Consider the following 72089-nt stretch of genomic DNA (forward strand, 5'->3'; position numbering starts at 1 on the left):
CTTCTTCTGGTGTTGCTAACCTCTGAGGATGTGAACCTAGAGCTGCCAGCAGCTATTTTGCCACCAGAAGGAGAGCTTTCCAGAGAGAGTGAAGCCATCACACCGGATAAAGAATTGGAGAGAGAGCTACTCTTGAAGACATCATCTGAACTCCTGGCCAGCCATATATGAAGTATCTGATCTACCCCTAGGACTTTTCCTTGCCTTGAACCAATAAATTTTCATTTAGGCTTCAGCCGGTTTGAATGGGGTTGCCACATGTACAGAGATAGTGCTGACAGATATATCATCCTTAGCTCCTCTCCTTCCTTTACCTCTCCCTAACTTCTCCTTGTACAAGCAGTCCCCAAGTCTTTTTGGTTCCACTTGCTGATTCACTAAATATCTCTGAAATCACTCCTTTTCAATCCATTCCAGCCATTACTTTAGGCCAAGCTATCATCTCTTACCTGCGCAACCACAGTGGCCTTCTAACTGGTAATTTGTACCCAGTCCCATCCCTTTCATGTCCTCTGATATGGTGTCCCCTTCCAGATCTCATCTTGAATTCCCATATGTTGTAGGAGGGACCCGAATCATGGGGGCAGGTCTGTCCCCTGCTGTTCTTCTGATGGTGAATAAGTCTCATGAGATCTGATGGTTTTAAACAGAGGGGTTCCACTGCACAAACTCTGTCTCTTTGCTGCCATCCATGTGAGCCATGACTTGCTCCTCCTTGCCTTCCACCATGATTGTGAGGCTTCCCCACTCACATGGAACTGTGAGTCGAATTAAACCTCTTTCTTTTGGAAATTACCCAGTCTCTGTTATGTCTTTATCAGCAGTGTGAAAATGAACTAATACATACTCTTTACACAATAGTCAGCCTGATCTTAGTAAAATACAAATCTCAAAGCTCTTCATTGTTCCTCCTTGCCCACATAATCAAGTCCAAAATTGTTCACATGGCCTGTAAGTTCTGAATGAGCTGCCCCATGCCTTCCTTCCCAGCTTTATCTCATTCCACTTTTCCCCTAATCCCCTTTATCCCAGCCATGCTAGAAACTACTCTTAAACCTCAGCACCTTGGCAAATGCTGGTCCCACTGCTTGAAACAGTCTTCTTCCTCTCTTCTTAACCAATTCCAATTTCAATGCCATTTCTCTGGAAAAGGCTGCCATAATATATCAAACAAGGCACCTTTCTTTCCTGAGACACCTCTCACACCTGGACCCCTTGTACTCTATTCTTTGCCTTTTCAGCATTTGTCATTGTCATCACCTAATTAAGCATTTAATGATTAACTGAAGGTCAGATTCCCTCCCTAGACTATAAACTCCCTGAGGACAGGGACCATGGCTGTTTGGTTCACCACTCTAACTGATCATGGGGCCTGACATAATTGACTGATTTTCCTTTGTTCTGGACTGGAGGGACAGGCAGAGGGGAAACTTAAAGAAAAATAGAGATGTTTTCCAGGCTTTTGAGCAGGTTTACAGATTTCATTTTAGACGAAAAGCTTTACATTTCAGCAGTTGACCATCTGTTATACCATTAAGGCAGTATCTCTTGCAGGTGAAGATACAGCAAAAAGTTGGGCAATTTAAAAAAAATCTGGTTTATGTAAAGAACAAGATCTGAAAGAGAAAAAAAAAAAAAAAAAAACAAAAGAAAGCTTCCCTGTTTTCTTCAACAAGGAGTTTCATGAAAAAAATAATAAAAGGAGAAAAGAAGCCATGCTAGCTTAAAGAGCTTTAAGGGACATAATACTAGATGCAATGCAGGGCCCGAGGTTTGAGTTTGGTTTGGACAAACCAACTGGAAAGGACATTTTTGGGGACGAGCAGGAGGAATTTGAATACAGACTGGGTTTTAGATAAGATGAAAATTTATTGGCAAGGAAAGATGGAGATCATTAACTAAAAAAAGCAGGTTACAAACAGCATGTACAACATGATCTCATTTTGGTAAAAATATGTATATGTATATTTATACATGCATAGAAAAAGCTTTAAGGATATACACACAGGTGTTAACAGTGGTAATCTATGGGTGGTAGGAATATGGTGCATCATTTTCTTATTTTTCTTTATCTGAATTTATAACTTTCGACAAGGCACAAAGGCTGCTTTTGTAATAATAAAAATTAAAACATGAATTTATTTTAGAAAATTTTAAAGTAGGCTTAAGCAGACCCAGATTTTCACTGAAAGCTCTCCAGGACACTTTTTCTGTGTCCTCCACCTTAGAAATGACGAGTGTGTCCCAACTTCTGAGTAGGTCTCTGCATGAAGGATTAAAAATTTTCACAGTCCTTGAACTAAAAGTGAATCAATCAGATATTGAGCATGCATACATTTTCCACTGGCAATGTCAGTAAAGGACCTTCCCATCAGTAGCAGGAAAGGTTGCAAGCAAGTAACCCTTACAGGAGGTGCTCACATAATTACCAGGCAATTTCTATGCAGTCATTTCCCACTCTAGTGGAAAAATCCTCAGTTCATCAACTGTTAAGGCTAGTAAGTACGTAGAAAATTTACAGAATGCTGAGTTCCAATGTTATCTGAGAAGTGAAAGCAAGAGAGTTTTGAAGAAAACCGTAAAAGGCTAGAAAGGTCACTATTGGACACTACTAAGCTGAAGATCAAGGGTTTGTAACCAAGCCCAGCCCTATCCCAAAGGAATTGGAAAAGTTCCCAGCCATGGTGGTCCTCATATTCTTTAACTGTAAAATTAAGTCTAAAGTCTAACATTTTTATTTGCTTCACAGCATGGTTCATTACATAACAAGATATTATGTTGCACACTAAGTCACAACATTAAATATATCAAGAGAATTTTGCTAATATCCTCTTTCTGGATTCTTACACAGTGGAGGAAGTTGCCTGTAGAGGGCACTAGTCAGTTAATAACATCTGAATCAGTTTGACTAAAAAGCCAAGAAGGGACCTTAGGGATCATGTAGTGGATACCTCTCTTACAGAGAAGAAACTGAACCCCAGTGAGATTAGGGGACTTGCTCAAAATCACACAGTTGGCATTTTCACAGAGCTGAGATGGAAAAAAGAACTCTGGTTTATGTTAAAAAACGAAAACAAAACCCAAAAGCCTTACAAAGGCCTAGAAGTTGAATTGCGCTTAGTTTTTCTTTTAATGAATCACCCACCACTAAAAATAATAAAAAGATTACCATCACCATAAAAAAGGAGGCCATCCTAGGAAACCTACTCTTCAAGACACTAGGAGACAATTAATTCCAGTGTCACTCCCAGCCACAGGATTATTCAGTGAAATTCCGTTGGCCCATAACCATTTTGTTGATAACTTTTGCTGTCTAAACATCCCTTTGCCAAATTTACACAGCACTCAAATTGCACTGGGGTACAGGACGGTGTATAAGAGAGGTGACAGACTTGTTTTTCTTCCTCGCAGTCCCATCAACAGCAGTTAAGTGTCAACTAATGGATTGGATCTACTTCATTCACTGGTTAAAATTAGGCAAACAACTGGACTGGCAATGTGGCTCCCTGAGGCTGGTGTCTGGTTATTTCAGTCACCTTACGATCAGATTAGATCTATCCACCTTGCAAGATTGCCCCTTCCTTGCCATCATACTAGAAACCAGTTTATCTGTTCAAATCCATGGACCCAAGCTCTGTAAAACCATGACTAGGATGTTTGATGCGTTATCTTTGGGTTTTTCTGTTTGTTGTTGTTTTGAGAAATAGACATGTAGGTGGTAACATGATGGAGAAGAACCGTCAACTTTGGAGTCCACTAGACAAGGCTTAAATTCTGCCTCCACTTGTGTGTCAGCTGGGTCTCCTCACTACATTACTTGACTCTGAGTATCAGATTTCTCATCATAGTATTTGCCTCACAGACTGAGGATTAAAGCAGAAAGGTCATATGAAGTGCCTAGATCAGCACCTGGCACTGTGTAAGTGAGTCTCCCACTTGAAGAATATAGCCAGTTTTCAGAATTGGGTGAGAGTAAGCAGTAGAATTCCACCATGTAATGAATTCAAGGTCATGGCTATTAAAGGAAGGTATTGTCTTTAAAATGTCCCATGAAAAATAGCTTAGATAAACTTTCTAGTAGATAAGCTTCAGAAAAGTAGTTTTTAACCTACTCCAAGCTAGTGCCATGGTGTTCTCATTGTTCCTCTACTTTTATAAGCAGTGACATTACTAAATTACAGCCTAAATTCCCCCATGCGTTTTAGTGGTGATCCAAGAGCATGCTCAGTTAAGAATATGGGTGGAAGGATTTAGGAGAGTTAGCCACCTCTCCGTACACAATATTTCTAGGGTGCGCAGAGAACACTTCTGCTTCCTCTTAAACCCACTATTTGCTTACAGTTTTCAGAAAGAATGAGGTGGTTCCGAAAGGTATGTGGGTCTGAGCCCAGAGGCACTATTGTGATGGCATTTTTTCCTAGTTTTACACAGTTGATTTACACCCACTAAGTGCATAGTATGTCTAGGGCACTGGTCATGTATTATTTCATTCAAACTCTACCACAACTTGGTGAAGGAGTCACTATTATCAACTTCCATATATTGATGGAGAGGCTGAGGTTTGGAGAAAGTATGTTGCTCACCCAGGCCATGCAGGAGTCAGTGTGGTGAAGTCAGGATGGAGCCCAGCGGCAGCGGCACACCTGAGACCCTCCTCCTTCCTGCTGCCTCTTTAGTCTTTTTTTTTTTTTTTTTTTGTATTTTATTGGCTTTTCTGAATGTGGTAATAATGGGCAAAAGGGCAGAGGCAAAAAAATCAAGGAACTTAAGGAATTCACTGAGATCTAAAACTTATTTATATCCACACAGTCTATGTTAACATGGCTTTACTATTCCAGGATCTTCATCAGCATAACTTTACTGTTCCAGAAAACTCTTCCTCAGGAAGATAACAGTTACAGATAACTGTATTGTTCGTTCCAGGAATTTCCCCAAAGACACATCAACTCGTCAATAGAAAGCATCAAAGGAAAATTTTAAAATTTGAGCTTTTCTGAGTCTTTGCCCTCAAAATCTTCACCTTGTATTGTTTGCCAATTCTAAGTGATTAGATTATGGTCCTCACCTGACCCTAGCCAGACCTCCCTGGCTCCCACGCTAAAAGATACATATTGGAAAAAATCCAGACTTCACAATCTCAAAAATATTCCCAACTTTGCTACATCCTCTACCTGCACCCTGAGACTCTACTGGGATTCTTTGTAAATAGTGTTCTCCATTACCTTTAAGCCTTCAGTTCTCAACTGAAGGGGATGATTTTGCCTCCCAGGGGATATTTGGCCATGTCTGGCAACATTTCTTGTTGTCATGACTGGGGCTGCTCCTGGCATCTGGAAGGTAGAAGTCAGGAATGCTACTAAACATCCTATAATGCACAGAACAGCCTTCTCCCCCAATAAAGACCATCCAGAATCAACAGATTATTTTCATAGTATTTTGGAGAGCCACTAATTAGCAATATCTCAGTTAGTGCTATGAAGAAACTTCCCAAAGTCTGAACGCTTCTGGTTATGTTTTTACTCTCTTGATTGCCGGTGTTCTTGCAGGTTCATGAGCTCCAAATCCATGAAGCCCATCCTTAAGAAATTTCATTCCCAGAGGCTAGACTGCAGACACTTACCTATCCTTCTTATTACGGGGTTTTCCATCTCCTAAGAGAAGATCACTTGGTGGCTCAGTTATTTTTTTTAAGACAGGGTCTTGCTCTGTTGCCCATGCTGGAATGCGTGGTGCAATCATGGCTCACTGTAGCCTTGACTTCCTGGCTGTCAGGTGATCCTCCCACCTCAGCCTCCCAAGTAGCTGGGATTGCAGATGTGAATCACTGCACCCAGCCAAGTTATCTTTAGTTTCTACATTTTGTATTGTGTATCAGCTGTTTGAAATGATGAACCTGGGTCCACAATTTTTCTAGAAGGTACTCTTAACTATCTTAATAATGGCAGCGTTCCTGAAGTTGTGAAGATGACTTTACTGAACAAGAAGCATGTTTCCCTTACAAACAGCACTAATTCATATTACTTATAAAAGATACTACCTCTTGAAATTAGCACTTTGAATTTCACCTTTTCATCTAGATATTTCCACTGGTAACAGAATTTCCCTGGAAGTCAGTGTTTGCAGTTATAAGATCAATTTGCAACCCAAAAATATAAATGGTCTACCTTTTATCCTGTTTGTGATGAGTGAAAGGCAAAAGTAAACAGAAAAAAGAAACCTGATATGACTTCACTCTTGAAATATTGTGTAATGGTTTTCTGAAGGTAAGTAGTAGGCTTTGTATCTTGAGAACCTAATGAAGTTAAACAGCAGTCCTTACTCTGGGCACAGAAGTCACAGCTTACAGTGCTGGAATGAGGCCCAGGATGATGTCATCCTGGGCAGAGACCTTACCCGTAACCCCACAGTGCATTTGTATTATGCAGTGACGTCTCTGTCACCAGGAACTTCACTGAGCCTTCCTGAAGCTCTCAGGCATGTCATAGAAATATCGTCTATCTCAAACTTTGCCCTAGAAAGGAACCAGGAAGTTTTCCTTTTTAAAAGTTCTTGGGATGATACATGTCTTGAGTCATGTGGAGATTCATTCAGATCCCCAGAGTTGGTATAAAGATTTTTAAAGTGAGAACATTTGAGCTAAAGAAGATACAGAAAGAAGTCTTATCTCAACTGCACTTACCTGACTAAGACAGGGCCTCCAAAAAATACTGCTGCCATTAACCCCCATCTGAGGGAGTTTCCTGGAATTCAGCTGCCAGGGAGACAGAGTATCCGTTGGTATTAGCATCAAAAACCTCAACAGAACCTTCCATGCCTTCTCATTGAAGCCCTAACCCCTTTCCCCTTTGTTAAATTTTGTATATGAGCCCTTTAATCTCAGGCTATTGAGCGAGTTATTATCTCTGAGAACTCCTGTGTATGTGTAAATCGCCTGTCTTTTCTCCTGTTAATCTGTCTATTGTCAGTTAATTCATGGGCCTTCAGCCACTGGAACTAAATTGGATAAGGAAAAGTTTTCTCCCAACAGTTTTGGTGACAAAGATGGGATGGCTGCGACTCTCTGCTCCTCCAGAAACTACAGCTAAGATTTCAGGATCTCTGACTATGCTGACAAAGATAAATTTCTTAGCAGCCAGGTTCCCAGATCTCTGCTCAGAATGGCGTCAGGTGAGGGTGGTAAGAGCATCTTTTTGTCTTTTCTTTCCAAGATTTAGATTTGGGGGAGAAAACACTCAGAACTTATTCTTACTGTATTGTGACTTGGTCTGAATACTTTTTAAAATGGATCTTTTCCTTCCCAGGGATAGCTACTGTGTCCTTTCTGTCTCATTGTATGTCCTGATAGTTTGGCTTGGATTCAGTCAGAGTGCTCACTCTCTGGCTTTCCACACACTGTGGGGTGCGGATTGTCTGGTCTATGCTCAGAAGCAGCCAATTGTCAGGTTGGGGCTCAAGCATTTGTAGTTCGCTGGAGAGAAATTTGGGTATCCTGGGTGTCTTGTTTTTCTAAGACCAGCCGAGCGGGCGCAAAAGAACCAGCGGGTAGGCAAGTGTAACAGCAAAACTGCTGGTTTATTTTGGTAACCTAAGGTGTGCGGGAGAAGTCTGTCGGCCTCCGGGGAAGGAGGCCGGCAGAGTCCCCCCATGGGGCTCTCGGACGGACTTCCCACAGTCCGGACATCCCGACAGGAGTGGGGCTGCAAGAAGGCCGCCGGGCTGTGAGAAGGCCGCCGGGGCTGTGAGAAGGCCGCGTGGCTCAATGGCGGAGAGCAGCTTTTCTAGGAGTGGGAGGGCAATAGGTGGGGCATGGGCGTGTCAGGGGCGTTCCGCAGGTGCGACCAGGTAAATCTTGGTCTCTTCGGATTGACGTCACCTGGCGCATGCCCAGTTGGTCTGCACCTTCCCGGGCGCTGGCTGCATTTTCGCGCGCGCGGTAAGAGTTGGTGGTGAAGAAGAACCCGGAAGTGCACCATCTTGCCTCCGTTCGTCCAAACAGTCCAACCTTTTATTGATAATAGTGATAAAGGGGCGCCGTGGTCTGTCTGGCTACTTCCTGCTGTTAAGGGGCGTTGTTAAGGTCGGGGCCCATGGTTGGTATTTGGACGTACGGATGAAAAATAAAATAAGGCACAGTATTAGTATAGGAATGAGGAATGGAAGCATTTGTTGGAATATGAGCAAAACCCAGAAGGATAGTCCTGGCAAGGTTGGGGAGTATGAGATAGTTAAGAAAATTTAGTAAGTTTGAGGCGAGTGGGGGAAAGCCAAACTGATTTCCACTGATTGCTTTCGGTAGGGGCCCTTTTTAGCTGGGAATGAGGAACGACTGCGCAAAGTAATTGTTGGCCAGGCAGCAATTAAGGATTGGAGTTTTTCGTGGAGTGGATGGCTTTCCACTTACTCCTACTACAGAGATATTGGATGGAAGGCTAGGTCCAGAGAAGGACGGCAAAACAGAATAGGTAGCCTCGCTGTTGATTAAAAAATTAATTGTCTTACCCGCTACCAGGAGAGTTACCCGCGTCTTGGCGAGGGTGATGGGGGTCCCCGAGTCTCGGCACCTTCAGTTGTCATCGTCGTCCAGATGTAGGAGCTGGAAGGAGCTCCCAGGATCCTGGGAAAGGGGGTCACGTAGAGGCGCGGCACCTGTTCTCAGGGTGGGGCAATCAGACTTCCAGTTTCCTTTCTGCTGGCAAGCAGGGCACGGGGTTGCTGGTGGATGAGGGTTAGGACATTCACTGGCCCAATGTCCTGATGCCTTGCACTTATAGCAAGGCTGCGTTGGGACTCGGGGACCCTGCGGACACCTGTTGGCATAGTGTCCTGCCTTGCTGCACTTATAGCAGGCTCTATGGAGTCTGCGGGGTGTGTGCTCTCTGGTCTGGGGTTACGACTGGGCTGTAAAGCCGCTGCTAGGAGCTGAACCTTCTGTTCAAGGCAAGCTTGCCGTCTCCTCTCTGGAGCTATAGACCTTAAGGGCTAATTTAACTAGGTCTTGTATTGGTGTCTGAGGACCATCCTCTACCTTTTGAAGTTTTTTACGAATGTTAGGAGCTGATTGAGAAATGAAATAAGACGCCAAAATGGTGGAAAGATCGGCCAATGAAAAAGGGACGTGTACTCTGACTACCCCCCGCCCCAACCACCTCTCGCAAAGGTGCTAACACTGTAGGAGGGTGTGGGCAGAGATAGGGGGCTCAAGACCGCCAGTTGGGGGCCCCGAAGGAGGCATGGGACCGAGTGGATTACTAGTAGATAAGGAAGAGGAAGGAGGAGTCCGGATGGGGGGAGGAGGAGGAGTCTGGGCAGGAAGGGAGGGGGTGGGGAGAGCGGGGAGAGAAGGAGTATAGTGACGAGAGCCTAAGGCCCAAAAGCCTTGTATGTAAATTTCGGACCACTTGCCTAGCCGCTGGCAGAAATTGCTGAGGTCGATCACGCCACAGTGGAAAGGAAAATTAACCGCTTCCTCCTAAGTTCTTGTTCAAGCTGTAAGGTTTTTAAATTGGCTAGGAGGCACCCTAAGGGGGTGCTCTTTGGAAATTTGGACTGGGGGTTTCCCATTTGTTTCCTCTTTACCGACACACAATGGACACAATGGAAATGGAAGTGGATCTCTGCCTGGCTTCAAAGCGTCCTTTGGAACCAGCAGAGACAGACTGGAGGCTCTTGAAGCCAAAGTGGAGGGTACCTTCAGGCGGACGTCTCCGTCCTGCAAGGCTCTCCGAAGCCACGTGGTGGCTTCCAAGCCACTTGGTGGCTCAAAATGGACCTCGGACCTGCGCAGGATTTTGGCCGAGTGTGGTAAAGAGGAGACAAGGGCACTTACCCCAGAGAGGCCATGAGAGTGAGAGAAGCGGGTCTCAGGTCCTGGTCCGTCCGCGGCGTGGAAGGAGGAGGAGGAGGCTCCCCGGACCCTGGGGGCCCTGAGGAGGGGTCTCCTCCCGGGTTCGGCACCATCTGTCTTGTTTTTCTAAGACCAACCGAGCGGGCACAAAAGAACCAGCGGGTAGGCAAGTGTAACAGCAAAACTGCACATTTATTTTGGTAACCTAAGGTGTGTGGGAGAAGTCTGTCGGCCTCCGGGGAAGGAGGCCGGCAGAGTCCCCCCGCGGTGGGGCTCTCGGACGGACTTCCCACAGTCCCGACATCCCGACAGGACTGGGGCTGTGAGAAGGCCGCCGGGGCTGTGAGAAGGCCGCCGGGCTGTGAGAAGGCCGCCGGGGCTGTGAGAAGGCCGCGTGGCTCAATGGCGGAGAGCAGCTTTTCTAGGAGTGGGAGGGCAATAGGTGGGGCATGGGCGTGTCAGGGGCGTTCCGCAGGTGCGACCAGGTAAATCTTGGTCTCTTCGGATTGACGTCACCTGGCGCATGCCCAGTTGGTCTGCACCTTCCCGGGCGCCGGCTGCATTTTCGCGCGCGCGGTAAGAGTTGGTGGTGAAGAAGAACCCGGAAGTGCACCATCTTGCCTCCGTTCGCCCAAACACTGGGCATCCCATTTTCAGCTGGCATTGTGCTGACTGTTGCCAATGCTAAGGGGGTTTGTCTAAGTGTAAATAAAGGGTCTCTGCCCATAAAAGCCCTTATTTTCTCTTTCCTGTTGTCTTGCTAGTGGACAGAAGTCCCATCTCAGTATTCCTGCCCAGAGTCATGGATTCACAGGTTCATGATCAAAGTCATATCATTTTTTATGGGCAATTGGAGACAGGAGTTTTCACAAGTATCATTCTTACTGCCTATAGCAATGATGATCTTTGCTTTCTTTCTCTTTGGCTGTCTTTGGGGATGATTTTGGAGCATGGGAGCTGTATCTTCTGCACTCTCTTTGGCTGTCTTTGGAGATGATTTTGGGGCATGGGAGCTGCATCTTCTGTACCCTGTATGGGAGTGTTTCCCATGCCCACGATTAAGCCATAAAATAGGTTTATTCATTATGAGTCATATATTGGAAAACGTATACCTTTGGAGATAGTAAATCATCAATGGCCAGACAGCAGATCCTTTGATTTTAAGGATCAAATCAAAGGATCTGCTGATCCTTTGATTTTAAGTTTGAGAGGATTTTCAGAAAGCTCTCATTCTAAACAAATGTCCTATTACCAATATGGGAGTATCAGAATGAAAGGACATTAAAAAAAAAAAAAGTGTCACAGCTAGCCTAAAAGACTCCCTTAACAAAACTAAAGAACAGAAATCAGATCTAGAACAAAAATTGAAATTCACACTCACCATAAACTCTCTCCCTCCCCTGCACCATCACCTTCCTCCTGCAAATGGCCCAGTTGGAAGCTGATATTCAGGGCCTGAGAGGAGATATTAAAGATGTTTTCCCTTCGGTCTTCCCTCCCACTCTGAAAGTTAATTGGGCTAAAGTGGAGCAATGTACTCAGAGGAAGGGAATACATTCTAAAGTCTTTGTTGAATGACTTATAAAAAACATTCCAAAGACACATAGCTCTAAATCCAGAGTCCTGGATCATTGAAAATCTTTTGATTTCCACCTTAGTTGGAAATCTTATCTCTAATATAAAGAAACAAATTAAAAATACTGTAGTTGGATAGGCAGGCCAATTCCTTTATGCTATTATTGAGGCTATTTGCTATGGTATGAATGTTTGTTCCTTCCAAAACTCATGTTGAAATGTAATTGCCATTGTAACAGTATTAAGAGTTAGGACCTTTAAGAGATGATTAGGCCATCATGGGTGGTATTGGTTCCCGTATAAAAGCATGAGTATGACTCCCTCTTGTCCTCTCTCTTGCTTTTCCACCTTCCACCATGGGATAATGCAGCAAGAAGGTCCTTGTCAGATGCCAGCAGCATGATGTTGGACTTCCCAGCCTCCAGAACTGTGTGACAATACATTTCTGTTTAGCGTTAATTACTCATTAAACCACCTTTGCAAAATTATAACAGTGAGAAAATTGTGACAGTGAAAGAGATCAGACCTAACTGACTCCATCTTGCCTTTAACCTCCAAATTGTCCTTGTTCATTCCTGGGCATAGACCAAGCTAACTATAGGAGGAATTTAGTTTATAGGTTAACTTTGAAACATAGATGATAACAGCTCTTTCCTGAAGCAAATCTTCTTGTCTGGGGACCAGACCACCTTCTTAAAACTAACAAATTCGACACAAGATTCAAAATTATGGTTCAGGATAGGATGCAGCCAAGATTCCTAACCTCCCCAGTTGCTCTTATGGATAAGAGAACTATTGTAAAACCTAAGATTAGAGTTCCAGATATTTTTCAGACCCTGCATTCTGATGGACCGGCTGGTGCCATCCAGACTGGTGATCTGGTTCAACTAGTTTTGCGATGCCATCCAGAAACAGAAGACAGCAAGAAGAACCCACTTGGATCCCCCTGTGATTTCATCTCTGACCCAACCAATCAGCACTCCCCACTCCCTAGCCCCTTACCCTTCAAATAATCCTTAAAAAACCCTAGTCTCTGAATTTTCAGGGAGATTGATTGGGGTAATAAAACTTGGGTTTCCCATTTAGTTAGCTCTGTGTGCATTAAACCCTTTTTCCTTTGCAATTCCCCTGTCTTGATAAATCATCTCTATCTGAGCAGCAGGTAGGAAGAACCCACTGGGAAGTTACAGTCTCGGCTATTCTGTTATAGCAACACAAAATATACTAACACACTGTCCCCTAATTCTTTGAAGAATTAAAAATACTGCCCTCACCTTACTAATTAAGTCTTTACAAAGACGGTAATAGGACTCTAAGGATAACCCAAAGCCCACCTGCATTTCTTTTCAATTGCAAAGCCTCTCCTATTTATCTCAAGATGCTTGCTGATGCTTTAAAGAAGTCAGGACATTAGAAAAGGAAAGCACTGTCAAATGAGAAGATATATTTAACCTTCCCTATGTTATATTTGTATGGGTAAATGCTATGAATGTAAGTAACTTCAGAAAGTATATGAGTTAAAACCCTCATTGTCCATGTGTCCTAATATAATGTTAGTAGTCATAATTCCCATTATTATCTTAAATGTTTTATGTCATCAGAACAACCACATATCCTTGTCAATTGCATTATTTTTATAACAAACTCTCATCAAATTTTTAGCCATTGCCATTTTAAGTCTTTTTTCATTCACAGGGAGTTATTGTTTTATTCTGATGCTTTATTGAAAGCTCTTACAATCAACTGTAAGGTAGAATGCATCATCTTAAGAAAAAGGAACATTTCAGAGACCCATAGAAATGACTGGTCATCCAAGGTGAAGGATTCTGATGGCTCTGCATAAATGACTTTGAGATCATACCACTGAACTGAGTAAGAATTTCCAGAATTCTAGTGGAGAGGCTGATGGGTTCACAAAACTGCTAACCCAAGATTGAGCAGCACAAAAATAAATTACCTGGGACTGAATGAACTGATGAAGATTGATTATAATTTTTATGGGTTTTATTTTTGTTTGGAACATTGCTGGTTCTTTAATATTCCATTTTCTGAATATAACGAATTTCTCTTTTCTCTTAACCTATTTATAATTAACAACAATTTAGTAGATTATATCTTATAAACAAGAATGAAACATTTATATTTTTCTCCCTACATAATCCCTACAGAATTCAGAAACTCATATTGAATATTCTTACTTTTATGACAATACAGTTTTTTTTGCATAAGTTCCATAAGTATCTATTCTCCTTGTAACAGGACATAATTGAGGAAATTAGTTATATCACCAAGGCTTTAACTGAAATGTCATATTTGAGAATGATGTGCATATAAACAGACATGACCAGGCAGTTTTAAGGAACTAAGGTTGACTTTATGGAGCCAGTGTTCACAAAGCCCTCTTAGCAAAACTGGCCTTGTACCTGGCTTACAGTGTCCTCAGCCTCACAGATGAGTAATGAAGATCACTTCCTGGCAGGCCCAGGAGCTTTAGAATACTTTGGATACCTCAACAGGAGAGGATTTCACCCAAATCTATAGGTACCGCAGATAAAGTTCTGATGGCAAGTTCTTGGCTTGGCCTCCTAGCCAAGAAAGGCTTTTAAAAGTTCAATCTGAGATTCCTTATAAAAGTTCCAGCAAAGCAAACTTTTAAAGGTCTGTGTGGCCAGTTACCATTCTTGCTTCATTTATTAAATGATCAGGACATATTTAATGAGGCTAGGCTTATTTTGTAAATAAGAGTAATCTTACTTTATCTTTTATAAAAATGGAGGTGATTGTGGAGAGAAATTTTATGTTTCAATGGAAAATTATAACACCCCTTGTGAGTTAGCAGATTCTAGTTCTGTTCATTGTCTTTGAGCTATTTTTCATCTCTTCTAAACTAGATTCTATCATCTTGCACATTTTGTCAATAATTAACACTTTCATTTTTCCCCCATTCTCCTGACTTGTTGTCACTGAGAACTAGCACTGGCCATTTCTTGAAGCTCTGGGTGCTGAAGCTGGACAACTTGATAGACCTCAAAAGATTGATCACCACCACAACAATGTGGGATACCCAGAAAGTTTACCAGAACACGTGCATCTTCCATGCCCTGATCCAGCAAATAACCATTATTGTGACATTCCCGCTACCATCTTTACTAAAGAGGCTTCAGACTCAACATCTAGAAACCTTCTTGACTGGACTGGCTGCCTTCTATACTCAGAAATTGGTTCTACTCGGTTCCATCCTTTAATCTTTGTTTTTCTGTCCCTTTGCTGATCTCTTTCCTCACAATTTCTAACATAAATCACTCTCTACAGCAATAAAACTTGCTTTGTTTTACTTTTTTGGTGAAATGTCCAGAATAGTTTCAGATGAAGGACATGTGGGGACCCCCTTGGACCCCTAAACATGATATAAAGATAATTTTTAAATGAAAATGTTGGAGCTAAAGAAGATTCAGAAAGAAATCTTATCTGAAATTATCTTATCTGATAAAGTTAGAGCCTTCAGAAAATACAACTGCCGTGGAAATAGACTGCCCATTTCCACTAGCATAAAAAAAAAGTCCAATAGAATCTTCTATACTTTCCCTAACCACTCTCCCTCCTTCTTGGTTAAGTTTGGCATATAACCTTTTTCCTCTGGTTAATGAGTGAGTTACTTATTACTGAGTATTCCTGCCTGTAAGTATAAATAAATCATGTCTTTTCTCTTTTTTTTTTTCTTTTTTGAGGCAGAGTTTCACTCTTGTCACCCAGGCTGTAGTGCAATGGTGCAATCTTTGCTCACTGCAACCTCCGCCTCCTGGGTTCAACCTATTCTCCTGCCTCAGCCTCCCAAGAAGCTGGGATTACAGGTGTGCACCACCACTCCCAGCTAATTTTTTTTTTTTTTTTTAAATTTTTTGTAGAGATGGGGTTTCACCATGTTGGCCAGGCTGGTCTTGATCTCCTGACCTCAGGTGATCCACCTGCCTCAGCCTCCCAAAGTACTGGGATTCAGCTGTGAGCCACTGTGCCCAGCCATCTTTTCTCCTCTTAATCTATCCATTGTCACTTAATTTGTGAATCCCCAACCACTGGATTCAAGTTGCAAGAAGAAAAATTTTCCCCGAATAGTTTCCTCTCTGCTTACTGTCAGCAGCATTCACTGTTGTGACTACAAAATTATCCATTCCTGTATGTGTGTGTGCACATGCACATGTGTGTATTTACAGAGACCTGGCAACCCAGTAGGTTGTGACTGAATGCCTTTAGGAATTTCCTTGGGGAATCAAAGCTTATTAAAATGGAAACACTTCCCAGAAGATCAGAAATCTATCTTCAAACCAAGCTTGTTCCTCTGCTTATTGCATCATCAGACCAGGCAGCTTAAAATAAATAATCTATTCAAAGCGAACCAATTACAAAACTCACCTTTCAACTCCTAGTTTTGGGAAATGGACTGGAAGGACTCCTTCAATGGTAACTTGACCATGCTGTCTCCCTGATGACATCGTCTTGGAATGCTGGTAAACTTCTTTTAGTATACACTTTAGGGAGAAGACAGTTGTCTAAATTAATGACAATCCTTGACAGTTGTGAACTTTGGTGTCTGGTGGACTGGAATCCTCTCCTAACTCAATCACTTTTTAGTTTTGTAATCTTGAGCAATCCTTTAGCCTTTCTGAGGCTGCCTCAGTTGTCAAGGTGGGAGAAATAACATTTAACTTGAAAGATTTAGGGAGAGCATAAGATGAGATCAATGTATGCACTAGTTCTTTTCTTTCTGGCTTCTCTTTAAAGTGCTTTTGAAATTATTTGGGCCACAAAATTATTAATAATACTTTATAGGCAGCAAATGACACAGCTGTTCCCCCATTATAACACACACCATCCTCCAGTTACTTGATATTCTTCACCTCTTTTCCTGCTTCCCTTATTCTGGAAAAAAGATTGTACACACTTTATATGGACAGAAAACAGTTTCTCCTGTGAAAACCAAATAAAAAAGAAAAACAGAATATAATGTTTATTTCTGGCCAATTTCTAGATTTTAAAAGCCTTCTCTCTTTGATTTCATGAAGGTTTTCTAGCGTTCCCTTTAGCTTGTGTCTGATACGGAGTCTGGATCCCTTTCTCTGTCTTTTTCTTGCATGTCTAAATCTCATTATAGCTAGCTCTACTACCATGACCTGAGCCACCCTGAGTCTGGACTGACTGCATCGGGCAGTAAACAGGCCAAGATCTTTCTGGTCAGAGCTTGGCAGCACGAAATGAGGAAGACGCCAACATTGTTGCCAAATGGATGGCTCATATTTTCCATCTTTGTCTTTGTGGATGCCAGTCATGTGTTCTCTGTGGTGCCCAAATTGTGCAACAGACTCTGGAGGCTCTGTGCCAGCACAAGGGTCTAGGATGGGGTTAGGCCTTCCCGATGGGCATAGGCCTGGATTGAGCCAGTGGATATATGTTCATCCTGAATAATCAGCTATGGTGGGCTCGACAAAGACTGGGTTGGGTATATGAAATCAGAAGCGAAGGCTGAGAGCGGCCCTAGGAAAGGCAAGATAGGATGGGTCAGAAGGGGGAACTTGGTTTGGCGCTGATTGTTGAGGTGGGTATGGCCACCGGGCTAGTCTCAGAAGGAGAGAAGTTGAGGAGTCAGGTAAGACCACAGCTTGGATATAGCTAAAGACAATAACTAAGATCATTCCAGATGCTTCCCAAGGGAGATGTGGTGCTGATGGAGGCTCCCATTCACTGAAATATGGCTTAGAGTTTCTCTCAGCAGCTCCACTATGGGGAAATCAATCTACCTGTTTTCTCTACGACCTGGTATGCGGTGGGCCAGGCAAGAAAAGAGGGATACTGGTTCCATTGGAACAAAAACTGAGTGGTCTTTGGATCAGGGCCACTGAGTCTGGGTAAACAGTGCTGTCTCCTGAGCTGAACTCTGAGGAAAATCTAGATTTCTGTTCATTCACAGGGCTTGGAGAAAGGTCCCTGCCATGTGATATCTAATCAGAATGTCAATATGAGAAAATTAGTGATTTAAGGAAAGTGTTCTTCAATTTACATCTGTATCCATGTGAGAAGGAAAGAGGAAGAGGAAGAGGAAGAAGAAGAAGAGGAGGAGGAAGAGGAGGAAGAATCACTGTCCTAGGGTATATTAACAATTGTAAAACCCCTCTGAGGTCCCTAAATCAATTTATTAGCCCCAGATCTTGAGTTTCTCTTGACCTGTAGTTGGCCCCTCAACCTGGTTTGTGGCTTACAGAACCCTAGGGATGGCATATAGTGGGTTAGTGGGAGGAGAGCAGGTGAATGATGGGGAGGCACTACCATGAGATCTTCAATCTCCTGTTGAAGGGGTACATGTCTTTCAGGACCCCCACATCTTCCAGAACTCTTTCCAGAACTTATTCTGAAACTTGTGAGTCCTCTAGGCATCCCTAGGAAGGACGTTTCTGGTCTAGGTAGCAGGTGAGATCCTTTTCTGGAGAGATACGAAGTCAAGAATCTTCTATGACCTCTTTGGTAGTAATGTCCACATAAAGAGTAACACGAGTTTGTTGGATTGCAGGAGTCAGGGCTTGGATGTCCTGGAAGAGTGTCATATCTTTCCTTAGAGCTGCTTTTTCTTCTGATACTGAGGTGGCCATCACTGGCCCCAGACTCTGTGGCTCAGCCATGTCCCAACAAAGTGTCATTCTAGAGGGAGAGGCAGCCTTCCTGAATCACTACACTCTAGTTCCTGAAGGCTGCCAAGCCCCCTGGACTTTTTCTTGATTAACTTTCCTGAGACTTTAGGACACATTATATGTACTAAGTACATAAATTAAAAGTCTGCATGTAATAGTCTTTTACTGGGCAAGTAAGTCTTAGTCCCAATGTGGAAAAATATTGCCCTACAGTACATCTGAAAAAAAAAAAACACAAGCAAACCTGAGGCTAAAACAAACAAACACCCTTGGCTTCTTCAAACTTTGGCTATACACAAGAGACCTTGCAATTCTCAGCAGAAATGTCTCGTGCACATCAAAGCAAGATATAGGTGCTTAAAGCTTGTCATGAGTACTGGAATACCTTCTGAATGTGAGGTTACGTGCAATGTAGGGTGAGGGGAAGTGTGTAATATATCTGGCCCAGGTGAAAATGACCTCATTTATCTGTATCATCTCCACCCACAAAGCGCTTCTTAGATTGAATTATCCAGGTGATTGCTTTATCTCTCCACCATGCATTCCATATATAAAATTATCTTAACACTAAACACTGTGCTATTCTTAAAAATGGAACTCAAGCTCTTATAGCATTTTACAAATCTATAGTTCGATTTGTACTTCCTAGAATTTTTTTTATAACATCACTTTTTAAAAAATTCTCAGAGTGTTGATTTGTGAGGCTGAGCTCCCTCAGGAATAGACTGACCTCCAGCAACTGCTCATTCCACCCCTAGTAGGAGCTTGAATAATGACTGAGTGACAAAGTGTCCCGTTCAGTTATTATTCAACTATATTAAATTGCTAAAGTTGGTAATTGGAGCATATCTTATTACAAAGGCAAAAGTTCAACATTTTTCCCCAGGCACAATAGGCTTGCACATTTGAAAACTTCTGGTCTGGTAAGGAATAAGATGTCAGGGCACGGAGTATGCAACAAATTAAACCGGGGAAAATATATTAACCAAACCCAGGCACAATTACCAAGCATTACTTTGAAGATATTTACCAATCTCAAGCTCTTATAATAGGGATGATGGGAGAGATAAAGTAGAAGGGGATCTTGAAAATAAATCAGTATTCCCAAGCTCTAGGAGGCTGACACAATTGAAAAACTGTCATTTAAAATATACTAGGGGCTAATAATAGAAGGTAAATACAGGTTGTTTACAACATACTGTTTATCCACATTGGTTGGTGCTCATGCTAGATCAATTATTGAATATTTTGAAACCTGATTTTATTAAAACTCATTTGGATCCATAGTTACAGGCTATGTATTGGAACTATCCTTTGGGGTCTGACTGAGATGTCCAATTATTTCTAAAATGGTACTGTACAGAAGGAGCAGTTTTACTGAGATAATAGGAGCTTTGGGTGCCTGCATGAATGTGGTCACACCACGTTACTGCTTCAAAGAACAAGAAGTGAATACTGTGAGAACTGTAGAGACCACAGCCTATAGTGGTATTCCCCAAATGGGTCGGATCAGAAGACTCATTTGGGGGCAGTTGTTTAATAACTTAGATTCCCAGGTACCTTCTCTGGAGGTTATGATTACTAGATCTGTCTAGGGTAGGCCTAGGAATCAGTATTTTTGACAGTAGTCCCAGTGATTCTTTTGGTAAGAGAAATTTGGGAAATAACTATTGACATTCATAATACTACCATTCATTCATTATTTTAATTATTTCACAATTACTATGGTATTTTTCAAAGTATGAGCCTGGATTTCCCACATAAAATCACCTGGGCTGTTTGATTAAAATTCTGGGCTGGAGCCCCATTCCAAACCTACCAGATAGATCTCCAGAGATAAGATCCAGAAATCTGCACTGCAAATGAGCATCCCTAGTGATTCTAAGGTAATAAAGTTTGGGAACACTTGGAGTGTGTGTCAAGTACATCTGTGTTTCTTCGAGCTGCCCATTCTCATTCAATAGGCAATAGACACTTCATTTAAACACCTAAGGCAGGAATCAGTGAATGACTTGCGTAGAGGTGATGTAAAGTGTGAAGGGAGAGTGGCAGCTCTTCCTGCTTTCAACCAGCCATCCACAGGCTTGTAAAAGCAAGAAGGGAGGCTACCCTGCAGACAGAGTGGCCAGGTTTTGGGGCACATGAGAGAGGCAAGTGAGGCCCAGACCCTTTGAGCCTCTGGAGTCTGTGGATGTGACCAACCAACACCTGGCTGGAAATAGTCACGCAAAAGCCCCACGACCTCAGGGTCAAGGGCTAGAGCACTGGTGAGAGCTCTCACTCGGAATTTCCTGCTAGAGCGCTAGACCTGCAGCACATAAATGTACTTTTCTTCTTTCTTCTCGCATTTCCTTAGTTTTGTTTGTGGAACGGTAATGGAGGCTTCCCAGGCATTGTTTCATTCTGACACCATAATAAGATCTGTTCCCTATTCACGTTCAGAAGCGTATGGAGTGTTCATTGTTCCTGTGGATTTTTTCTGATGCACAATTGTGTTTAAAATAACTTGTCCAAAGTACGTCTGGAAAATAATAAGTAAATTTATTTTAAGTAAATGTTGGCAGGTGATTCCAATTCTGATTTTCTTTGATTGCTCTTGCAAATGAAAATTGAGGTGAATGCCCCTCTGGTTTCAAATGGTAAGAGTAACAATAACAGTAATAAATAAGGTACGCAAGAACTTTGAGGGGTTGTAACTCTAGCATAGGATTTTGAGTAAAAAATCAGAATGGACCTCACTTTCCTCATCTATAAAATGGGAATAATGAGACCTGCCATAGCTACCTGACTGGCTTGCTGAAAGTCCGGTAACTCTACAGTACTGATGCTTGGTAAACTATATATAAACTTTTTACTTTATATAAACATTGGTTGTTGGGTTTAATAATTTTTTTTCTTGATACTTTTTTGTCCTCTGGCTTCAGATGTCATTGAAACATTTTTAGACAGTATGAGTCAACCTAAAATAAAGCACTGAAAACTCACAGGAATTTACGTAAAAGGTGCTTATCATTGCAATTCCCTCCATTACAGAGATAATTGCTTGCACCAAGATATTTTATTTGTTAAGCTCTGAGAAGGCGGAATTATGATCCAAATAGCAAAGGTTCCAGTGGCAAATGAAAGGCACTTGGAAACTATGGTGCATTGTTCTGTTCTTCTGGAAGGCAAAACACTGCCGGGACAAGGACGGAGCCATTCCAAGTGGGTGATGAAATTTACTTTATTGACATTATCAATAAGGATGTATTTATGGGAAACAAACATGAAGTGTAGCTCACACTTACAGGATTTGGCAGGTAAGCAAAGAGAAGTGGGGCGTCTAATCATGAGGCCCAAACCTTTGAGCTTGCTTGGCATTGATTTCAGCTCTGGACAGCTGCATGGGCTTCAGGTCATTATCTTCCTCTATGAAGCCTCAGCTTTCTCTTGCATAAAATGGACATAAAGCTCTCCAGTACACCGTAAGATCATAGAAGATAATATTTTGCACTTGAAGTTAAATATCACACATAGTTTATCCAGTTACTAGGTAATAAATATTGCTTCTTTCATGTGGGTTGAAATCCAGAAAGATACAGAATAGAGTTAGAAAATGCCAAGAGGAGCACAGGCCTTTGGAATATTTTGGCTGTATAATACAAATATCTTACTTTTCGTTTTCTTTTTCAAGGACACCCTATTGTAAGATCATCAAAAGGAAAATAAAAGCACCCCTCTTTAGGTATGTAGATGAAAAGGAGCTTTATCATTCCAAATCACCCTCTTTCCACTTCCCAGAATCTTATGAGAACGGTGAAGTCTGGTACATCAAATGCAAGTTCATAAAATAATTATGGCCATGTCTTAAATTCATGCATGTTATTACAAGTTGATGAATCATTGCTGGTTCCTGCAGAATTTTTTCAACTGGAAAAAAATGTTAATATATTGATGGTTAGAGTTGCCGGATTGACAAATCCAGAGAACAAAGGACTTTTCTTTTAGGATTAGGTAGGAGTCATAGCCTGTTTAAAGCTGAAGGAAACTTTAAAACAATCCGTTTATAGATGAGAAAGCTAGTGCAAAGATACAGGTAGTAACAGTAATAATAATAAACATATATTGTGTTTTACATACTAGATTTGTACTCAGTGATTTACATGCATTATTTCATTTAATTCTCAAAACAACCTTGGAAATAGGTGCTATCACTAAGGCTGTGTTAGAGATAGGGAAACGGAAGTTTAGAGAGATTAAGCCACTTGCTCAAGGCTAAACAGCTTGTTGATTCTCCTGAGCTGCCTTGATGAGAAGTACCATTCCTTCATTCAAATAATTAATTAACATTTATTGAGCACATATTATATGTCACATGTTGTGCTTCACACTGGGAACACAAAGGTAAACCAACAAGATATGGTCCCATCTTTGCAGTGTGTGCAGAGCAGTGGGGGAGACAGACATATATCAACTGTCGTGTCAACACGTAATTACAAAGCAGAACCAGTAGGTTTTGTTTGTTTGTTTTGAGACAGAGTCTCACTGTGTTGCTCAGCCTGGAAGTGCAGTGTCATGATCTCGGCTCACTTCAACCTCTACCTCCCAGGTTCAAGTGATTCTCCTGCCTCAGCCTCACGAGTAGCTGGGTCTACAGGCCCGTGCCACCACACATGGCTAATTTTTTGTATTTTTAGTAGAGACGGGGTTTCACCGTGTTAGTCAGAATGGTCTCGATCTCCTGACCTGGTGATCCACCTGCCTTGGCCTCCCAAATAAACCAGTAGTTTTTAAGGCAAAGTACAGGATCTGTAAGAGCAACGAAGTCTTTTTTGTCCAAGGAGACAGAGTGGCTTCTCCGAGGATGTAACTGTCATACTGAAACCTGAAGGATTAGCAGGAGTTAACTAGAGAAGGTTAGGGAAATGTAAGAGTGTCTCAAATTGGGTGATTCAAGTACAAAGACCTTTGGCTGGAGTGCAAAGTGCTAATGTGGGGATGGCAGGTGGTGGAGAGAGATGAGAGGAAGGCAGGGGCTGATTCTTCAGAACCTTGAGATATTTGGTCTCTAACATGAGAACAATAGCTTTTGGAATCACCTTCACAAAAGGTCACCACGTCCTGCCAGTTACCTAATATTACAGCCTTTCTCCAGGTTTCTTCCTCCCCAGATGTCTGGAGCACCCCAGAGCAATGGCCTTAGGTCTGATAGTCCTATAGTTCCCAGGTCCTTCAAGGTCTTCCAAGAACCTCAGATGCTTTCTCTGCCCCATTCCTCTCCTACCCACTTACTGTAAGACTATAGTACACTCTTTTAAAGTGTTCATGTGTGTGTGTCTCCTCAATGTTCATTCTTGCTCCTTTTCCCAAATGCCCAAATCTTACATGTCAAACTGACTCCATTTAGTGAAGACACTGAAATTCCTAGAACACAACATTTTTTTTAAGAACAATATACCTGTGAAACCATGTAATTTTATCTCATGTTTATTGACATATTTCATTAATCGTTTCAAAACTTCTATTACAATCTCACTTAGGTTTGGAAGACAATGCCCCGGTACCACCACCCTTACTGACAAAAACTATCTCTTACCCATTGTCTGACTGCTAAGACATCTGTTAGAGCTTCTTTCTTTAGTCGTAAGCATTCTCCAGTCTGTTAAAATAAATGAATAATCTGAAAACATGGAACATGTAAGTTATCAATCATTTATGTCATAATGGAAAGAGTTTTGGATCTTTCCCATGGGCAAGTTTCAATAGAAACAGAGGGGAAGTGCATAAGGTCACTGAACTCCTGGCTGAGGTGGGAAGGAGAGTCGAGGAGGGTGGAGGAGGAGAGCTGGGAGACGAGGTTCACCTCTGTGAAGCTGACAACTTTTAACAAGGTCATTCTTCTTTCTTTCCTATTCCTAAATATGATTTATTTATTCTTTGGTAATTATCCATTACATTGAGTAAAATTCTGGTTAATATTTTTACTGTGGTTTCCTTTAGGCTATAATTATTGGGAAACTTTTGATTAAAAATAGTAACTTAAAATATAAACACTTAACCCTGGCTATATAACCAACCACCCAAATAGACTTACATTTTTTTCATATTTCAGTTATTTTCTATTCAAATACAGTAAAACATTTTAAAGGAAAAATGTGCCCAAAGGCATCATTTGGCTTAATGGGAGATGCTACTCTGGAAAAAAAAAAAAAAAAAAAAAAAAAAGCTAAATTCAACAGCAGCGTGATTCAAGATGATTGACACTTGAGAGTGGGCATCCAAGTTCCTTTCACGAATAGTAGGGGGAGCTTGGCTTCAGCTGAACATTTACTTATCAGGGTTTGTGCTACTGGTTTCCAGGCAGTGTATAAATTACTGCTTGCTTGTATGTGGTATAGAAAATGAAGGCAAATTCTTTCTTTTGGGAGGCAACCCGTCTATACCTGATTCATTAGATATGGTAACACTGGGCTGACTAATGGGAGGGATCAAAATGAGCCATGACAAAATGGCAGTGTGCTACATCAGGAAGACTCTGGAATTCTGCTGTTACGTTGGGGCTTACTGCTTGACTGGAAGGAAATATGCTGTAGTGGTTAGAGGGAAATGGTCTTTCTGTTCCAATCCTGTATCTCCAGCAACTTTGAAGTGGTTTGTGAAGTTATATTTCAAGCTATGCAGCCTCACACCAGGTGTTAACCCAGGGGTAACTGTTTGTTAAGTTTCCTTCAAAGGCTGTTCAGGGACTTTGAACAAGTGGAAAGTGTCTGCTGTTTGGGGATTGCTAGCATTGTTATGGGTACAAAGTGATTCATCCCCACTGAGGAACAGCCACTTCTGGCCGGAAAGAGGTAAAATGGGTCACTATGTCAAAGATAGTCAAGGAACAGGAAGAAATTCAAGACAGAACTATCCAGATGGGGGGCAGCTGGAACACGATGGTGATCCAGAAATGCTGCTTGAGTTCTGGTTAGCAGGTGCATGGGGCGCCTAATGGAAAGTGGATAGAAGCCATGGGAACAGGGGACCCCAATTGTTTTTTTCTTTCTGTTCCTTAAAGGGAAATATTAGCTAAAAAGAAAATATTGTCTTTCCTTTATACAGAAAGCTGACCAGTTATCCTGTGTCATGCCAAATGGAGAAACACAACAGCTAGCATGTGTAGTGGGGGAGTGAAGTGGAGGTCAAACACAGAAGAGTTTGACCAATTACCCTTGGAAGGGAAGGTTACTTGGTATATTTGATCAAGATTGTAACGATGCCATTGTAAAAAAATTTTGCTCTTTTCCCACATACCAACCTCCTTTTTTTCAATCAAAGCCATATGATTCAACCAGAAATTTTGCTTGATGAGCATTTGAAGAGGCCAGAAGTGAACGGCAAGGGAGTGGTCTGAGAGCCCCACCCTCTCCCACTGTCCCATTCCCTCTGCATTTTACAAAGCAGATCATCCCTGGAGGGGAATCAAATTCCTGTGTATCTCCAGTAACTTTTCCAAATTTGTTAAACATAAAAATGCCCAGGAATGAGCATAGGCCAAGCTAACCATGGGAGGAGTTTAGTTTATAAATTACGTTTGAAGCAAGGATAATAATAGTCCCTCCCTAAAACTGATCTCCACCTTATTCAGGGGCTGAAACTGTCTTTGTAAGACTAATGAAAGGCCACAAGATTAGAATTATATCAGGGGCTGAATTCTGCTAAAATGTACGTATAATTTCTATAATCCCTTACTGCTTAGGAGTCATGTGATCAGCAGTCACAAGATTTGCCCCTGTAGATAACATCACTTTTGTAGAACTTTAGATTGGTCTTTTGAGATGTTTTTCAGACTGACCTCACCCAGAATCATAATGCATCACTCAACTAGTCGAATGGCCCCCTACCCCGAGATGGATTTAGCACAGGAGGACCATTTTCCACACCCCTATCATTGTATCCTCAACCAATCAGCAATACCCTTTCCCTAGTCCCTTGACCACCAAACTATCCTCGAAAATCTGTAACCTCTGAGCCTTTGGGGAGACTGATTTGAGTGGTAACTCCAGTCTCCCATGTGACCAGCCTCACATCAATTAAACACTTTTTTTACTGCAATACTGCAGTCTCAATGAATTGATTCTGTGTGTGTAGTGGGCAGGAAGAAATCACTGGGCAATTACATTGGGAGGGTCTTCACATCCCCAACTCCCCACCATGACTCTTAATGCTCTTGCTCAATGTGCTCCAGGCTCATAAGCTCCTTCTTCCTTCCTCCCCAATTCCCCCCAGATAGCTTCCATTGGCTGTAGCAAAGGTAGAATTTACCCTGTCTTCATAATTTTTAGAACCTCACATTACTGCTTAGAATAGTACAATTGAAGTCCAACCTACCATTTCTACTATTAGGGAATTCAAAGTCTAGCCAAACAACAGAAATCTCTCTACATCACTGTGGAAAAACAACAACTACAACAACAACACTGATTTATGAATTCACACAACACAGCACACACATATGGTAGCTGGCAAGAGGCTACAAGGTCAGGATGAAATCTTACACAATGTATGCAGCAAAGCAGAAGAAATAATAATACATCTCCCACATCCTTAAGAAACAAACAATTACATCTTGGGACAGGCTCTCAGGTTAGCTCCAGAGGTACATTTTGCATTTGGGTTATGGGACCCATGACTTTGAAGACATCTCTGTAAAACTGGAGACTGGGCTTATCTCGCCCCTGGAAAGATCCATTTACATTCCAAAAGGTTAGAACAAGGACTTAAGCCTACTGGTTTTCAAGGAGAGTCTTACTACTACTACTAGTAATAACAGAAAGGTTTGTAAGCATAGAATCAACTTCTAATACACCCCTCTCCCATAGTTAGAAAACATTCTGTCCCTTTCCATACCTCCAGCCCAGAGGCTGCCTGTGGCTCTCCGTGGCTTTCTCCTTCAATGCCACCCATTATCTGAGTAATTCTATGTAGAAGCGTCTGTGGTTGGGAGTCAGGTCACACAGTGTGGTTTTCCCAAGTGACACCCTCCTTTGGCAGAATCAGCTCCTTTAGAGATCAAGATGCCCCTTTCCTAAGGGCCAGGGTCTCAGCAAGCTAGAAAGAGGAAAGCAATCTGATTAAAGGAATCTACATTAAACTCTGCTGATGGCAGCCCTCCAACCTGCCTGTTGGTGCTGTTCATGTGAGGAAGCAGGGAAAGAATCCTTTCAGTCCATTGAATCACATGTTAAATTAGCTCTAGAAACTTGGAGATTGAGAGGGAGAAGTATGTGAGATCTTCTTCCTACCACTTGCTTGAATTTAACTCCAGGCACCTACTCAGTGCATCTTAAAATTTAGTTTGATGCTAGTAATCCCTATTTAAAATGCACGCTTCTGACCTTCTTGTCTGATTCAGCAGCTTTGAGGTGGAACCAAAAAAATCGACATTTTTGTAAAGCTCCCCAGTTGATTGTAATGCCAGTGAAACCCAGAAATACTGACCTTCTTTGTGGAGATACCCAACAGCCACACATGAGTCCATCTGCCTAGCCGGGGGTTTCTGGAAGCTAGAGTAACCTGTGCCCACAGTGACCTAGGTCACTTGGAAACACTTCCCAAAGTGTATTTTGGACTCTAGGGACCTGATCCTAGGGATCTTAATAAGTGTTAGAGGGGTGAGATAAACCAAGTTAAGCAAGTGTTTCTGCTGTGGGACTTCTTAGACTCCTTAACATATTAATATATCATGAGTCTCGAGGAGAAGTATATAACATGTAAAATATTTCAAATTTATATGGCCACAGAATCATCTGTCAAATCTGGAGCACATCTTGGGAAAGTGTGATCTGTAGATCATCAGAGTTTTCTGCTCTGCATAAATGACTACTGACGTGTTTGATTTTGCTTTATAAAATAGCATTAGATATGTAAACGTATGTGGGCTGAATCATGTGTAATAAATGTCAAATGTCAAAGTGTCACATACATGATCTCATTTAACCTTCACAATAATCCTGTGAGATGGGCATTATTCTTCCTATTTGATGATAAACTGGGCTTGGAAGAGCTGAAGTAACTTATCCAAGATCACACAATTAATACAGAACAAAGCCGAGATTCAAAACCAGGACTCAAATCCAGCTCAATCTGTCTTCTAAACCCACACCTCTCTCCCTATACTCCACTGCCTCCTTCGCAACACAGTAATAATTACAGTGGAATCTCATCTTCTGTGGGGTTAGGTTCTAAAGTTAAGTGCAATCAAAGGTAAATCAGAAAAAACCTAAGTCACTGATAAAGTATAGTTATACAAGATTTTGGCCATATAACCCTGCCCAGTATTATGTTTGTATAAATATATAACATGTATGTGTACATCAAATATAATTTCACAGCATTTTTATTTTTAAGTATGCAAAAGAGACAGAACTTGTACAGTTGAATTCATGTAAGTTAAACACCTATATAATGTGTCTCCACATATGCATACCTCTAAATATGTGCCAGACTAACAGTGGTAACATCTTACAGAATTTTACAGCTTTAGAACCAGCGGGAACTTCTATGGTCAAGTGGTTTGTATTACATTTGACAGACTTGAGGCACACAGAGGCTGTCCCTTGCCCAACTTCACTGTCTACCTTCATTTCCAACAAGTTTGGGAGCCTGTGTATCTGCTCATAGCTAGAAGGAAAGCAGAGGAAGGCCAGTTCTCCTTACTTTTTGCCCATTGATACCCAGCTAACCCAATAAATGAAATTCAGGTTGCTGCAAGATGGTCAAGGTCTGGGATTTACATCTTGTAGGGACGCAGCTCCTTTCTGAGGCTGACAGCTGCAGCTTCAGCTCTACCTGGGAGCTGTCTCCCCATGGGGAGGACGTTTATAGCCAGCTGTCTCTTCTGTGTGCAGTTCCTGGGATTGTTCAAACTGGCAGAAGCTGAGAGAGCCCAAGGGAAGGAAATCTGCCGCTATAGAGCCCAACATGCTTTCTACACACACACACACACACACACACACACACGCACACACTTGCCCTCATTCCTTTAAAACAGAAAGAAGCCAGAACATGTGATGTAGTCAGCTGTTTGGATTCTTAGAGAGTGTGAATGTAAGTAATGGGGCAAGTTGTGGGGAGGGCACTCCTGGTTTTGGTAGGGAGGGCAGGGACCGTTCCAGCTTTAATCAGAAGGGTAAAGGAAGTAAGCAGACCAGCAGACCTGGCCTCTGGCATGTGAAATAGCATCCACATCGCCCCCTCCCAGTGTCCATCAGATCTCATTAACCCTCTCCCATCCCATTATCCAGGCACCGCCTCCTTACTTGCCTTGATTATCTCAGCTAACTGCCAGGGTTGCTAAGAAATCCCTCCCAAAATGGCAGAGGGCTAACAGATTATGGGGTTCCCTCTCAGGGATTTAGCCCTTTGGGTGGGCTGTCTCACAGTTCCCAGTTCTTCCAGAGCCAAAGGAAAGCCACAGAAGCATGAAGTGTAGGAAGATTAGAGAGACATTTCTGGGCCACAAGCGTGTGTGATGCTTTTCAGATCAAAACCCAGGTCATGCCTGCTATATTTGTAGGAAGGAGGGAGTCTGGGTGGGAAATTAGAGGAAGTACAGCACCCTGTGGCCTGAAGAACCTTTCATCCCCGAACTTGGAGGTGTGAGCTGCCCTTCTGAAACACAGATCCTTATCTACTCTCATTTTCCAAATGTTTGTGTTTCTATATGAAAATCTTTAGCTTTGCAGAACCACTGGGCCCCAAAAATATGGCCCAGGTCACTCAAACCTATATATTTTCTTCCTATGATTTTCCTTAGGGCAATTCATGTCGTCACAGGTGGCCCCACCCTCCAGAGCCTTCACCTGAGGGTATTGCAAGCCAACTCTCCAGTTATTTCTTAAAAATAAAATGATCCTTAAATGATGTGATGGTCAGCCACAATACTAGAGTTGTTAGCTTTCATTGGACAAAAGGACTTTCAGTGTCAGCTCTGCTGATTTCATTTAGCTGGGATGGCGACCACATCTCACAGCATGAAGGGCCCAAAGCGATGTTTCAGGGAGAATAATCCAAAGAACTACGGGTGTCAAACTCCCTGGGAACTTGTTAGCATGGCAATCCTGGGCTGAGAATATGATTTTAAGGGGATTGATGCTTCAGAATTTCTGGAATAAAGGTTGCTGTTTCTCTTGAAGTGGCAACTCCATTTGAGTGGCAGGTTATCCTGTCTGTCATTACCTGGAGAATTATACAGAAATCTCCTGCATAGCAACAAGTCCCACCACACTCAGGGCATTGGGGAAATAGGGTGCTGGCAAGCCTGTGTTCATTTAGGTGGATCCCTGCCCTGTGCTGCTGGAGGACGTGCCCTGTGCTGCAATGAGGAAGTTCACTGCTGTCTTTCTCAGGAACTCAGACCAACATGAAAATAGGACTCCAGAACTTAGAGCCTATGTTTCGTCTACAAGATCATCCAATCCGCAAAAAGCACCAGAACTTTCCTGAGATCCTGAGATCCAGAGATCCTAACCAGCTGGGCATACACCAAGCTCTAGCACAGAAGAGAGGCTGGCTACTTAGCCAGGGCACATGGCCCTGGGGCAGCCTGGCCCTGGACAGGTGGAGCCAACCTCTCCAAGAACTTGCCAACACTCCACCATTCTCTGTTTACCCCAGAGGCATATTAGGCTGACTGAGACATCCCTGAGAACACAGGGAAGCTTCAACTACCTAAGACTGAAATTATCATGATCATCATTATCTAGTTCTAAACAAAATCATTCTAAGAGGCAGCATGCCCTTGTGCAAATTTCAAATCTGATACAAATAGCTGTGTGGCATTAGGCAGATTCCTTCTCTGTGCTTACAGTTCCTCATCTGTAAAACAGGGGTACTAAAAGAACCCTAATCCCAGCACTTTAGGAGGCTGAGGCAGGCGAATCACGAGGTCAAGAGATTGAGACCATCCTGGCCAACATGGTGAAATCCCATCTCTTCTAAAAATACAAAAATTAGCTGGGTGTGTTGGTGCACACCTGAAGTTCCCAGGTACTCTGGAGGCTGAGGCAGGAGAATCGCTCAAATCCAGGAGGTGGAGGTTGCAGTGAGCCGAGATGGTGCCACTGCACTCCAACCTGGTGACAGAGCAAGACTCTGTCTCAAAAAAAAAAAAAAAAAAAGAAAATTCCATCTCTTAGGATCGTTGTAAGAATTAAATGAGACAATATGTGCCAAATTCTTAACAGAGTCTGGCATGTACTAAGTGCTCTGTAGACAGGGCCACAGCTAGCATGCAGGGTGTCTGGGTGTCTTTGTGGTAATCGGAAAAAGGTATGCTCATTTGGGTAGACACATTACAAAAAGATGTCCCTTCCTCTGGGCTGGCTCAGGCTGGTGCCTGGGCTCCTGTCTTGGGGAGCACAGTTCCTCCCTCACCTGGCCATCCTTTGGCTGGTCACAACCCACAAAACTGAAGGCGGAGGCTGTATCCATACATGTCTGCTATGGTAATTACATGTGAGGGTGGGGAGGAGGTTCACAGTGCTGCGCCCTCCAACCCAGGATTCTTCCCCTCCAACAGTTCTTGCAGACAGACAACTGCATGAACTCTGAAGCTGTGGAGGCCCCATAGGAGAAGGTAACTGACTCTAGCTTCTCAGAACCACAGTGCTCGGCTCAGCAGACTCTCATCTTGATAAACTTCTGTGAGAACAAAGGCATGGGGACACACTGAATTTTCCTTTTCTGAGCTTGAAACCAGCTGATCATGCTTCCTGTTTCTCTAAGGGCTTCCCTGACATAGGTGACTTGCTTCTTTCAAATTTGGTCATCGCCCTCTTGCCTTCCTGTGTGAGTCAGCGTGGCTGCCCTTGTGCACGCCAGGCTCCTGTCTGCCCTCCAGGGCCTGTTTCCTGGCCTCCCCAGGTAATTCCCCTCGGCCAAGGGTGAGTGTCCCCACCCACGTCCCCTCTGCCTGGAGACGTGCTTGCTCTGGGGACGTGAGTCACAGCAGCTCACCCATCCTCTGCATCTGAAACTATTATTGGAATGCCTCTGCACACAGCACACGCCTGCTTCCCAGATTTCACAGGCTCCTGCTCAGGGATCTGCAAACCACATTGCTCAGCCCGAGATTCCATGCGGGTGATCACGAGGTGGTTTCCTCTAAGCTGGAACTTTTCTAAGAATGTAGGTTTCTTTAAGCCAGGCATTCTGCATTCTTCAAAAAGCATCAAGCACAGAGAGTGCCTAGCAATGTGCCTGCCTTTATGGGTAATGCAAAATAAATCGTTCCGGAGCTCTGAGAATGACACAGTAAAAGGAAGAGCAAAAATGAGCGTCTCAAATAAGAGATGTGGCAGGACAGATCCTTACGGGCCTGGAGAGCTAAACCCACAAAAAGAAAGAGAAGAAAGATGCAGAAGATCCGGAGGAGGACCATGAGAGAGAGCCAGCAGAGGCAAGCAGCTTGAACAAAGATGCAGAGGGAGACTGTGTTGGACTTGTTTACAGAAACCTAAATACTGAACCAAACTTGAATTTTGAAGATCTTTCTCTTTTTCCATGCTAGGATGATTAATAGCCTTTAGTGTGAATTTATTGTTGTGAGGTGATAAAACTGCTATGAATGCTAAAAGGTATACAATTCTTATCTCCCTTTTACAGATGAGGAAACTGAGGCACAAAGAGGTGAAGTCCTGAGTTGTGTCATGCAACCAGCAGGTGGCGAAACACACCCCCAAGCTGCCTGCCTGCCTCCTAAGCATCAAGTTTTGTGGCCTAGGGTGAGAACAGATTTTTGTTTTTCTGGGTGGATATTTGAAAGGGAGGAGCTAAGGTTAGCTCATTGATCCTTCTTCTCTAAAATCCTGACGCAGACTTCACTTCTTCCATGCTAGATCTTGGTGTATGCCCAGCTGGCTAAGATCTCAGGATCTCAGGCAAGTTCTGGTGCTTGTTGCAGGTTGGATAATCTTGTGGACAAAACAGGCTCTAAGTTCAGTAGTCTTAGTTTTATGTTGTCTTATGAGTTCCTGAGAGAGACAGCAATTAACTTCCTCATTTTCCCTATTTGACATGGACATGAGAACATGAGAATAACAAAGAAACAACCTTTTGCTAGACCATTTTCAGATCCTATGAAAGAAAACGGTAAAGGGAAAAGTAGCTCCTGGGGCAAAGTGGAAGCAGATCCTGGAAGCTGCAGGTGGGCTTATGTCAGAGGCGCCCTAGAGTAGGTACGCGAAAAGAGAGCAAGGGAAAGATGGGAAGTCCCTCCTCAAGCAGCAAACACACGTGGGATCCCAGCATGGCTGGAAGCCACCTCTATCACTTCCTTCCCCCAGTGACAATGAAACGGAAAGGGAGCTTGTGACTCACTTCACCTGGCAAGGTGGTGCTGGAACAGGATACTTCCGTGAATCAAGGCTGATTGATCTTACTCTATTTCTAGATACATATCTTACCCAGAGTTCCTCTCCTTCCGAAAGAGTGGCCACCTCATAAAAGTGAAGAGAACACTGTCGGTGGGAATGTAAAACGGTGCAACCACCGTAGAAAGACTTATGGCATTCCTCAAAAAATTGAAGAGAATTACCATATGACCCAGCATTTTCACTTATAGGTATAATATATACCCCAGACAGTAGAAAGCAGGGACTCCAACTGATATCTGTACACCACGTTGATAGAGCATTATTCACAGTAGTCAAAAAAATGGAAGTGACCCCAGTGTCCATTGATAGATGGGTAGATAAAATGTGAAGTACACATGCAATGGAATACTATCCAGCCTTAACAAAGAAGGACATTCTGACATATGCTTCAATATAGATGAACCTTGAGGACATCATACTAAGTAAAGTAGGCCAGTCACAAAAAGACAAACACTATATGATTCCACTTACGTGAGATATCAAGAACAGTCAGAGTTTGATATGGCAGGGAGAAAGAGGAGTTGTTTAATGGGTACAGAGTTTCAGTTTTTTAAGATGCAAGAGTTTTGGAGATTATATTGCTTGTCCAACAATGTGAGTATACTTAACACATTGTTAATGGTACTCTTCATACTTAAGATGGTAACAGTCATGTTATTTTATCACAATGAAACAATTTAAAAATTTTAACAAATGAAGAGAAGGCTTGCTTTTGTCTGCTACTTGAATGTAACTATTTGAATTGACTTGAAGGAGGATGCTCTGGGCCAATGTGGAGCTGGAGCGTAGACACAGGAGAAAGGGAGACTGAAGACATTGTTTCTTGACCTGAAAGGGAAAACATCGTTCTGCAGTCATGACAAGCTGAAGGAGACTGGAAGCTTCCCTGAGAGTGAGCTACTGAGCTCTTGCCCCACTCCTTCTCAGAGTTCTCCAGGGACACACATCTCAGTGTCCCCACCTCCCTGTACCACCCCAGCAAAGCCCTGGTCCAAACAGTGAAAGATGCCTGTTTGAACTTAGGACAATCACATCGTTTGCTTATTGGACACTTACTAAGGGTTTCACTGGCATCTTCTGGTTGTAATTCTCTTAGCCTCCTTTAAGGAAGGTCTTATTACTTTGTGCATTTTTTAGATGAGGAAACTGAAGCATAGAGAGCCTTTGAAATCCATCTGATTTAAAACTTGCTACTTTAATAGATCTCTAATAAATTGACATCTTCTGTGATTGCATTAAATAATTTTTAACAAAAAATGAAACAATTCAGTTAAAGATAATATCCAAATGACCAGCTTTACTGGGGTGAAGGAAGGCTAAAAGGAATGAGAAGGTTGCCATTAGGGAATGAGCATGTGTGTGTGTGATGAAGAAAGGTAAAGAGGTATTTGTAGTCTAAAGCATTTGGTTGAATTCTTGCAGTTTAGAAACATTAGGTTAGAAGTAGTTAACCAAGTGGGAAAAAAAAAAAAAAAAAAAAAAGATACTCAAAATCACCGCACTGTTTTTGGCAAAGTAATATAACCTGGTAAGTGTACTAAAAATTACCCATTTGGTGAAGGGTAGGGATGCCCCTAAAATAGAATTCCCATTGGCACCTCTTCTTTATGTTCTGCCTTTCAGCTTTATGTACCTCCAAGTTACAGGAAAAGCTCTGCTGAGCACTCTTGGATATTTTGGACTTTTCAACGTGACCTTTCTAAAAACCTTCCCCACCAGTCCCTCCAAAATGCACAACCGGAAACTGTTTCTGCCACAATAGTTCGAAGTTCACATCAGTTACATTTTGTTTTGTTTTGTTTTTTGAAAAGGGATTTCGCTCTTGTTGCCCAGGCTGGAGTGCAGTAGCGTAATCTTGGCTCACTGCAACCTCCACCTCCTGGGTTCAAGCAATTCTCCTGCCTCAGTCTCCTGAGTAGCTAGGATTACAGGTGCCTACCACCAGGCCTGGTTAATTTTGTATTTTTGGTAGAGACAGGGTTTCTCCATGTTGATCAGGCTGGTCTCGAGCTCCCAACCTCAGGTGTCAGTTATATTTTTGGAGGATGAAATGGTATTCTTTGGGTTTAAAAATCCATTATAAAGGAGATGCTTTTCCAACTTTAAAAAAGAAGAACCTGGAATTTTTCAATCCAAAATGGACTGACAAACATTCTTTCAGTTCATCTTGTTTAAATAATGAACATCAGAAGCCTATTGTTTAATATTTTTCAAAAAATAGTAGCATTCTTGAGGTTTGTTTTTGTTTTCAACAGATCTACTTCATGCTCCAAATATTCATGGACCTTTCCAGGACCTCAACAAAACAAAACCGTGAAGAAAAACCTTGATATGAACCCCAAATAAAACCAGTCAGCAATATTTTAAGCTAAATTTTGGAACAAATCCATACGGGTTCCTCCCCATAAATCCACCAGTAAATTGTGCAGAATCAGAACTGAAGCCATGCCATTTCTTAAAGTATTGAATTAGAATAAATGAGAACATCTAAATATTTTCCAAACTCATACTCCAGTTATAATATTCAAGTTCTTAGTTTCTCTCTGTTCATGTTCAACATGAAATACTCCCATTAGTCAGTAGCAAGAGCTGCAACATTTCCACAGGTACTAAAGGATGTGATCAGAGCAGGGAAGATGGCCAACAAGAGGATGCCACTCTAGCGGGTGCCCATCCAAAGCATAACCCATGAATGCTGTGGCTTTATTATCTTGGACAATGGAAAGCTGATCCTGTAATTGGAAGATCACCCCTGCTTGTATGCTTTCGAGTAGGTACATATGACAAAAGGAGCTACTGGTTTTGTGATGATGGGTTTCTGGGTAAATCCTAGATGCAGAAGCAGCTTTTAAGCATTGCAGAGCAAGAGTCAAATGGTTCTGAAAAAAGTTTTAACTCTGGGATGACTTCTCCCCGCTTCTTTCACTCCTCCACCCTCTCAATCCAAGAACTAGTGAGCGGAGAAGGTAAAGCTGTTTCCTCCAGAAATATGATCTGTATTTTAAACAGCTCTGTGAATGGGGCACTAAGACTCAGAAGATCTGGTTTTCAGTTTGCATTCTGCCTTTAACCAGTCTTGAAAATTTGGGCAACTCAATTATCTCATGGAGTCAGTATCTGCATCTGTACAGTGGGGATATGAATACCTGTCTTACCTACACGGAGCTGTAAGAGCAACAAAATGGGAGCTGGCATGATGTTATTCTGTGTATCACCTTGGTTATTTTACAACATGGTCGATGGATTAGCCTCTCTGTTTCCTCTCGAGCTTTCCTGCCGAGATGTCTTTTAAACCAAGCATCACTCTCCCAATCAGAGACAGGACAGACTAGATAGACAAATGAGAAAGAGAAGTCGGGGGTGGGAGGGGAGCACAGCCAGTGCAGAAACAGTGATGTGTATTCTTCTAGAAAGGTGAGCAGAGACATTTTCAGGACTTCAGGGGGCAGGATGGAGACACAGGGGAAGCTTCTGGGTCAGTTCTTGATGGTGTGGGGCTTCAGTATTTAGATACACATTCTCTAAGTCGAAAAGAATATATTGGAAGTTTCCATTCTTTTGGATTTTCCAGGCTTCTAATGACCTCCACCATTCCCAGTCCAGAGGAGGTCATGGGATGATAGAGAGTGGGAGCAACCAGGGCATGAGAGACCCCTAGCTGTGCCTTTTCATTTCGCAGTGGAGGGGCTGAGACTTGGAAGGAGGGCCTGGCTTAGGGAATACAGACTTCAGCTCAGAGAATCTAACAGGAATGTCTCTTCTGTGACTGCTAGACAGGCTTGAAACTACTTAGCAATATTCTGAATTTTTTCTCTCCAATATCAATAAGGGTAAGCACCCAGTGCCTTCTGGCAGCACCCCCAGAAGCTGCCACCTACAGGCCTCCCTTCCCTGCCGGCCGGCCCATGGGCACCCCGTGAGGTGAGTCGGGGCTGCCTCCCAGGAGAGGAAGGCCGAGCCACCATGCAGCCCGGATTTGTCTGTATGAAGGGGCAGAAATTGACGGCCCACACAGCTCGAGCTTTTGCATTTGTGAGAGAAAAATGTCTTCATAAAAACAACAAGAACAGCAGCCTGAAATAAAAGAAACAAATGGCATCCAGTCAGAGCCCAGGTTCCCTTCCAAGCCCACACCCACACACACCCCTGCGCCTGTTTCATGCTTCTCAGCATGAGGCGCTGCCTCCAGTGCTTCTTTCAAAATACTGCTGAGAAAGTGCGACAGGACTGTCACGTCGGCAAACTGTTCAGTCCCCCGTTTGAAGCTGAGAGGCTCCAGGCAGAAACCGGGTTCAATTAGACATGATGGAAAAAGGGAGAGGCCCTCCCTGGCCCTGGCTCAGGCCCCTGAGGTGTGCATCACATCTGGCACAAGAACCGCCCAGAAGGGAGGCCCTAGGCTGCCTAGCGGTTCCCAGGGTTTCTGCCTCACGATCAGCTTTTCCCTTGCTTCTGCCTAAGCTATCAGGAGCCCGCAGGCAGCCTGGACCTTGGGGCTTGCAACAACAGGAGCTCCAGGTCTGATTAGAAAGGAAGCTGGGCTCCTTCTTTTCTGCTGAGGCCTGTTTGGAAAGCATCCTGGCCAACACATGCGTAGGGGATCACAATGGGTTACTTAGAATCCCTCCACCCTGGCTTGTGCAAGTCCTTCCCTTCTGTTTCCACACGCCCACGCACAATTTTTTAAAGATTAGAAGAAAATTGATTTGTATTCATAACTAAAAGGATACAGTACTTATAAGTGCAATGGTCAGTATTTTTTTCTGCCTCATTGTTTATCCAATATTTTCTGTGACGATTTGAGTTTTATTTGTATAGTATAAAAAGCATCGGCTGGGCGCAGTCACTCACGCCTGTAATCCCAGCACTGTGGGAGGCCGAGACTGGCGGATCACGAGGTCAGGAGATGGAGACCATCCTGGCTAACATGGTGAAACCCCGTCTCTACTAAAAATACAAAAAATTAGCAGGGCTGTAGTGGTGGGCACCTGTAGTCCCAACTACTCGGGAGGCTGAGGCAGGGGAATGGCATGAACTTGGGAGGCGGAGCTTGCAGTGAGCCGAGATTGTGCCACTGCACTGCAGCCTGGGCAACAGAGCAAGACTGTCTCAAAATAAACAAATAAATAAATACATAAATAAAAACAAGAAAGCATCTACTAGGCCACGCGTGGTGGCTCACGCCTGTAATCCCAGCACTTTGGGAGGCAGGCAGATCACTTGAGGTCAGGAGTTCGAAACCAGCCTGGCCAATATGGTAAAACCTCATCTCTACTAAAAATACAAAAATCAGCCGAGTGTGGTGGCAGGTGCTTGTAATCCCAGCTGCTCAGGAGACTGAAGCAGGAGAATCCCTTGAACCTGGGAGGCACAGGTTGCAGTGAGCCGAGATTGCGCCTCTGTACTCCAGCCTGGGCATCACAGTGAGACTCTGTCTCAAAAAACAAAAAGGCATCTACTGTGTGTCTCTGAAATTCTTAATAAGTATTTGCAAAACAAATTGTACATTTCAGCTTGCAAACTAAAAAAAAAAGGTGGGGGGGGAATACGTGCTGGGTTAGTTAAATGGAAATGGCCAGCCTTCAGTATAACAAACACTTATTAAGCACCTACTATTTGCCAGTCCCTGTGGTAGAACACAAAGATGTGGAGACGCAAAGATAAAAAGGACATACCCGCCTCCTAAAAGTTTAAATTATCCTCAAACTTCCACTTGATGTGAGAACACAAATGATTCTTAACATTGTTTAATTCCCACATGATTTTTTTAGAGGAATGAGGCCGTGTGAGTATCTGTATACATCTATACAAGTGTCAGGGATCTGAATGGGTAGCTGACAGCATTTAGAAAAGAACAGGCTAGGTGCAGTGGCTCTTGCCTGTACTCTTAGCACTTTGGGAGGCCAAGGTGAGCAGATTGCTTGAGCCGAGGAGTTTGAGACCAGCCTGGGCAACATAGCAAGACCCTCTCTAGACAAAAAATTAAAAAGTTAGCTGGCCGTGGTGGTGCACGCCTGTGGTCCCAGCTACTCAGGAGGCTGAGGCCGTAGGAGGGCCTGGGATGTTGAGTATAATAAGGTTACAGTGAGCCTTGATTTTGCTCCTGTGCTCTAGCCTGGGTGACAGAGTGAGATCCAGTCTCAAAACAAACAACAAACAAAGCAAAACAAAATAAAAGAACAAATCCACTTTACCCAACTACAAGCTGTAAGCTCTCACAATCCTCAGGTCTAAGTACATGATATACATATTTCCTAGATACCTACCGTGAAGTGTGGAACAAAGCCAAGTTCTATGATATATTTGAAAAATCCAGGCAACAGGAAGAGGATACAAAGATGGAGTAAGATCCCTGTGTCACCTTGTGGGAGGTAGAAGGGATCAGGATAGGGAGTTAACAAGAAAACTAAGAAAGGAATGATGAGACTGAATGAAAAAGTAGATCAGTGATCGCCACAGTGGAGTGTAGTAAAAGCAATATTAAATCTTCTCTTTCTGTTTATGCTTGTTAAAAAATAAAAGATATTGGGCTTGACTACCATTTAACAGATTGTCAGTAGCACATGTGTATAATGTGTGTGTGTGTATAAACACGGTGTAAGAAGCCTGACTGTCTGAGATTGTGTTGTGCAGAGCCTAAGTTAGCCACATGGATGGACAGAAGCCACATGGAGGAGCACCAAGGCACCACATGGGTGTGGGAATCCTCCTTAGATCTTGTAGCCCAGCTAGCTAACCCCTGAATATAGCTGAGTGACGGACCCAGCCATCATCACTGGAACAGAAGAGCCAGCTGAACTCTGCCTGAATTCCTAAGCCACTGATTATGAGAAATAGTAAATTATTGATTTAAGCCACTAAGTTTTAGAGTGTGGTTTGTTTCACAACAATAGATAATAAAATGGTCATATTCTTATAGTTTGGTAATTAGCCCTGGAGACAAACATATTTATCAACATTTCTCTCTTTACATCATGGCACCTTAAATGTGAAAAACAAAATTCTGATGGTCAAGAAAATATAGTCAATGAAATCTTATGGCTAGGCTAAGCCCAGAAAACAATGAGGCAGCCACAACAAATTAACAAAGTATTATTTTAAAAAATTTATTTTTGAGACAGGATCTCACTGTGTCACCTAGGCTGGAGTACAGTGGTGGAATCTCAGCTCACTACAGTCTCAACCTCCTGGGTTCAAGCAATCCTTCCACCTCAGTGTCCCAAGTAGCTGGGACTACAGTTACTCACCACCATGTCCTGTTAAGTTTTGTATTTTTTATAGAGATGAGGTTTCACCAGACTTCCCAGGCTCATCTTGAACTCTTGGACTGAAGTGATCCTCCTGCCTCAGCCTCCCAAAGTGCTGGGATTGCAGACATAAGCCACCATGCCCGGCTGAAAGTGTCACCTTAAAAGAGAAGTTGCATATGGTACAAAAGACTTAGAGTGGGAGATACTTTACAATAATCAGGAATCTATGCATGGGTAATTTTTTTACCTCTTCCTTTGGCAAAAGTTTTCTCCCTTGCAGCCTTTGGAGTTATTTCTTTCTTTAGCTGTATCTGCTAGCTTCTCTGTTACCTTCTTCCCTTTTATTGTTGGGGGCTGGATGCCTGGAAACCACATTTTCCAGCATCCTTGCCAACAGAGTTCCAGGTCATATATTGACATGAGATTAAGAAGGTACAAGAGAGGTAGAAGCCACATAATGCTACTCTGCAGAAGAGAGCAAACGTGTGGGTTTCAGCAAATACCAGATTTTGTATTGGCTCCCTGACATCTCCCTGTGAATCATCAACGTCAGTGTTAGAAGCAGATGATACCATCACCAGCAGTTTCCTGTAGTCCCTGAAACCTTCTGTCTCTGAAAGCTAGCAGCAAATTTGAAAGTATGTGGCTTTCGCTGAACTTCTTTCCCTGAACTTTCACCCTTGACCTTTCATAGCCCTTACAGGAGTTTTTGTGTGCATCCAATTCCTTGTATTAAATTCTTTTCCTGCCTGAAATACCTAGAGTGGTTTCCGTTTTCCCTTCCTAATTCTGATTATATGTCTAAATCTCGTTTAGACTTAATGAAAGTCAAGATACAGAATTTCTCTTTACACACACATATGCATTTTACAAACAGCTACAGACCTCCATAAAATGTGCAATGTTAGGCCAGGTGTGGTGACTCACGCTTGTAATCCCAGTGCTTTGGGAGATTGAAGTGGGACGATTGCTTGAGGCCAGGAATTTGAGACCAGCCTGGGCAACATAGCTAAACCCCATCTCTACAAAAAATAGAAAAAATTAACGAGGCACAGTGGTGCATGCCTGTAGTGTCAGCTGCTTGAGAGGCTGAGGTGGGGGGATTACATGAGCCTGGGCGTTCAAGGTTCAAATTTTATTTAAAAAAAAAATTATTTAAAAAAAATAAAATTTGAAACACAAATACACATAATACAGCATAAAGGGAGATGCATATGGAGGAATCAGAGAATGGAAATAAGAATTAATAAAACGTATAGTTGAGGCTTGAGATGCTGAGGTGGGGGGATCACATGAGCCTGGGAGTTCAAGGTTCAAATTTTATTAAAAAAAAAAAAATTGAAACACAAACGCACATAACATAGCATAGAGGAAGATGCATATGGAGGAATCATAGAATGGAAATAATTAATAAAAGGTATAGTTGAGACTCTGTCGAAAGGGAAAATTAGTATTTTTCCTTTCACATAATCAAAGTTTTATAGGTAGGGTTACCAGATTTAGCAAAGAGACAACAGGTTACCTAGCTAAATTTGAATTTTATATAAACAATATTGTAGACAGAATAATATTCCACAAAAGATGTTTATGTTCTAATCCTTGGAACCTGTGACTATATTATGTTACTTGGCAAAAGGGACTTTCAGATGTGATTACATATATGAACCTTGAAATGGGGAGAATTGCCTGGATTATCCAGGTGGGCCCAGTCTAATCAAATAAGGTCTTAAAAGTGGACAATTTTTTCCAACTGCGATCACAGAGAGATCTGACTAAGGAAGAAGGATCAGAGAGATGTAACATTGCTGGCTTTGATGATGAGGAAGAGGGCATGAACCAAAGAGTATGGGTGGTCCCAGAAGTGGGAAAAGGCAAGAATACACGTTGTCTGCTAGGACCTCCAGGAAGGAATGGGGGCCTGCCCTGTTGACACCTTGATTTTATGCCGTGAGATGCATAGTAGACTTCTGGACTACAGAACTGTAAGGCAATAACTGTGTTGTTTTAAAGCCACTAAGTTTGTGATAATTTACTATAGCAGCAATAGAAAATGGATACAAGTAACAGAGAATTTTTTAATATGTTCAGTCCATGCAATATTTGGAACACACTTATCCTAAAAATTATTTCTGTTTTGAAGTTAAAATTTGACTGAATACTGTATTTTATCTGGCAACCCATTTTATAGGAAACTGGGATTCCGGAGCTCTTATACATCCCTGCCTCTATCTATCCATTTATTTCCATATCAGTTTGGGGAACTTACTATGTGCCAGGCAGTAAAAATAGGCAATTTACCTATTGTATTTCATCAAACTCTCACAACACTTTGGTGTAGGCATTAATTATTGTGCCATCTTATGAACAAGGTAACTGAGTCTACGCAAGGTTAAAGAGTTGTTCAAGGTACCACAGTGGAGGAGTTGGGGGTAGCTCAGGTCTGTCTGACTGCAAAGCCCATGCCGCTAAGCTCTGTGTCTAGTTTGCTAGGCTGTCACTTCATTCCTCAGTTTGCTTTCATTCCCGGGGACCCAAGAGGTAGCCTCTACTATTGCTTCCACATTCTCACCACCCAGTCTCTCCAGTAGACCAGTCATCTGATATCCGTCCCCACCTCTTTACAACAGGGAAACTGCTTTCTCAAAGGTCACCGATGGCCTCTAATCTGCCATCATTTCTTAGTCATCCTTCTCTTGACCTTCTCTGTAGCATGTGGCTTTGTTGTCTCCCTCCCCACACATGCACTGAGCTTTTCTGTCATACTTCTCTGCCTCTCTGATTATTGCTTCCGTCTGCTTACTCATCTTATTCTTTACAATGGTATGTGAGGCCTGCTTCTTCCTCACTCTCATTTTCTCATTTTAAAACTCCCTTGGAAATCTCACTCATGGTCAAGCTTCAACTTCCATCTCTGCTGATGATGCTCCAATGTTACCTTCAGGTCTGCTTTCTCTCTCTGCAGCTCTCATCTCATGTTTCTACAACTGCCTGCTGGACAACCCCAGACAGACAATGAAAATCAGGCCCACCTCCACCTCAGCTTACCTGCCCTTCCTCCCCGGTATGAAAGGTCTGGTGCTCTCCAGATACAGAGTCTGAGTCCATTTCATTTTCGACTCTTGCTTTTTTTTCCCTAAATGAAGTAACCGAGTAGTTCCTGGTCCCAGTGTGTTCGTGATACCTTTTGCATTCCTTTCTTCCTCTCTCTGGCTGTTCCCACTGGTCGGGCTCCTGTGGCCTCACACCTGGACTGCAGCCTCCTAAGGTCCTTGACCTTGCCACACACCTGGGAGACATTACAGCCTGGACTTCACTCTCAGAACAGATTCAGCCCCTCCAAGATTGGGTCGAGGCCACAGATGTTTGTAAGTCTCCCCAGGTGTGTTAGCTTTCTATGGCTGTTGTAGCAGTTTACCACCAACTCACTGGCTTAAAAGAACACAAATTTATTTTCCTATGGTTGTAGTTCTGTAGACCAGAAGTCCAAAATGGGTTTCACTGAGCTGAAATTAAGGTGTTGTCCTCCAGAAGCTCTAGTGGAGAATGCATTTGCTTTCTTTCCCCATCCTTGTTCATAGCCCCATCTCGTTGCCTTTTCTCCCCCTACTTCCCTTGTCACTCGGCCTTCTTCCTCTGGTGTAAGTGACATCTCCTTCTGCCTCCCTCTAGAGGGACACTTGTGATTACATTTAGGGTCCACCTGGATAACCTGGGGTACTCTCCTCCTCTCAAGATCCTAAACGACATCAGCAAAGTCTCTGGCCACATAAACAAATATTCACAGGTTCCCAGGATTAAGGCCTGGATAACCGTGGGGGCTGGTGTCAGCCTGTAACCTCAGGTGGCTCTAGTTTGCAGCCAAGCTTGAGAACTACTTTTGTGACTGAGCATTCTTTCTGCATGCTAGTCTCTCAATCCTCTTGCTCACCATCGTCTTCACACACCCTGTGTCTTATGACATGCTTCTGAGTGCCACCACAGTTCCCCTCTGCCCTTAGAACGCATCGTAAACTCCTCAGCCTGGAACACAGCCTAGCTCGCACAGACCTGAGGACTCCTTACAGACACGTTATGCTCAACCACTTTTCCACATAAACGCTTCGCTTCAGGTCAACTGGTTTTCTCAGAATTATACCTGGCATTTGGATGGGTTTATTTTGTTTGTCCTGTTTCTCCAACATTAAGCCTTTCCCCATCCTCCTCTGCTTACTCAGAGCTAACCCTGGTATCAAGCCATATTAGCTTCCTCAGGCTGCTGTGATATATCACAGACTGGGTGACTTGAATGATGAGGTATCATCTCACAAGTCTGGAAGCTAGAAGTCTGAAATGAAGGTGTCAGCAAGTTGGATTTCTATGGAGGGCTGTGAGGGAAGGATCCATCCAAGGCATTTCTCCTTGGCTTGTAGAAGGCCATCTTCTTTCTGTATGTGTCTCTTTGCAGATTTCCCCAACCAGTTATATTGGATTAGGCCCATTTTAATGAACTCAATTTTAACTTGATTACCTCTGTAAAGACCCCATCTCCCAATAAGGGCATGTTCTGAGGTGCAGGGGTTCAGGACGTCAACATGAATTTGGGGGGATACAATTCGACCCATAATGCTAGCCTGTCACAGTCGTTTTTGATTACTGCTGTCTTTCCTCCTCTACACCACAGGCTGAAGTTCTCTGCCTTGTTTAAATAATACAGCCATCCCTGTCCATCCACTTGGAAAAATGACACATGAAGCCTTGATTGCGTCGCTTTGGTTGTTGTCTTTGAACAGTTACTTTGTGCATGTGTGGATGTGCATACATGTGTGTTCTCTCCGAATAGAATGTGAGCTCCTTGAAGATAGCCATTGCATTTTCTTTATCTCATTGCACTCATGATACCTATGATGCATGTGTTTGGTAAATGTATTTTTTTTATTTCAGAAAACTTGAGAGAGTTTAGTTTGGGGTAAGGAGTGGACAGATAAATGATCTGATCTTGTATAGCATTGGATGAGGGATCTCTTCAATATCTTTGTTGGAGAGAATCTAAAAGAATGTGCTCAGGTGGCCTGGTGCCTCAAAGCTATAAGCTGACCAAACAGAGGAGGAGAGAGGAGAGAAAAGACAATCAAGTCTCTAGATACTTAGATGAATTCGTGTAAAAACCGGCTGAGTCTGGTTAACAGTATTTGCATCAGCATCATCTCTGACCTCAACAACCCCGGCCCTACCCTCCAGTGACAGTGTGGTGCTTCGGTGGGCTTATCAGGCTGACGCAGGAACCCCGAATCAGGCACTCTGCCAACACCTTGCCGGGTGGCCTTGCATCACCCTCTGCTTTTTGAGTACTCCTCTGCCTACCAGGCAGAAACACCCTGGTCACTTCCACAGAAGCAGTGTACAAATTAGTGGGTAGGGGACTATCAGGTGGAGAAATGTAAAGAGTTGTCAGGATTTATGTCCTTAGCATGAGAATCTAGAGAACCAAAACTGGAGGAGTCTCCCATATTAAAAAGACGTGCTGGAGCACACACATGTGTCACAGAGAGGAATATATCCGAGCCCCATTAAGAAAATCATGAGACAGAGACTTGAATCAACTTCTATAAACTTCTTTGACCTTGAAATAGCTCAGAATTGTAAACACCTGTACTTTGTCTGGATTATATGGACAATTGCTTAGCCCTTCTTGTATCCCACCGAAGTCTCCAGTGGACCCTGTGACTTCTCTACACTTATTTGACATTTCTAGGCTCCAGTTCCTGCTTCTTTAGTTTCAGCTTTGTTTCCTGTTATCATGCCCAGGTCACACCAGCTGTCCCTTCCTGGTGTTGACTCTGGGAGAGATAGAAGCCTGCTCCAGCTTCATCCCAACCTCCCCATAGGTGGGGGCTTTCCAGGGACTATTTTAGCTCGATGCCCATATCAATTTCACACCCTCCCGAGGGAAGCCTGGGCCCCCAGGAATGGCTACCTCCTCTGCTGCCATTCCTATGTGTTTACCAAGTCTCATGTTGGTCTCCTTTCTTGCTGCAGCTGCCACACTCAGAGAAAGAAGAGGAATCTTCAGGCATCGGATGCTTGCTTGAGTGGGCTGCCTTTCCCTCTAAGGGCTCTGAGAGTGGAGTCGGGTTCTTCCCTACGGCCTCTAGCACTACTGGAGCAGCTGGAGGTTATTTTTGCAGTAAGGGCATTAAAGGAACAAGAAGTACAGTTGCCCAGGGCTTTCCTCCTTGTGCGACTGCACAGGAGGTCAGAGGTTAGGCTGGAGCAGGGCAGGCTGAGTCAGCTCCGTGGAAAGTGAGCTGGGCTGCTGTCAGCCTGATCCACATACTTTCTCAAAGCCCCCTCCGTCTGCTCTTTCCTTTCAACCTCTAAGCTTATTCCCAAGAGACTATGGGTCTGGATTATCTCATTTTAGTCCACCAAGCTGTTCAAACAGCTCTTAACGTTTGACCTTCCCTCACCCTATCCTGTGCAGATTTGGAACACAGTTTCTTTCTCTGTTCTCTATCTAAATGATCTACCTAGCTTTAATATGCATGTGCTATAAATTCTTTATTGTTCATGCATAGATGTAATCTCTCTTTTTATATGTTAGTATATCTTTGTGTGATCATCCATATCAGTGCTATGGCAACATAGTGAGATCCTGTCTCTATAAAAAAATTTTAAAAAAAATAGTCAGATGTGGTGGTACGTGCCTGTACTTAGGAGACTGAGGTGGGAGGATCACTTGAGCCCAGGAGGACAAGGCTGCAGTGAGCTGTGATTGTGCCACTGCACTCCAGCCTGGGTGACAGAGTGAGGGCGGTGGGTGGGGGAAGAGGGAATTAAGTAATTTGCTTCATACCAAATTGCATTCTGTAATTTTAGGTTTGTATGTAAGGAATAGAAAAATCCAAAATTAACAATCTTAAACAAAATAGCTCAAGAAAAATGAGTGGGTTTCTCTCGTGTAAAAGAGTGGAAAAAAGCAGCACCGGGTGGGTAAGGGGGATCTGCTCCTGGAAATCCTCAGAAAATAGTTCACCATGCTGTTACCTGTATAGTGTGGACTCATTATCATAGTCCAACGTGGCATCTGTTTCCAGGCAGCAGGAAGGGTGAAGCGTTGAAAAGGCAAAGAGCATGTGTCAGCCAACTCTCATGTGAGGGTTCCAGAAGTTGCTCTAACATTTTTGCTTACTTCTCATTGACCAGGACTTAGTCACATGACTACACTTAGCTGCAAGGGAGGCAGGGTAACATGGCAACATGTTCTTTATTTAGGACAATCTTGTGTCTGCTGAAAATTCTATTACCAGAAAAGGTGAAAATGAGTAGTAGAGGACAACTAGCTGGCTCTGCCACAATTTTTAAAAAAAAATAAATTTTAAGGGGCTTTTGGTAGAATGATGAGCATGTATTTCTAAGAAGCAAACCAAAGATTTGTTCATAAAGTGCAAATCATTACCTATCCAGATACAAACACACAAATTTATATATATGTAAATACTTGAGCAATAGTATTATATTTTAAGTCAAGTAGACAGAGTAAAAAGTTTATTGGGAACTTTTTTTTTTTGGTTTTGAAGCATATTTTCTTTTTTTTATTTTGTTATTTTGTTATTTTTATTATTATTATTATTTTTTATTTTTTATTATACTTTAAGTTCTAGGGTACATGTGCACAACGTGCAGGTTTCTTACATGTGTATACATGTGCCATGTTGGTGTGTTGCACGTGGCAACTTGTCAGCACCCATCAACTCGTCATTTACATCAGTTATAACTCCCAGTTCCATCCCTCCCCCCTCCCCACTCCCCACAATAGGCCCCAGTGTGTGATGTTCCCCTTACTGTGTCCAAGTGATCTCATTGTTCAATTCCCACCTATGAGTGAGAACACGCGGTGTTTGGTTTTCTGTTCTTGCCATAGTTTGCTGAGAACAATGGTTTCCAGTTGCATCCATGTCCCTACAAAGGACACGAACTCATCCTTTTTTATGGCTGCATAGTATTCCATGGTGTATATGTGCCACATTTTCTTAATCCAGTCTGTCACTGATGGACATTTGGTTGATTCCAAGTCTTTGCTATTGTGAATAGTGCCGCCATAAACATACGTGTGCATGTGTCTTTATAGCAGCATGATTTATAATCCTTTGGGTATATACCCAGTAATGGAATGGCTGGGTCATATAGTATTTCTAATTCTAGATCCTTGAGGAATCGCCATACTGTTTTCCACAATGGTTGAACTAGTTTACAATCCCACCAACAGTGTAAAAGTGTTCCTATTTCTCCACATCCTCTCCAGCACCTGTTGTTTCCTGACTTTTTAATGATTGCCATTCTATTGGGAACATTTTAAAGCTATTTCTATAAATAGGAATGACTTGTCCTGGAATGTTTCCTTCAGGATTGCAATAATCTTCTGAGCCATTAAGTTAGTCGACCTTGAGCAGCTCAGCCAGGCAACAGATGATGAAATCTCTGATATCTCTGGGGTTCCGGTTGGCAGAATCATTTCAACTTAGTGCTAGGAAACAATGGCCCACGGACTAGCAAGTCCGCATATTCCCTCACAGAAGAGTAATCTATTGGGGGAGACTTTGACACCTAAGTTTCAGCAAGCTGTGCGGAAAGCATGAATACATGTCTGTTGGTACTTGTACAGACTGGAAATCTGTCTTCAGGAATTAAATGAAGCACCTCATGAAATAAGGTACTTAATAGAAATGTCTGGTACCCTTGTTGGCAAAACTATCCCTTGGGTGATGGTCTCTATCCAACAGAAATCAAAATAAACTTTTGGGTTTTCAGGTTAACTTTTTTAAAGGGGCATAAAACATTTTTATTTAATCTTGTTCTTTTCTCTTTTCTGTATCAAACAAGAAAATACTTATTTATTTATTCCACCAGAGGTATTAAAATGCTGCAAGGGAGCATCCTCTGACTTGACCAGAAACACGTAAACTTGAAACTATGAATGTTGGTTTGCACATATGTTAAGTTAAAAGTAATGATATATTTTTATAAGTCATTACATTAAAAAAAAAAAAAACAAAAAAAACCTTGGTTAGCTAAAGCAGAAAAGTAAAACTCAATTAGGAGCACACCTTAGCAAAAAGAAAATCTTTTTACCTATGATGCTCAGATGCTTTTGTAAGGCTTATCTCTCCACAGTCCCATAGTCCCATTATAAGAGCCCTCTACAGTACATTTCTGAGTGCCAAAAAGTTATTTTATTAACTATGCTTAGACGAATCTATTAACAAGGTCAAATAGTCCCAGGCAAAACAATAAACTAGGAAGATGTTGTGCAAACATGGATGTGTTCTCTGACGTGCAGAATTTCTGTGGTAGTTTTGGCTTTGTAATTTTATACATTACTACAAGCAATTCTGGACATAAAACAATTACCTTGCAATTGAGCTCCGCTACTCAGTTTCTATGTCTGAATTTGCATTTGTGTTTCTATCCCTTTAGCACTACTGAAGACCAAAAGGCATCATAGCATGATGAGTAGAAGCAGAATTCACAATTTAAATGAGGAAACTGAATAGTGAAGAAATTGAATACCCTCAGCAATTGGCAGCCTAGTCATGCCTTGTTCAAAAAGACTCAGTCATAGTGGTCAGTGTGAAGACCCTGTGGCTAGCAGACATGTTAGTTCGCACCCATCTTTGCACTCAAGCACCTGGAGCAGTTCATAAGGGGACAGTACAGGTAGTTATAAAAAGACAGTGGAAAACTTATTCAATGGAATTCAGTGGGTTTTTTCCTGCTAGTATTGCATTTTGAAACACAGTTTTAAATGGCCCATGAACCTAATTGGTTTAAAATGAGTTAATTTTTTAAAGAAAAATCACAATAATGTCTTAAATAATACCTTATCAAAAGTAAAAGAATCAAGTCCAAAAAATGAGACATAAAGCATGCAAATGTATTTGTCTTATTAAATCAATCTAGATGACTCTGTTTCAGTAGAAGAAAACCATCCTTATTAGATTACTTTTGCTAATGTGAATTTATAGTTATTATAGCTTATTTCTTTGGGATTTAGAGTTGTACTACAGGTGTGTACATGTGTTCAGTACCTATAAGCATTTTTATAATTAAGTAAAATGATAAAGCACTGAAAATCCTGAAATGTAAAATGTTTCCTTTTAGAAGAGACCATACAAATAGTTTGCAAAACACAGACCAGAAGGGTAATTTTTAGTGTCTCCTTTGCCCACATTTCAGTATCGTCTTCCACCAGAACTTTCAGACCCACCTGCTTCCCTCCCACAATTGTTAAGGAGCCCCACAGCTCAACCCAACCAGCCTGAATCTCATCTAACTCAAAGTTACCCTTTCTGAGTGGAAGACAGACTTTTACCCTAATGAGCACTGGTGAAATGTCAGAAGGTTAGTTTAATAAACAAGGTACAATAAATGAAGAACATTAATTCATATTCAACACCAGAAAGCAGAGATGAAGCAGGTGTCAGTTGGGCTGAGGGCCAATCCTATAGAGTGATCATTTAATAAATTGAATTGGAACTGTCATTGTAGGAACTGGGGCATATAAGAAGGGTTCTTTTGAAAGTTTCCATTAATCAAATTTAGTGTGGCCTATTATAATTTTGAGTCTTTCCAAAGGCTCACAAATATAATTTGTTATCCATTTGTGTATATATTTTACTGTCAAACAGCTTTTCATTTTCTTTGACTTTAATGGACCCATTCTCCTCTCATTCTTTGGCTACACCCATTCCTGCCTTTATTGTCCCCAAAGCCCATTACCTCTGTATGTATGCACTTAAACTCATACACACACACAGGCACACACCGCCCTTGGGGACAGAAGGTGTTGATAAACTATATAAAATACTTGGGAGTAACAAGAAGCAGAACAAAAACTGGAGTCAAGGTGAGAGAAAAATTAAATGCATTTTATTTTCTTTGGATATCAAGTAGAAATGTTTTAATTACATATTTTAATTCATGACTTTGCATTTCTCCTTCTGGAACACAGATGTGCTTGTTGAGCAACTTTCTCTTCTGTCTCACCTTATTAACATCCTGAAATAATACAACCTTCAGCCAACCACTGGACTGCCTAAACTGTCTTTTTTGCTGGAGATCTTGAGTCTTACAGGTTATGAAATGCAGAGCCAACACGAGAGGACAGTTCCTTTTTCCCACCCTTGCAGGAAGTTGTAACACACTGACACTAGGAAGGCTGATTTATATCAGTCCCCTGGGGAAGGATGCTTAGTTGACAAAGACAAGTAGAGTAAACAGAATTTGGCCCATGACTTGGTTCTGTCTGAGTTTTGTAGTGAGGAAAACAGAGCATTCATTTGTGTACCTTCAAAGACATTCTCAAGACACGCTATCCCTTAAATTTGCAAGCGAGTAATTTGTATTATCAAAGGCTCTCTGAGGAGTGATCTACAGAGCAACCTTTGGGGATGTTAAGGCAAATGGGGCCAGGCTGGATTTTTCAGAGGGCACATGGTTTCCTCAGCACTTTATCTAAGTCTGTCAGGATATGGGCAAACCTCCCCTGATAAGCTGGCTCTTCTGTGTAACTTGAGCTTGTTTCTTCCTTTCAATGTTCTAAGGTTGCCTTTTAAGCAAAAAATATGAAGAAGATTTTGTAAAAATGGTTTTCAAGCTTTACATTTTTTAGTCTGCTTAGTTGGAGGCCAAATGGGAAGGGGTTTATATGTACGTATAACAACAAAAATATAAAGCTCATGGCTAAGGAGCTCTAACTAACATTGCCTATAGTGACAGTACAATAGATATGTTTACTTTATATAGGAGAAGAGAAAATGTAAGTCACTAAACCTCTGTAAGGGTCAGGTATAAAATGAAGATGATATTAAACTTGAAGGCTGAGATTGTATAAGTAAGTCACTTACTACAATATTGTATATATGAATAGCTTTCGTGAGTATAGATGTATCGGGGAGCCCTTGCTTACTTAGTTGTTTGAGAAAACAGCCATTTATTCAGCTTATTTAGGCTGCAATCAGCCTAGTGGTTCTTCTTGTTTTAGCTGGGCTGCCTCAGGAATCACGAGTCAGTGACAGATCAACTAGGTATCTCGGCTTCTGGGATATGGCTGGCTGTTGGCTGGGACAGTGAGACCAATGGCCCACATGTCTCTCAACCTCCAAGCCAATCTGGGCTTATTCACCTGGGGATGTCAAGGGTCCAAAAGAAAGAAAGACATGCAAGAACTTGAGCCTAGACTCAGAACTGGCACATTATCATTTCTGCTGTATTTTATTGGCCAAGGTAAGTCATAAAGTTAGCCTAGATTCAAAAGGTGATCAAGAGATTCACCTCTTACTGGAAGGAGCTGAGACGTCACATGGCAAAGGACATGGATATAGGGAGGCATGAAAATTTGTGGCCATTTTTGTCATGTACCACAATAAGCATATATTGTGTCATGTAATTATATTTCTTTATACTTTATTTCACAATGACTTTGTTAGCTCATAGCAAACACAAATACAATGATACGGTAACATGTACCTAATTTTGAAATTAAACTAGGAGTAATATAAATTAGAGCAGGGGATCAAAGTCACGGTTCTTATAATGAAGAACATGCTACTGCAAACAGTGAAGTCTTCATTGAACCTTTCAAACCTCCAGATGCCAGGCTTAGCCCAAAAGCCTATCAGATAAGACGATGACATAAAGTGAGAGAAATGGAGTCTTTGAAACACGACCTGCATAGAGCATATATGTTGGGTGGGACTGGGTCAAGAGTTAAGGGATCAGTGGTGTAATTGCCTGGGTCCCTCTCTTGAACCCTTTACGGCTGCTATTCAAGCAACTCGTATGAGGCTTTTGTGATGCAGAAGAAAGGGCTCTGGAGCCAGAGAGTCCTGAAGAACATCCCAGTCGAGAAACTGGGATTTGAACCTTGTTCTGTGTGGCTTTTCTTCTCAATATTCTCAAGTTGAGGCTGATGATGCTTATTAGGCAGAATGTAAGTCATGTGAAAAAAGCATTTTAGATGTTAGTAATGACACCTTCCTGCTGATTGTTTACCTCAATTTATCTTGTTTCCCAAAAAATGTGAGTAACTTCCTTTCAGAGAAGGACTGTATCTCAGTTCTACTTCTTGGTGTCATCCACAGGTACAGCCCAAAGCACAGCATATTCATGAAATCCGTGAACATTCTGAATCTTGACCCCAAATGAGATTCCCAAGAATAGTTTCCAAACCCAAAGCAATGACGCTATCCAGGACATGGAAGGAAGAAGATTTTCGTACCTTTGAGCCTTTTATCATCTCAGGTCTCCAAGTGTTTCTGGGACTGTGGGACATTAGGAGCATTTTGTAACACAGTGGTTCTCTTGGAAGTGTATGGGTGGGGGTTGCTTTTTACTAAGGCAAGTCTGTGGCTTGGTGAGGCTGCATCATTTGCATCTGTCTCTGTGAAAAGATAGTGGGCCATAATGCAGGAAGGACTTTGGGCCTCGAGTGTGTCAACCGTTCATTTATATTTCCTACGTGTCTACTATATATGTTCTAGGCTCTGGGAATGTGAACAAGAGAGACAAAGTTCCTGCTCTTATGGAAACCATACATTATTTGTATCTTCTGGATTATAATGTCTATCCATGGAAACCAAGGGAAAAGTAGATAAAAATAGATGCATAAGATGAATTCAGATAATGATAAATGGGATTTTTCTTAAAGCAGGGTGTTGTGATAGAGAGCAAGTGGTGCTGGGAGGAGAGGTGGGCACTATTTTAACTGGGTACCATGGAAGACCTCACTGGTAAAGAGGAGATTGGAACTGAGATGTAAACATACAGAAGGAGCTAACCATGCAGCTCTTTCCAAGCACAGGGTTAGCAAGGGTAAGCTTGGTGTATTTAAAAAACTGCAACGATAACATGATTGAAGATGCAGAGGGCAGGGCTGAAAGGGAGGAAGGAAGCCAGAGCTGGGCAGAAGTCAGATCATGTGGGTCCATGTAGCCCTTATAGACTTAGTAAGAATCTGGAGTTTTATTCTTGGTAATGTTTTTAATTGGAGGGTTTTAAGCAGGGGGATTATATAATTTGATTTACACTGATAAGCATCGTTTTTGAAAAAGGCACTTGCTTACATCACATATGATAATTTTCTACTTAATCCAGGAACTGTATGTTATTCTATGTTCTGGTGAGAAATGGATAATGAAGATGAACATGTCTCAATTCCAGTAAAAAATGTGATGACAAGATCCTAAGGGTATAATGTGATTTTTAAAATGACATCGAACACCAGTGCTGCTTTGTTTTAGAGAAGATTCTAGGGAGGGAGGTTATTTTGAGACAAGATGTTATTGAGGAAACCCTCCAAAATAAAAGGCCAATAAGGAAGAGAAAATCTTAGTGCAAGTATATACATTTAGTTCTGAGTTTCAAATCTTTAGGTCTGATAGCTTTTTAAGTATAACTGCCATTAGTGACTGACACCTTGGTTCAAAGCCAGAGTACGTGAAAGCTTTGTTTACTTGAATTAAATTTCCAATATGCACAGCTAACTCATATCTGATAAAAACTTAGAATGTTCCTTGAAATATTCTGGAATGGAGGACCACATGGCCTAAGCACTAATAATGGCCACTCTGCCATGGATTGAGTTTAGTATCACAGTGCTGTCTGAGGACCTGTCTGTATTTATATGTGTTCAGAGACTTCAGAAATGGGCCCTTTGCTCTCAGCCTGCCCTGTTCCCCATTATTTTCTAGGGAATGAATACTCTAGTTTAAGAATCCTGAGTGGGTGATTAATATTAGTGACAGTATATGCATCTATCTATGTCATTCATTAGACCTTGCCTTGCAGATTCCTGAACTATTCATGATACGTTTGTGAATTTTCTACTTGCACTAGTATGCTGTTCTGTAGCAAAATAGGCCTTCTCTGAAAATATAAATATTTAAAATATACATATTAGGAATTATGGGAAATAAAAATTTTTCTCTATACACCTATTAGAATGGCCAAAACTCAAAACATTACCAATATCAAACGTTGATGAGGATGGGAAGGAAGCAGGAAGCACTCTTGTTCATTGCTGGTGGAGATGCAAAATGGCACAGCCACTTTGGAAGGCAGTTTGGCAGTTTCTTACAGAACTGAACATACTCTTACCATATGGTCCAGCATCATGCTCCTTGGTAACTTATGTCTACACAAAAACCTGCACAGGAATATTTATAGCAGCTTTATTCATAATTGCCAAAACTTGGAAGCAACTAAGGTGTCCTTCAGTAGGTGAATGGATAAAAAAAAAAAAAACTGTGGTGCATCCAGATGCCGGAATATTATTCAGCGCTAAAAAGTAATGAGCTATGAAGCCATGAAAAGACATAGAGCAAACTTAAATCATATTACTGAGTGAAAGAAGCCAATCTGAAAATCCTGCATACTACATAATTCCAGCACCATGACGTTCTGGAAAAGACAAAACTATGGAGACAGTATAAAGATCAGTGGTTGCCAGGGCTTGGGGGAAGGATGAATAGGCAGATCACAGAGAATTTTATGGCAACGAAGCTATTCTGTATCTACTTTGATACTATAATGGTGGATACATATCATTATATGTTTGTCTAAACCCATAGAATATACAACACCAGGAGTGAATCTTGATGTAAACTATGAACTTCGGGGGATAATGACATGCCAATGTGGGTTCATCAGTTTTAACAAATGTACTGCCCTGGCACAGATGTTGGTAGTGGGAGAAGCCATACATGTGTGGAGATATGGCGTATATGGTAAATATCTGTTCCTTTCACTCAATTTTCAGTGAACCAAAACTGCTCTAAAAATCTATTTTTAAAAAATAAATAAATGAAAGCTATAATTTATTTATCAGTTTTTATTGAACACCTACTATGGGCCAAGAACTAAAAATTAATGTTGGGATTCAATGATAAACAAAAAATACAGTGAGCTGGCTTTTCTGATAGAGAAGTAAAAAGTGTGTTGGTTACAATGGGAATATGTCCAAGGGGACTGCCTCCTGATTCTGGAGATTAGGAGAGTTCCCAAGTGATATATAAACAGAGATCTGTGAAATAAAAAGGAGTTTGGCAGTGTGTAGGACTAGGGAGAAAGAAGGTAAGTATATTGGAGGAAAGAGTGCTTAAGGTAGAAGAGACATAAGCAGATTGCAAAAGGGGGTTAGAATGAGGATGGAGAACACGGAACTGAATGTGGCTCAGGTAGGCAGGAAGTAGATGAAATCAACATTAATGACTTAGTGCTGAAATTTCCAACCACTTGGGAATTCAACATCTTTTCATTGTTTAATCTTAATTACCTTTTTATCTTCTCTGTCATGTCTCTCAGAATTATATACTTAATTCTCAAATATAGGTGAGAGTAAATACATGAGAATGCTTAGACAAGCTTGTGACACAAATTGAAGAAGGTATAATGTATTTATGTGAGGTGATTGAAACGGAGAAAAGGAGACTGAGTGACGGACTCCATGTCACACAGGGGCTGAATGGAGCTGGGATTCAAATGCAGGCAACCTGACTTGAGTCTTTGCTTTCAGTCAGTTTCTATATTGCTTGTGAAGTGTTCCTGTCAGAAATACCACTGTAGCATATTAATATTTCAGCCCACATTCCCTAAAAAGCCAAGCCTGAGCCAAAAGCCTGTATTAGTGGAACAGAAATTCTATTAATATAATTTTTAATATCAATAGAATATTTTGATGGCTTCCAAGATGTTTTTGGCTCACTTTCTTGCAAATGTATTAAGTCATCAATTTTACTCATTTCATTTAGAAGTAAAATCCCTACTGAGCTGCCCATAGCTCCCAGAAAACTGCTTGGTCTCAGACAATGTCTTCAAAAAAACTATACAAAGATACTTCATCTCTGAATACCTCATTCGACAGAAGGTAGGGAGAATTTATCTGCTAATTCCTGGCCCCACCGGTAAAGGTTGTTCCAAAGGATATTTAACTTGCCTGTACGTTTTAGGTTGTGGGTACATGGATGCCAAGTGGATCCAAGACATCTCATGTCTCAGCAGCAACAGACGATTCCTAAAACATGAGGCAAGAGGCCTGAAGCGTGGACTGAAGTATGGTGCTGTTGGGGTGTGTCCTTGAGTCATTTGCAGGCTGGGGGAGCAGTCAATGTAGCAGCCTGCAGTCAAGGCTGAGGCAGCAATGACTGGGCTCCATGAACACAAGCTCCACTCAAGGCCAAAATCAAGGAAAGTGGATAGACCTAGGGTGATGCATAAACTGGACTGAGGACACTTCCAAACTCCTGATGACATTAAATGGAAGGGTATCAAATAGTATATCATACACTTATTATAGAAGCATAGAATAGGCCAGATCTGGACTTATTCTACAATTTGTCTTCATTCTGTTGGTATGGAGAAGGGCTCAAAAAGGGCATTGTCCTTTCTGGCACAACTAACTATACAATTGCAAAATGACTGGGAATGCAGGTGAATGGAAACTGGGACTCAGGCCTAAAACTCCTGATGAAGTCAGAATTTAGATGATAAACATTTGAGTTATCCCATAAAGGTACTTAATAATCCTAGGAGATCATAAATAAAATAATTAAGCTATGTAAACACTCCCATAACCTTCATTTCTTATATGATCCTTAGATTCTGCCACATATTAAAATTACTTAGAATCCTAGAACACGAGACCCTTGAAAGTTGTTTATCCTGTCTGTTTCTTCTTGATCAATTCGCATATTTCTGGGTAAAATTAGCAACTCAGTATGATTTGTTGACTTAAATGCAATTTTGTATTCAGGGCCAGCTATACAATTTGCAGGGCTTAATGCAAAATGCAAATGTAGGACTCATATTCAAAAAACAGGAAGTATCATTACAGCTGAGCACACTGGCTCATGACTATAATCCTAGCTACTCAGGATGCTGCAGTCAGAGAATCACTTCAGCCCAGGAGTTCCAGGCTGCAGGGAGCCATTATTGCACCACTGCACTCCAGCCTGGGTGACAGAGTGAAATCCCATCTCAAAAAATAAAATAAAAATAAAAATTATAAAAAGACCAGCTTATTGAAGGGGGTGGGGAGGAGAATCCTACCAAAGTTCTAAAGTATACAGCTTTTTCCTAAAAAATATTTTACTTACAAAACATAGGAGTAATAGTGATACATGAGTAACAATACGAACTTACAAATTGAAAAAAATATTTTTGGTGCCGTAATTTTATATAATCAATAAATACAAGAAATTAATCAGAATTAGAAGGTAATTTAACAAATTAATATTTTAACTGCTTACAAGATGTTTTTGGCTCACTGCCTTGCAAATTTATTAAGTCATCTAATATGGTCTGGCTTCGTGTCCCCACCCAGATCTCATCTTGAATTGTAATCTAAATTATAAGCCCCACGTGTTGGGGGAGGGGCCTTGTGGGAGATAATTACATCATGGGGGTGGTCCCCCAGTGCTGTTCTTGTGATAGTGAGTGAATTCTCATGAGATCTGATGGTTTTATAAGGGGCTTTTCCCCACTTTACTGGGCACTTCACTTTCCTGCCATCATGTGAAGAAGGATGTATTTGCTTCCCCTTCCATCATGATTGTAAGTTTCCTGAGGCCTTCCCAGCCCTTTAGAATTGTGAGTCAATTAATCTCTTTCCTTTACAAATTATCCAATCTTGGGAAATTATTTATATCTGTGTGAAAATGGACTAGTACATCATCAAATTTATACTTTAAGCAACTTCATTTTAAAGCATATTGAAAATGATGTCATCTCGACAAATTCAAGATTAAAAAGAATTTGTAATAATTTTTATTTAAGAAGGATCTGTGGATACAACTTACTGGAGTTGTTAAGAATTCTTTATAAACTATGATAACATAAGCATCACTTTCTGATAATTTCAAAATATAAATTGTTTAGCACATCTAGAACTGATTTTGTGTAATAATTTTTCTAAAATGATTTAACTCTTCATATATAAGTTTTGTGTAAGTTTAAATTTAATTATGTATGTAAATTTATACAATGGCCTTTTAATGTTTCCTCTGACATTTTCTGTAAACTTGTAGAGGTCATATAAGAAACCACAAGTGACTTCATGATTTGTATATGAACCAAAACACATACTTATGCATTCTGTTGCCATATCTTCAATTATAAGGAAATATTTAGTATTAAAATTGCTTTCCTCATTAATAATTGGTTCATCTAAAGTGTCATGTGAAAATAGTGACACTTTAGATGAAGTGTCTAGGTTGGTTTGTTTGCTTGTTTTTCTCATTCAATACTATAGTGTTTCTATTCTATTTCTAAACCTGTAGAGATTTGCTTTGCAATGTTGTAGCAGTTTTTAAAAGCAAAGATTCTAAATGCTTTGAAGAATTCCTATAACTCCCTGCTGTGCTTTATTTTTATGTTCCTGTGTTCACTTTTGTTTTGTAAAAACTTAATCTCAAAGTTTACTGCTTCCACACTGGCAGTTCCTGTTCCAGGATTAAGAAGTGGAAGAGTTAATATTTGTGTAGGCAAGGCATGGTCAGACGGACAAGCTAGCCTCCCATCACAGGCCCCCAACCTGTCCCCAGGTGAAGCTTCTCCTTTCTCCGGGGGCTGTGACCCGTTGTGCAGATACTTTTGCTGCTGCTGTTGATGACATGAATCTGGGCTTAGGTTGAGCCCCATCCGACTCCTTTGACCTCTTAGTGCCCTGGACTGCCTGGAGGCTACTCATGTGCTGGACAAGCAGGCCAACTGCTGGAGCATGCAGCTTGCTGTGCTCGGCACAGCTGCTGCTGGATCACAATTGTGAGTGCTCACTGCTGTCTGGTAGATCTTCTCTGCTCACATAAATACTCAGATAGAATGATTAAGAATTCTACAATGGTGACAGAAGAGCGTTAAACCAAGTGTGGACCCTTGCAAGTGCAGAGCCTTGTGCAACTGCACTGATAGATGGAACAGGTATCACACCCATGAAGCTAGCCCTGGCTTCATCTTCATTTTAGAAAGACATCTGTCTGCTGTGAAAAATATGGGCCAGATCAATGGCATTCAAATATTTTAGATTCCAACCACAGTAAAAAGTATATGAGTACATTTTACATTATGACTCAGAATACACACACACGCACACACACGTACACACACACACACACCTGTGTACCTCTGCAATGAAAGTTTCCTGAAACAATACTTGTAATTAATACACGCACAGCCTTTTTATATTTTCTGTATATTTTTAAGGCTACTAACAACCCACTCAACTGATTTAACAACCTATTAATCAGTTGCAACCCTGCAGTTTGGAAAACCCTGGGCTGGATAGTGGTGCCAGTTGATAGCTTGATGATTATAATAGTCTGCATTTTGCAACTTTGAAATATTGTCCATTATCTAACTGAAAAATCTTGCTCAAGGCAGTTGATTGTAAGAATAGTTGTAAAATAGGAGAGAAGTGTTTTGTGATGCAAGACAGGGCTCAATACTCGGCGCTGCCTGCTTGAATAGTTTCATCAATTATTTGGATGAAAACGTTTTATTCCCATTTGACATGTTAATTGAGCACAGTTTTTGTGCTGAGTCCCGTTCTCTGGCTGGGGTTGTTCACAATCAGGTGAGCCCAAACATGTGAATCAGTATGATGAGGTTAAATGGTGTGACAGAGGTCAGCACCAGGGCCATGGGAGTACACTAGAAGAAGGCATGCACTCTTCACAATGCAGACCAGTCAGCCACTGTTTTGGGAACTTTTAGGGGAAGCTCCCAAAATATGAACTATGAATACAATCAAAATGAGGGTGATGGAAACAATGTACATATATTTTTGCTCATCCCCAGTATATACAGACAACATTGCATATACGATAAAATGATGTTCTAAAACAAAAATGAAAATAGTTTGACTTGACAGGTGAAGTAAGAGGTTCAAAAAAGATTTGATCCAAAAAGAATCTCTTTTTTTTTCTCTTGATTTCTCTTGATTTTCTTCAATGGGGTTTACCTAGCTTTTTGTTTTCTTGTTTGTGATGGCTAATTTTATGTGTCAACTTAACTGAGCCACAGAGTGCCCAGATATTTGATCAAACATTTTTCTGGGTATTTTAGGCTGGGCATTTTTGAATGAGGTTAATGTTTAAGTCCATAGACTAACTAAAGCAGATTGCCTTCCTTAATATGGGTAGGCAATCAGTTGAAGGTCTAAATAGAACAAAAAGGCTGACCCTCCCTGGAGTAAGAGAGAGTTCTTCCTTCCTGACTGCATTCAAATTGGGACATCACCTTTTTCCTGCCTTCAGTCTTGAACTGAAGCATCAGCTCTTCCTGGGTCATAAGCCTTCTGGCCTTTGGACTGGAATGATATCATTGGCTCTCCTGAGCCTTCAACTTGCTGACTCACCCTGCAGATCTTGACACTTGTCAGCTTCTATACCCACACAAGCCAATTCTTTATACTCTCTCTTTTTTTCTAAGAATATATAAATACATATCATTCGGTTCTATTTTTTTTCTGGAAAGCCTTGACTAACATATTGCTATAAAAATGTTTTAAAGTTATTTTAATGTTCTTTTAATTATAAAAATGAAGCCAGGTGCAGTGGCTCACACCTGTAATCCTAGCACTTTGGGAGGCCAAGGCAGGGAGATCACTTTAGCCCAGGAGTTTAAGACCAGTCTGGGCAACATAGAAAGATCGTGCCTCCACAAAAAAATAAAATAAAAAATAAATTAGCTGGGTGTGGTGGCACCTGCCTGTGGTCCTAGCTACTTAGGAAGCTGAGGTGGGAGGATCACTTGAGCCTTGAGGTCAAGACTGCAGTGAGCTGTGATTGCCTCACTGCACTCCAGCCTGAGTGTCTAGAAAAGAAAATGAGTGGAAGATAGTGATAAGCCAGAAATAAAAAAATGAAGGGAGGGAGATAGGGATAAAGAAGGAAGAAAATAACGAGCTCCATAATCCTCCCAACTTTAACCCCTTATAAGAACCTTAAGGTATATCCTTCCAGATCTTTGTGTATATTAATATGTTTATAGATACATAGTGTTGTGAATGTGGAATTATAATTTATATTTTTCTATAAGCAGTTTTAGTTTTTTCACTTAATAATATACAGTCAGCTTTTTGTGCACATGGGTTCCACATCCACAGATTTAAGCAACAAAAGGATTGAAAATGTAGCTAGGCCTACAATAGTTGTGTCTATATTCAACATGTATAGACTTTTTTTCTTGTCATTCCCTAAACAATACTTGGTAACAACTATTTACATAGAGTTTACATTGCATTAGGTATTATAAGCAATCTACAGATGGTTGAAAGAATAGGGGAGGATGTGTACAAATTACATGCAAATACTTCTGTCTTTTATATTAGAGACTTGAACATCCAAGGATTTTGGTATTCCTGGTGGGTCCAGGAACTAATCCCCTGTGGATGTGGAGGGACAACTCTATTTTCCTTTTTTATTTTTTTGAGATAGAGTCTTGCTCTGTTGCCCAGGCTGGAGTACAGTGGCACGATCTCGGCTCACTGCAAGCTCCGCCTCCCGGGTTCACATCATTCTCCTGCCTCAGTCTCCCGAGTAGCTGGGACTACAGGCGCACACCGCCACGCCTGGCTAATTTTTTGTATTTTTAGTAGAGATGTGGTTTCATTGTGTTGGCCAGGATGGTCTCAATCTCCTGACCTTGTGATGCTCCCGTCTCAGTCTCCCAAAATGCTGGGATTACAGGCGTGAGCCACCGCGCCCGGCCAACAACTCTATTTTCACCCTGTTTCCATGTTAATAAATCTTCATCTTCTACATCTTTTGTGGCTAAATAATATTCCATAATTTGTTGTCTAATTCCATGTTGATATTTAGATTATTTCCAATATTTAAAAAAAAATGTAAATGTCCTTAGAGTTATTCTTTGCACATATACATTGCATTTTCTCAAGATAAATTCCTGAAGCAGAATTTCTTGGACATAAGACATATACATTTTTAATGCTTTTTGCCTCTTTTTGGGGGGAGCATGAATTGCCTTCCAGAAAGAGTGCCCCAATTTAGGCTTCTGCCCACATGGTATGAATGCCTAACATGCTTTCTAAATATGTAACATCTACAAAAAATACAAACTAGAGAAGTAATATATTAGATGACTGTAAAAGTTTCCCATAATCTCAACAGTTTTCATCCTAGAACTACTAAGATGAACATTATCAGAAATAAGTAAAATGTCTTTCATTTAAGTCTGTAAAAATAACTTTTGCCTATGCAAGTTGCAAAAAACCTGTGGTGTCTGGTTATCTATGGCTACATGACAAATCACCTCAAAATTCAGAGGCTTAAAACAACATTTATTTTGCTCACGAATCTGCAATTTGGGCAGGGCTTGGTGGGGACAGCTCATTTCTGCTCCACTTGGTATCAACTGGGCGGCTTAAAAACTGGGGGCTGGAATCATCTGCAGGCTCATGCGCCACATGTCTGGAGGTTGATGCTGGTTGTTAGAGGGACTTTAGTGGGGCTTGTCAATCAGAACACCTACATGTGGACTCTCCACGTGGTTGCCTGGTGCGTTCACGACATGATGGCTGGGTTCCAAGGGCAAGTGTCCCAGGCAGGAATTCACCTTTATAACTTAGCCTTAAAAATTATATAGTGTCATTTTCTTCATAGTCACAGGCCTGCTCAGATTCAAAGGAAGGGAATATAAACCCCCCATTTCTCCATGGGGGAGTGTCAACATCACATCCTAAGAAGAGCAGGTGGAATGGAATATATTGGTGCAGTCATCTTTGGAAAATACAATCTGCCACATGTCCTGTGAAGAACGTGTTTTAGCTTCAAGAACAATGTGAATGTACATATTCTGTATGCCAGCTAGAATCTTAAGTTGCTCTGGAATGTATGTGCCTAAATATAAGAAGTACGTATTTCCCCCAAAAATTAGTCCTCAAAAAAGAGAGTGGCCTTATATTTGAGTCTGCATATAATAGATGACTTTATTATTGTTTGTGTAAGACATAAACCTGAAACAAATTCAATATTTGCTTGTTTGGGAATGCTTAGAGAGGTCATCTAATATGATCAGTGAAAAAGAAGTAAAGAAAGTTTAAGAAGTTATTTATTTATTTATTTATTGAGACGGAGTCTCACTCTGTCACCTGGGCTGGAGTACAGTGGTGCAATCTCGGCTCACTGCAACCTCCACCTCTTGGGTTCAAGCCATTCTCCTGCCTCAGCCTCCTGAGTAGCTGGGATTACAAGTGTCCGCCACTGTGCCTGGCTAATTTTTTTGTATTTTTAGTAGAGACGGAGTTCCACCTTGTTAATCAGGCTGGTCTCAAACTCTTGACATTGTGATCCACCCACCTCGGTCTCCCAAAGTGCTGGGATTACAGACATGAGCCACCGTGCCCAGCCAAGTTTAAGAAGTTTTGGTCATTATTCTTGGAATATGACTTCACAGCAATAACTGTTCTAGGCCACTGAAAATATTTTAAAGATAACTTTAAAAAGTCAAATAGTAAGCAGAAGATATACCCACAGAATAAATGCATGAAGACACTCCCCTAATGTTAACAGAAACGGGTATCTATGGCTTGCAATAACATTTCTAGTTTCGGCGTCATACATTTATCTCAAACAATTTGAACAAACTTGAACGTGATACCCTCCGGAAACAGTGTGAGATGATTCAAATCGGATTACATAATGACAAAGCCAGGGATAGCAAAAGTGGATTGAAAAGGTTTGAATAAAATTACTTTATACGACGTAAAGAAGAAAGCAAGGTTTCTAAATTGATTATTTTGTGAAACATGTAATTAAGGTAGAGATGTCTTATTGATAAGTTAATATTAGTAACAGCTGACAATCACCTATGTATCTCATATGGTTTGTAACAGTTTTGGCATTGCGTCCCCATCCAAATCTCATCTCAAATTGTAACCCCTGTGTGTCCAGGCAGGGACCTGGTGGGAGGTGGTTGGATCATGGGGGCAGTTTCCCTCATGTTGTTCTTGTGATAGGGAGTGAGTTATCACAAGATCTGATGGTTTAAAAGTGGCCATTTTCCCCTCAGGCTCTCTCTCTCCTCTGCCACCATGTGAAGAAGGTTCTTGCTTCCCCTTCACCTTCTGCGATGATTGTTAAGTTTCCTGAGGCCTTCCTGGCTATGTGGAACTGTGATTCAACTAAACCTCTTTCCTTTGTCAATTATCCAGTCTCAGGTGTATCTTCATAGCAGTGTGAGAATGGACTAATACAGTTTGGATGTTTTCTTCCTCTCCAAATCTCATGTCAAGATGTGACTTCAATGTTGGAGGTGGGCCTCGTGGGAGGTGTTTGGGTCATGGGGGCATATCCCTCATAAATGGCTCAATGCTGTCCTCACAATAATGAGTGAGTTCTCACTGTGAGTTCACATGAGATCTGGTTGTTTTAAAGAGCCTGGCACCTCCCCTCTCTCTTGCTTTGTCTTGCCATGTGACATGTTTCCTCCTCCTTCACCTTCCACTATGATTGTAAGTTTCCTGAGGCCTCACCAGAAGCAGTTGCTGGTGTCATGCTTCCTGTACAGCCTGCAGAACCATGAGTCAATTAAACCTTTCTTCTTTATAAATTACCCAGTCTCAAGCATTCCTTTATAGCAATGCAAATGGATTAATACAGTATCTATACAAATATTTGCCTCCTATTTCAATATGCACTTCATACTTTCAAAAGTATTATTTTTAAAACATTATTAAAATAAAAGGATTTCTGAAATATGCACCTTTTTAGTTTATTGGACTATTTCTCTATTTTTGACTATGTTCAATTACTGCATGATTTAAAATATTCCAAATGGCTTAAGAGCAACCAAATTTATATTTCAACTAATATCATCTTTGTATCCCTGACACCTGAGACATAATAGCCCCCCCAAAAATATTTGAAGTGAATGGATTTATGATATCCTCCAACCTCCCTGCCATTCTGTAATTTGATCTGTAGGGCCAGGGGAAGGATGTTTATGAGAGCCAGCATCTACTTTTGAGTGCTTGTTTCAAAGGGTTCCCCCCAACACACCACATACCACATGCACTACACACTACACACACACACACACACACACACACACACACATTTATAATGCAGGAAGAGGAAGACTAAAGAAGAATGGTATGCTAAACTTTTGAATGTTATTGGTTATGGAAAAATGACAGCATAAAGCATAAATATTATGACAGCTTTTGGGGGCTCAGGCCATACCCTCTGCCAAGTCATCCTTTGCCTGGAGAGAATACTCTGAGGGACTCAGTCATGCAGCCAGTCCAAGGAGTATCTTTGTGCAGCTTTATGAGTTGGGTATTTTGAATGACAGACTCTCAAGGCAGCAGGTTGAGGGCCCACCTAACACAGCCACTATGTTGTTGGACAAAGCTCGCAGTTGAATTACCTAGTCTAGAAAAGTCTCATTTCTTGGATTTTGAAGGCTGCATAGGGCTGCTGCAGGGCCCAAGTTGCCAGTTACATGCCACTGATACAGGGACCACAAACCTAGGACAATCTGCTGGGGTGAGAAAGCTAAAGTTTCAGGTACCGTGATATGATTTGGATGTTTGCCCCTCCAAATCTCGTGTTGAAATACAATCCTGTGTTGGAGGCAGGGCCTGGTGGGAGGTGATGGGATCATGGGAGTGGATCCCTCACGAATGGCTTAGCACTATCCCCTTAGTGATGGGTGAGTTTTCTCTCAGTTCACGCGAGATCTCTTGTTTAATGGAGCCTGGCACCTCCCCCTCTCTCTCTTGCTCCTGCTCTCACCATGTGACATGCTGGCTCCCCATAACCTTCTGCCATGATTATAGGCGTCCTGAGGCCTTTCCAGAAGCAGATGTTGGCACCATACTTCCCATAAAGCCTGCAGAACGGTGAGCCAATTAAATACATTTTCTTTATAAATTACCCAGCTTCAGGTATTTCTTTGTAGCAAGGCAGGAAAGCCTAATACATACCATCTAACAGATATACTAACCAGAGCTGACACTGTCTAACAAATAATACTGACCAAATGCTGAATGTGGAAGAGACACTGAAGTCTGAAATGTTTTAGAAACCATCTGAGATTTTTCTTTTTAAATCCAAGTGTGGAAACTCTCAATTTATATTTAGTATTCAGTTCATGATAATTCCTTGGCCCATAATTAATTTTTCCTGCAAATTCAAACTTTTAAAAAACTCTTTATTACCTGGATATTGGATAGGATTGTGGGGGTGTGAACTTGGGTAAACAAGAAATGTTTCTCTGAATGGCAGAATATATGGGTTTCTATTACAGACTGATAGACTCTAAAGGCATAGCAATTTAGTGTGCATCTTCACAAGTACTGTTTCATAGAACATATTTGAGGTACTCCCTCTAATTAGTAAAAAAAAGTACCTGGTCAAAGGAAGGTCCGTCCCATTTAAGGTTATTGTTGGGGAGAGGTCTTTGATGTGGTCGCTGATGCTTTGCTGATGGTGTAACCATTGGGGTGGCTCCTAAAGTATTGATACACATACAAGTAATATATATGTGTGTGTATAATATACATAATATATATAATATTCACATGTGTTAGTCTGTTTTGTGTTGCTATAAATGTAATTGATAAAGAAAAGAGCTTTCATTAGCTCACAGTTCTGTAGGCTGTACAAGCATACAAGCTTGTACCAGTGTAGCCCTGGCGTCTACTTCTGGTGAGGCCTCAGAAGTCTACAGTCGTGGCGAAAAATGAAGTGGGGGCAGTGTGTCCTGTGGTGAGAGAAAGAGCAAAAGAGAAGGAGGTGCTAGGGTCTTTTAAACAATCAGCTCTCATGTGAACTCAGAGTGAGCACTCACTCATTACCTAGGGCACTAAGCTGTTCATGAGGGATCCACGATCGTGACCCAAACACTTCCCAGTAGGCCCCACCTCTAACACTGGGGATCACATTTCAACATAAGATTTGGAAGGGACAAATATCCAAACCATATCAATATAACATGGGTATGTTGATTTTCTTTATAAGCTACAAAGAAATACACAACAAAATGTGTATAAGGAGAAAGTCAACAATAGTATTTATAACACCTCAACACTACTTCACAGAGTAACCAATATTAAGTTTAGTGTGAATAATTCTATATATGTCTATATCTTAACTGGCTTTTTCCCAAAAAAATATATACAAAAAAGCACTTCTCACCTAAGCTTGTCTCACATAGCGGCATACCCTGGACATGGTCAATACTCTATAGTCATTACATAAAGCTCCAGCTCATTTTCTGTGACATTTATATAACATCTATGGTGTACCTGTAACATATTTGTGATTATTTAGGTTGTATTCAGTGTTTTGCCTTTTGAGCAATACTCCAATAAATACTTTTGTAGCTGCATCCTTGTGTAATGATGTAGCATGAATCTCTAAGATGAATTTCTAAGTTAAAATGATATCTATTTCAAATAGTACTAGACAGTGCCTTTCCAAAAAAGTTTTAGCAGTTCCCATTCTCACCTGAATTGCTTTTTCCCTACCCCTCACTCCTGCTGGATGTTTAGATCTTTGTTGTTTAATACAGTAGCCCTTAGCCATATGTGGCTACTGAGCACTTGCAATGTGGTGTGTCTGAGTGGAAATGTAATATAAGTGTAAAATGACACACTAGATTTCAAAGATGTAGCATGATAAAAAAATGTAAAATAATATTTTTTCCTCCTACCTAATTGTAATTTTGTACCTGTTAACCAATCTTTTCTTATCCCTCTCTCCTCTTTCCATTCTCCGTCTCTCATAACCACTGTTCTATTTTCTGCCTCCATAAAATCCACTTTTTTAAAAATTATGTATTTATGGCCGGGCGCGGTGGCTCAAGCCTGTAATCCCAGCACTTTGGGAGGCCGAGACGGGCGGATCACGAGGTCAGCAGATCGAGACCATCCTGGCTAACACGGTGAAACCCCGTCTCTACTAAAAACTAAAAAAAAAAAAAAAAAAAAAAAAAAAAAAAAAAAAAAAAACTAGCCGGGCCACGTGGCGGCGCCTGTAGTCCCAGCTACCCGGGAGGCTGAGGCAGGAGAATGGCTTGAACCCGGGAGGCGGAGCTTGCAGTGAGCTGAGATCGGGCCACAGCACTCCAGCCTGGGTGACTGAGCGAGACTCCTCTCAAAAAAAAAAAAAAAAAAAAAAAAAAAATTATGTATTTATGTATTTATTTATTTATTTATTTATTTATTTATTTATTTATTATTATACTTTAAGTTCTAGGGTACATGTGCATAACGTGCAGGTTTGTTACATAAGTATACTTGTGCCATGTTGGTGTGCTGCACCCATCAACTCGTCAGCACCCATCAATTCGTCATTTATATCAGGTATAACTCCCAATGCAATCCCTCCCCCCTCCACCCCCATGATAGGCCCCGATGTGTGATGTTCCCCTTCCCGAGTCCAAGTGATGTCATTGTTCAGTTCCCACCTATGAGTGAGAACATGCGGTGTTTGGTTATCTGTTCTTGTGATAGTTTGCTAAGAATGATGGTTTCCAGCTGCATCCATGTCCCTACAAAGGACGCAAACTCATCCTTTTTTATGGCTGCATAATATTCCATGGTGTATATGTGCCACATTTTCTTAATCCAGTCTGTCACAGATGGACATTTGGATTGATTCCAAGTCTTTGCTATTGTGAATAGTGCCACAATAAACATACATGTGCATGTATCTTTATAGCAGCATGATTTATAATCCTTTGGGTATATACCCAGTAGTGGGATAGCTGGCTCATATGGTACATCTAGATCTAGATCCTTGAGGAATTGCCATACTGTTTTCCATAATGGTTGAACTAGTTTACAATCCCACCAACAGTGTAAAAGTGTTCCTATTTCTCCACATCCTCTCCAGCACCTGTTGTTTCCTGACTTTTTAATGATTGCCATTCTAACTGGTGTGAGATGGTATCTCATTGTGGTTTTGATTTGCATTTCTCTGATGGTGAGTGATGATGAGCATTTTTTCACGTGTCTGTTGGCTGTATGAATGTCTTCTTTTGAGAAATGTCTGTTCATATCCTTTGCCCACTTTTTTGATGGGGTTGTTTGTTTTTTTCTTGTAAATTTGTTTGAGTTCTTTGTAGATTCTGGATATTAGCCCTTTGTCAGATGAGTAGATTGCAAAAATTTTCTCCCATTCTGTAGGTTGCCTGTTCACTCTGATGGTAGTTTCTTTTGCTGTGCAGAAGCTCTTTAGTTTAATCATATCCCATTTGTCAATTTTGGCTTTTGCTGCCGTTGCTTTTGGTGTTTTAGACATGAAGTCCTTGCCCATGCCTATGTCCTGAATGGTACCACCTAGGTTTTCTTCTAGGGTTTTTATGGTATTAGGTCTAACATTTAAGTCTCTAATCCATCTTGAATTAATTTTCGTATAAGGAGTAAGGAAAGGATCCAGATTCAGCTTTCTACTTATGGCTAGCCAATTTTCCCAGCACCATTTATTAAATAGGGAATCCTTTCCCCATTTCTTGTTTCTCTCAGGTTTGTCAAAGATCAGATGGCTGTAGATGTGTGGTATTATTTCTGAGGACTCTGTTCTGTTCCATTGGTCTATAACTCTGTTTTGGTACCAGTACCATGCTGTTTTGGTTACTGTAGCCTTGTAGTATAGTTTGAAGTCAGGTAGCGTGATGCCTCCAGCTTTGTTCTTTTGACTTAGGATTGTCTTGGTAATGCGGTCTCTTTTTTGGTTCCATATGAACTTTAAAGCAGTTTTTTCCAATTCGGTGAAGAAACTCATTGGTAGCTTGATGGGGATGGCATTGAATCTATAAATAACCTTGGGCAGTATGGCCATTTTCACGATATTGATTCTTCCTATCCATGAGCATGGTATGTTCTTCCATTTGTTAGTGTCCTCTTTTATTTCACTGAGCAGTGGTTTGTAGTTCTCCTTGAAGAGGTCCTTGACATCACTTGTAAGTTGGATTCCTAGGTATTTTATTCTCTCTGAAGCAATTGTGAATGGAAGTTCATTCATGATTTGGCTCTCTGTTTGTCTGTTACTGGTGTATAAGAATGCTTGTGATTTTTGCACATTAATTTTGTATCCTGAGACTTTGCTGAAGTTGCTTATCAGCTTAAGGAGATTTTGGGCTGAGACGATGGGGTTTTCTAAATATACAATCATGTCATCTGCAAACAGGGGCAACTTGACTTCTTCTTTTCCTAACTGGATACCCTTGATTTCTTTCTCTTGCCTGATTGCCCTAGCCAGAACTTCCAACACTATGTTGAATAGGAGTGGTGAGAGAGGGCATCCCTGTCTTGTGCCAGTTTTCAAAGGGAATGCTTCCAGTTTTT

This window comes from Piliocolobus tephrosceles, chromosome 4 (assembly GCF_002776525.5).
Source record: "Piliocolobus tephrosceles isolate RC106 chromosome 4, ASM277652v3, whole genome shotgun sequence".
Taxonomy (NCBI): Eukaryota; Metazoa; Chordata; class Mammalia; order Primates; family Cercopithecidae; genus Piliocolobus; species Piliocolobus tephrosceles.